The following is a 72,089-nucleotide window of genomic DNA, read 5'->3' on the forward strand; positions in this document are numbered from 1 at the left end:
CAAGGACTTTAGTTGCTAGGCCACCGTGCCGGGCCCGAGGTATTTACAGATTTTAATAGATCTATAACCAGGATGGAAATTCAATCAATAATAAAATCCCTCTTACAAAGAAACGGCTAGGACTGGATGGCTTCATTGTTGAATTCTACAAAATATTTCAAGAAGAAGTTATTCCAATCCTCAAGACATACTACAGGGCAGTCTGGTATAGCAACAGAGATCAATAGAACAGAATAGAAACATCATAAGGGAGTCCACACACGTTTAGCCAACCAATATTTGGCAAGAAAAGAATTCAGCGAAAATAATTCAGAGATCCATTTAGAGCTGATTTTTGTATAAGAGGACAGGCATGGGTCTTATTACCTCTGCAGGCTGCTATCCAATAATCTCAACAGCATTTGTTGAAGAGACCAGGCTTTTTCACTGCTAATTGAAGTGAAATAGAATGAGCACTGTCATCAACTGTTGATGGGTGAATTAGTACAGAATTTCTGGAAAGCATGTAGACAGCATAAATTAAAATCCTTCCAGTACTCACTCCTTAGTTACTCTTTGATTAATATGTAAGGATGCTTTAAAAGTTCATGGGAAATGCATGTTATGAAAAATATTCATGGATTTAAAAATAGAATATAAACCTTTTTACATTCCATTCTCTACCAACTTTTTGAAATAACCTCATTATAGGAGAGAATAGATCTAAAATAAATTCACAAACAGTAAAAGAAAAAGGTCAAGATACAAAATTTAATTACTATCCTTATGTTATAAAAAGAATTAAAGATAATGAAATATGCTGTAATGTTAATAATTGATTTTATTTCAATTGTAAGTAAATTACAAATAATCTTATGAGTATCATTTTAATAAGCAGAAAGATTTAAAATTAGAAGGAAGGAAAAAATCATCAGAAGATACAGTGACAAAATCCATATTTCTTTCCAAAGGAGGGTACAGAAGTTGCTTTCCACATAGCCTGTCTTCACATGAGACTTACATATCAAAAGTCAAATGTATGGGTGCTTTTATGTGTTCATATAGTGTATTTACAAGTTAAAATGTTTCTAGTTTCATTAGATTTAGAAGACTGAAAAGTCCAGTGGCTGAATTTTAAACTGAGAGAAATATTTTGTTGACTCATGATGTCCCTTGTGTAGTTTGACCCTTATGATTTTAAACTACTAGCACCTCATTGGTTAAGTTTACCTTCTTATGTACCGACTTCCTGAGTAAGGAAGTTCTCAATGTTCTAGCTGAATGCAGAATACCATATTAGTCAGCTTTTTATTATCTTTTGCAAATAATAGTCGGGTAGAGTTCACATCATATAAACAGTTATTTATCACCAAATCCAACAGAGATTATATGCTGCTAATTAACAGCTGTGTAACAAAAATATTGCAAGATTTGCTTTTGGTGTGGTTCCCATGTCATTGCTGCTTCAGCATGCAGCAGCCTTCTGCAGGTCTCAAGCTGACCTTCATTTTCCTGTCTCTCAATTTCATCTCCGATCTTGCAACAGTACTTTTGCTTACATTTTTTAAAGAGAACCAAGTACACATATACACGCAACGTATCTTGATCTATTCCTTTGACATCAGAAAAAGTCAAGCAGTTAAAACTGAAGCTAAAGTTTGGTAAAATCATTTGGCCTAATGCTCAGATGCCTGTGCCCGAGTTGGAGCCCTGGTTCTGCCTTCTGACTCCAGCTTCCTGCCCATACAGATGCATAGAAGCTGCAGTGATGTTTCAAGCAACTGACTCCCATCATCCAGCTGGGAGATCAACACTGGGTTCCCAGCTCCTAACTCTGGCCCCAGCCTCCAGCCCTGGCCCAGTCCTGGACATGGCAACAATTTCAGGAGTGAAGCAGTTAATAGGATCTCTGTATGCCCCTGTTTTCATTTTTCTGCCTGTTGATGATTTTTTTAAAAAAATTTTGACACTACATTTATACATGGAATTTTTCTGCATTTTTATATTTGCTGTTTGACTTATACTGTTTGCATTTTATTTATGTATGACTATATAAAGGATTTTATTCGGGCCCACAAGCCCTTTGCATGCTAGTTAGGGATGATGGAATAAAGAAGCAGAAATGTAATCAGTGTTTATAGTTAAGACGGAGAGTGTCAGTCTTTCATTTAACATTTATTTATTGGGTATGTGCCGAATTCTGGGCATTGGAATATAGCAAAGTGTTACGGAACTTCAAAGAAGTTTGTGAAAAAATGGAACTAAAATCGTAGCTATATTATTGTGCATTTTTAAAATCCTGGCATAGCTTATTCATAGTATACATTTTCCATAGGCATAGCTCTACCTCCTAAATCAAAACGTCAATGGACTCTGGGAATGTGGGAGGGAAGTGGGTTTCTATTCCCAAACTCCCGCCAAAGAACTCCATGCTTAGTGCATTTACAGGAACATGGGAACTTCAGGTTTTTTTTGTTTTTGTTTTGTTTTCCCATGATATGATTTTGTTGGAATAGGGATGCCTCTTTTCACCTCCTCCCCATTCTCCTGTCCCCCGCACCGAATTCTCCCATATGAGTACGATAGTATAGTCCTTCAGCAACAACCACAAGCCCAACATTCTGCTATTTAAGTGTATCATGGCATTGCAGGTGTAGATAATTGTAGAAAATCTAGTATCATATTGTCAAGATATAATTAGCAGTTCATTGGAAATCTTCCTTTTATTTGAAAGTAGAGATGATGCGCAGCTAGACTTGGAAGCTACCATACAACTCAGCACACTGACTTCACATGAAAGTAGGACACAATTCTAGACGGTACTAGGCAAAAATTCATTTCAATCTTTTTTCTTAGAAGTATATTTCTGTTATTGGAATTTTGGTCTAAAATATAAAACCATTAGCGGTAATATCTTTGAGTAAAGTTGAACAAATAAAACTATCCTGCTGTGTTCTTCCAAATGATTCTTGTCTTCATTGATTACTTAACTAATGTTTAACTGAAATTATTTCTGTTTACATTTTAATTGTATTCTCTGAAAATAATGCTGCAATGAAATTTCTAAATGTTTGCTTAGTTGATGCATGCCGGTGACTCTTTAGCAGCTCCTCCAATACTCTATGTAGTCTTCCCTTGGGGCCTTTGTGTACACCATGAGTCCTTCCCCAGTCATTGATTCATTTGCAGTCAGATATTAAGTGCGTAAAGGCAATTGGTTTTTTCTTATAGAAGCTTTCAAAAGTACAATTCCCTTGCATCCTTTCATAGAAAGCATTTGAGGGTGAATAACATAAGAAAGAGGAAGGCAAAGTTTGGGAAATAGATAGCCAAGGAATAACAGCCAAGGGAAGGAAGTCTTAGAATAACAGTAGTGCAAGAAATGCAGAAACCCAGAGGGGAGAGCTCTGGCAAAAATACCCTTAAAAATAATGTAGCTGAATCTGAAAGAATTTCACAAAACTTGTGGAAAATGGCACTAGAATATAGTGCAAAAATTTTTTGAAATCCTTGCATGTATGCAGTATTTTTATTTATTTATTTTATTTTATTTTTTTAAAGATTTATTCATTTTATTACAGCCAGATATACACAGAGGAGGAGAGACAGAGAGGAAGATCTTCCGTCCGATGATTCACTCCCCAAGTGAGCCGCAACGGGCCGGTGCGCGCTGATCCGGGAACCAGGAACCTCTTCCAGGTCTCCCATGCAGGTGCAGGGTCCCAATGCATTGGGCCGTCCTCAACTGCTTTCCCAGGCCACAAGCAGGGAACTGGATGGGAAGTGGAGCTGCCGGGATTAGAACCGGTGCCCATATGGGATCCCGGGGCTTTCAAGGCGAGGACTTTAGCCACTAGGCCACGCCGCCAGGCCCATATGCAGTATTTTTAAAATTTAAAAAAGAATGCCCATTATGATCAACTGTTCATGGATATTAAACATTTGTACAAAAATAAACTCAGCTGTCAATTTTATTTTCTATGATCATTTTGGAGTGCTCTTGTATTTGACAGGTATAATAATCAGTCACACAGAAAATATTGGGATTGAAAAAGAGTACAAGGCAGACCATTGATAAAGGAAAATACTTCTTACTTTTTGATTTAGCAGTGAATAATATGTAAATGTCATTACACTTTAGTCATGTTTTTGATTTGTTTGTTTGTGCTACAGCTATTGGGGCAAGGCGTGAGAACCACCCTGCTATAAGGGTTTTAAGTACTCTATCAATGCAAAAGTCAATAAATAATGTCTGTGCTTGGTAAATGAAGAATAAGTATACATACTAAAGAATTTAAAGTGTACATATTACAAGAATTTAAAGGAGTTGACTTCGATATGCATTGATGGAACAAAGCGAATGTATACAGGGCATTATTTTGTTTTCCAATCAAAGTCTTGAATATTAGAATGTTTTTATTTTGCTTTATGAGCTCCTATATTTCTCTCAATAAAAAGATGAATCCAATAAAATTAAAGATTAATATTGTTCTGAAATTAGCTTTCTCTTTACCCTTATTTTTCAACTATATTTTACTTTTTATTTTTAATAATTATTTTAAGATTCCTTCATGTTCTTCTGGAAGACTTAGTCAACGAATACATAAATTAATTGTTATATTTATAAGGTTAAAAATATGAAACAACATGTATACATTAAGTAATTATGGTCTAAAAGGATGCTTAACTCCTCCCATGGTATAAAAAAATGACCAAAAAGGCTCTGATATTCCAAGACTAGCAATCGCTTTCGAGGATCAAAGCTAGGGCCCAAACATGAGAAGCAATGAAAGGAAAGATGTGATTTTATGTATGAAGACATCTAAGCAATTAGCATTCAAATTCTACAAACCTATGTGTTTGCCTAAAAGAAAAAGCCCTACTGAATTTATAATCCCCTCCCTCATCCCCACCAAGGGAGTGAAAATGCATTACTGTGTTTCAGTTTCTTCCTAGGGGTTACATGTTTGGCTTCATGGAAGCATCTCTGTAAACAGGGATCACTGGAGAATCAGCCTTTCCCTGGTTGCTGCAGTAATGTCTGCTGTTGGGATCTTCAGTCTTGGTTCTGCTTGAGAAAAGAAAAAAAAATGCTGTTGAATGCTTTGTATGAGGTACTTTTTTTTTTTGATGAGCATTGAAATTCTGTCCCCCTTTGCTCATTAACTGTTTTTAAGATGCCACAGTGACTGCCAAGGAAGGACAGAAAAGTAGGAAATCAAAACAAAAGGGTTAGAAGAGTAGAGGACACGATGTAAGAAAAATAATGTGCTTGTCAGGAATTTGGGGGTAGTTCCTCAAATGTGTTTCTTGTCGTTGCATATTTCACATCCTGTCACTTCCTCTTTGCCCTCTGTGACAGAATTATTTGTTAGCAAAGATAAAATCACTGTACAAATTGTTTATGTGGCATATTCTTTGGCAAGAAATGCGTCTCCTGCTCCTCTGAAAAGTGTTGAGCTGCAGAAGACAGTAAAGCCTATGGAATGATTAAGAAACCTCAGGTTAGAAGACACTGAATGACTCAGAGCAAAGGATGTACAGAGAGGAGGAAAAAGAACAAAAGGGAAAAGAAAAAGAGGAAGAAAGGTAGGGTAGAAGAGAGAGTGTGCAAAAAGGAAGGAAGAAAGGAGGGAGGGTGGAAGAAAAGGAGGAAGAGACAGTAGACATGGTGGAGGGAAAGAAGGAGTGAGGGAAGGAGAGAGGAAGAGGAAAGGGAGGAAGGGAGGGAGGGAGGGAGGGAAGGGAGGGAGGAAGGGAGGGAGGGAGGGAGGGAAGGGAGGGAGGGAGGGAGGGAGGGAAGGGAGGGAGGGAGGGAGGGAGGAAGGAGGGAAGGGAGGGAAGGAGGGAGGGAGGGAAGGAGGGAAGGGAGGGAGGGAGGGAGGGAGGGAGGGAGGGAGGGAGGGAGGGAAGAGAGGGAGGGAGGGAGGGAGGGAGGGAGGGAGGGAGGAGGGAGGGAGGGAGGGAGGGAGGGAGGGAGGAAGGAGGTAAGTAAGGGAGGAATAAAGGGAGGAAGAAAGGGAAAGTTTCTAAAGGAAATCTGTCCAGTAGTATGCACAATCTGAAAGGTTTTTCTAAAGTTAACTAAACAAGCTCAAAGTCTAAGGATGATCTGCATATTGGGCAGGTGAGTTGAAAAGGTAATAGTTGCATATGCACAACAACTGTTTTGGAAAAAGACAAATGTACAGAAAAAGACAACACTACACTGTCACCACACTGCTTAAATTAGTGCTGATTTTGTTTAGGGATATGTGTGTGTAAAATAAATATATATCATGCATATAATAAAAGGAAATATACATATACACACATACATTATGTGTGTATAGCTATATATATTTATATAATTTACTCTGTATTTTTCTACTGACATTTTGACCCAAGTTTTTGTTTATGCTAGTTTGAGTTGCCAAGAATTTATCCTCATCTGAAGAAAATAGGGCATAACTTTAAAGAAAACTAGCTGTCCTTTTCATGTAGATCTAAAGTATAATTTTTTTCTCCCCTACTATTGAAGTTAAACCTGACTCAAATTACTGTATGATTATTCATTCAACAAAATCATATACTACATAAAATAGCTCAAATATTTATTGTTATATATCTATACATGGTCTTATTCTGGAAAGATTTATGACTTAAAATTATTAGGTATTACTACACAGAACCATTCTGAAAGCTTGCTTTATTATGTAAAACATACATAACATGAATTTGCCACTTTAAGGATTTCTAAGTGTATGATTTCCTGTTATTAAGTGCATTCACAACATGGACCTACTAAGGCTTCCATTCATCTTCAGACCATTTACATCCTCTATAACCAAAATGCTGTATGCATTAAACAGTAACTCCCCATTCTCCTTCTCCCAAAACCCTGGTTACCACCATTTCCTCTTCTGTGAATCTGATTACTCTGGGAAGCTAATCTCAGTGGATTCACCCATAGTCTAGCATGTGTCAGAAGCCATTTCTTTTTTTCTTGTTTTTATTATTATCATTTTATGATACAATTCCGTAAGCCCTGGGATTTCCCTTACCCCTTCCCAACTCCTCTTCCTCCTACTTAGTTCTCCTATGTTATTACAATAGTATTATTCTTCCTAAACAGTCATAAGTCCATCATTACAGCCATGGACAATGGCAGACAGTTCAGCATCTCATTGTCAAGATATATTCAACAGTTTCATTGGGAGGCCATCTTTGATCTGGAAGTAGAGATGAATAGTGCATTCTATTCTCACATCTGCATGGGATAGGCTCCATTACACAGTTACTATACACCTCCTTAAATGATAAGTCAAGGAGAATCAAGATGGTGAAATAGGGTAAGGATACGTTTAAAAGGACGGACAAACATTTAATCAGGATGAAGCAGAGAGGACACATTCCAGGAAATAGGAAAGGACAGAACAACAGCAGAGGGGTACCTGGAGACTGACAGACACAGGAAAGCAGCGGAAACAATGGTATGGTGTTGAATTGACAGATACTCCAGCAGCATTCAGCTAACAGCAGCTGGAACTCCACCAGCAACCAGGTGGGAAGGGACTTTCACTGGGAGCTTGGGAGGTAAACCCAGACAAAGAACTGTCCATCCTGTTGGTCCGTTTGATTTGACCAGGAGCAGAGACAGAGCAGCAGATCCCAGACAGCCAGTGCAAGAACAGGGTGGATTTCACAGCCCAGTCAGCCCCCTAGAGCTGAATTGGGCACCATTTTATGTAAAAAGGAAAGGGCAAGGGAAAGCACTGAGCATACGCTGAGCTAGGAGTGAACTCTTTTCTGACTCAATGAACTGCAGCAACGTGGCATTCTACGGGTCCCACCCAATACAGGTCTGGGTAGCCCTCAGATCTGATGGCCAGCAGATCAAGAACTCTAGTAGTGGTACATCAGGTGCTATTTTGTACACTGTGGCAATAGCTTTAGGACTGCAGGGGACAACAGTGAACTGTACATGTGCTGAGCTCGTGAGAACTCACTGAGTTCAGTGAATTGCACTGGTCCCTCGGGAAAATAATACTGAATGTAGCATTGTATGGGTCAAAATAGATCTGTATGGCACCCAGAACTAATGTCCAACAGGTTCCGGCAAAATCAGTACCACCAACAACCTAACTATATAGGACACCTGGTGTCTCTCTAAGCCTGGGACCTGCTCTAACTGAAAGTGGGAGAAAGGTTGCAGAGACAATGGTGCAGCCTCAGCACGGTATCACAGGAAGTGGAGAGAGGTGAGCCAGGAGCTGGGGCTGTGGAGACCAGGGTGGAAACCTAACATAAGAACCCAGACCTGGAACTTGCTGGAGGTTGTGGCACAATTGGCTGCAAGCAAAAAGTTGTGCACCAACTGCTATAAGTAAAATCAAACTGTAGACCTGTGGATAACACAGCTTAGAAACCTGCCCCAAGGAGAAGACTCTGCTAACCAGAAGTACAATGATCAAGAGCAAAAGAAGGGACAAAGGCACAATGAATATTACTGAAAACTCCCCTGCAAAGGAGCAAAATCTTATGCCAACCTCAGAGTTCACTGAGGAAGACATCGAGAAAATGGGGGACACAGAATTCATAAAACTCATTTTAAAGCTTCTGATCAAAAAGGAGAAACACAACGTGGAGGGAGGGTTTGGGGAGGGGTGGGGGGAATCACAGTGCATATAAAAACGTGCCACATAATGCAATGTAACTAATAAAAAAATGCAAAGTGAAAAAAAATAAAATTAGCTGGAAAAAAAAAGGAGAAACACATACAAGAGTTCCAAGAATTTAAGGAAGCAATAAAGCAAATCAAGGCTGATATATCAGAAATTAAGAACACAGTAGAGCAAATTAAAAGTATAGTGGAGAGTCTCCAAAATAGAATGAAGCAAGCAGAAGCAAGTATCTCAGAATTGGAAGATACTAGTCTAGCGGCTAAAGTCCTTGCCTTCAATGCCCCGGGATCCCATATGGGTGTGGGTTCTAATCCCAGCAGCTCCACTTCCCATCCAGCTCCCTGCTTGTGGCCTGGGAAAGCAGTCAAGGACGGCCCAAAGCTTTGGGACCCTGCACCCGTGTGGGAGACCCAGAAGAGGTTCCAGGTTCCTGGCTTCGGATCAGTGTAGTACTGGCTGTTGCGCTCACTGGGGAGTGAATCCTCAGATAGAAGATTTTCCTCTCTGTCTCTCCTCCTCTCTATATATCTGATTTTGTAATGGAAACAAATAAATCTTTAAAAAAGAAAGAGTTATGGGAGTCCCAGAAGGTGTAGAAAGAGAAGCTGAGTTTGCAAATATATTTAATCAAATAATAAAGGAAATTTTCCCTAATCTGGAGAAAGCATTAGGAAACAAGATCCAGAAAGGGCACAGAACTCCCAACAGGCTTGATCAAAAGCGATCTTCACCAAGACACATGATCATCAAGCTCTCTTCAATTGAACATAAGGAAAAGATCCTTAAATGTGCAGGTGAGGGCCCGGCACGGTGGCCTAGCGGCTAAAGTCCTCGCCTTGAAAGCACCAGGATCCCATATGGGCGCCAGTTCTAATCCCGGCAGCTCCACTTCCCATCCAGCTCCTTGCTTGTGGCCTGGGAAAGCAGTTGAGGACGACCCAATGCATTGGGACACTGCACCTGCATGGGAGACCCGGAAGAGGTTCCTGGTTCCCGGCATCAGATCGGCACAGCATCGGCCCGTTGCGGCTCACTTGGGGAGTGAATCATCAGACGGATGATCTTCCTCTGTCTCTTCTCCTCTGCGTATATATGGCTGTAATAAAATGAATAAATCTTTAAAAAAAATGTGCACGTGAAAAAAAAATCAGTTGACATATAAAAGAATGCCAATTAGACTCACAGGAGACCTCTCACTGGAAACTCTATCGGCAAGAAGAGAATGGAGTAACATATTCCAGATTCTAAAAGAAAAAATTGTTGGCCTAGGATAACATATCCAGCAAAGTTTTCTTTTTCTTTGAAAATGAAATTAAATTCTTCCACAGCAAAGAAAAGTTAAAAGAATTTGCCTCTTCCAAACTTGCCCTACAAATGATACTTCAAGATGTTCTCTTGACAGAGAAGAGGAATAGCACCTACCAAAACCAAAGGCAAACAGGAAGAATATCCCAGTAAAATGACAACAGAAGACTAAACCAATGAACAACCCATTCCTAAAATGACAGGACCAACGTGCCACCCATATATATTAAACTCTGAATGTAAATGGCCTAAGCTCAATCAAACGTCATAGATAAGCAGACTAGATTAGAAAAACAAAACCCATCCATCTATTTATTGTCTAGAGGAGACACACTTCACCAACAAAAATCAGCAGAAACTTTATCGCACGAGTTTTATTGTTTTATGTTAGTTTCATCTCTTCAAACCACTTTCTTCTGATTAAATCATTCAATGACTCATAGATCATACAATAGCATCATTTTCTTCAAGAATATTCTTGATTTTCATTTCTTCTTCAGCTACACATTAGTCATTTCATAGTATGTGATTTAACTTCATGGTGTTGTTAATTTCTTTTTTCTTCCTGATGTTGATTTTGTTTTGTGGCTCTTCATTCTAGGGGATGTATAGTAGCTGTGTAATGGAGACTGTCATATCTAGTAACATGTTATTTAACTTCATGGCATTGTAAATTTCTATTTTTCTTTTTATTATTCATTTTGTATTATGACTTTTCATTTAAGGGGATGTACAGTAGCTGTGAAATGGAGACTAACATGCAGATGTGAGGATACAATGTAGTATGCATTTCTACTTCCAGGTGAAGATGGACTTACAATGAAACTGTTTACTGTATCTTGACAGTAAGATTCTGGACTCTCCACCATTGTCCATGCCCCAATGATGGACATATGACTGTGTATGAAGAACTATACTTTAGTAACGATCTAGAGGAACTAGGTGGGCGAGGGAATTGGGGAGAGGATAAGGGAAATGCCAGGAGCCTATGGAACTGTATCATGAAAATGATAATAATAATAATAATAATGTAAAAAAAATCTGAAAAAAAAGAAAAGTCACAAAACAAAATCAACAACAGGAAGGGGGAAAAAGAAATTTTCAATGCCATAAAGTTAAATAACATGCTTTTGAATGACTAATGTGTCACTGAAGAAATGAAAATCAAGAAACTTCTTGAAGAATATGATGTCACTGTTTGATCTATGAGACAGTGAAAAACTTAATGTGAAAAACAGACTGTTTTGAAGAAATGAAACTAAAAACAAAAACATCAATATCCATGAGATATTGTTTCTGCTGATCATTTTTGGATGAGTTATTTCTCCTGCTTTTGTTTTCTAAATCTAATTCTTTGGGTTCACTTCCTAAGCTCCCAGTGAGTGCCCCTTCCCACCTGGTTGCTGGTAGAGTTCTGGCCACTGGTGCAGTTCAGATCACCGCTGGCTGAATGCTGCTGGGATATCTGGTCACTGCCACGCCACACCGTTGTTTCTGCTATTTTCTTGTGTCCATCAATCTCCAGGTGCCCTTCTGCCTTTGATCTGTCCTGTCCTATTGCCTGGAATGTACCCTCTCTGCTTCATCTCTTTCTCCATCTGTTTAAATGTGTCTTTACCGTATTGTACCATCTTGATTCTTCTAGCCCTTTCCTTCTTAAACTGATCGACATTTCATATTATGAATATAACACATTTTGTTAAATCATTTGATGAATGAAAAGAAGTTTAAATTAATTACTTGTATGTTCAAATTTTCTCTACCCTTGATCTTTATGACAATGTTGGCTAAGTGACAGTCATGTGTGCTTATCATTCATGATGCAAAGTTGGTGGATGGCAGTGACAAACAGGAACTGCCTTTCCCAGTGCCCCTGTGTCCAAGTGGGAACAGTGACCATGCATTGCCAATGTAATGGGAAAGGAAATATGTGCTGCATGTCTCAGCATGCGAGGCACTCAACACCTGCTGACAGAAAGCAGGGGATATCAGAGCCACAAGGTGGAAATCGTCAGTATTTCTGAGCCAGGAGTTTGAGGAGGTCTCAGGAGGTCTTCTCTTCAAGGAATGACATCGTTTTGTATCAAGTGAGATTTAGGGTCTGTTTGTCAACTTTCCTCGTAAAATCTCCAAAGCCCATCTATTTCAAGTTGCTTCTCCTACCTTTCTACTTTCCTTTCTTGCTGTCTCTTGCTAACTTGGCTTTTCTCTGCTTTATCTCTTGCTTTTCAGTTAGCAAGTCATACTGAATCTCTTATGTGAATAGCCTCTGAATTAATTCTCTGCATTGTAAATGCTCTAATAGGGTAGATCCAGCAGAAGCGAATCAAGGGACTAGGCCAATCCAGTTGAAAGCCTGCAATGCTAATCTATAAGGGATATTTGAAAACCATTGGGTTGTAATGGAGACCAGAGCACCAGGAACCAAAAAAGAACTGTAGTATGCAACTTTACCCCTGAATAAAAGTAGGCCCCCAATAAAACTGTTAACTATACCTTGACAACAAAATAATAGATTCTCTGCCATTGCTTATACCTATAGTGTCATGACACATATAAAGAACAGAATACTGGGGTCTAGACTATAGCTGAAGGCCTATATTATTGTAAAATGCAGGGTTCATAGGAGAGAGGAGAGGGGGCAAGGAAAAAGAGAAGAAAAGGGGGGGAAGGCATATACCTACAAAATTGTAAAGCAGGAAATAACGATTTAAAAATAAAAAAATTATAAGCTCCTGGGAATCACATTCAGATATACCAATAGTTGTCTCAGGGGGAAACTGAGTTGACTGAAAGAAGTACATGGAGAAGCCTTTTGGTGCAGACTGAAACCTTTATGAGACCTAACCTGCTTTGGAAAGCAGCTGGGTTCTGGAAAGGTAGGGCTCTGTGTTTTGCTGAATAGAGATTAGGATTCAGCACTCTCTCTAAACAAATGTTAAACAGACATACAGAAATTATCAGTCTGTAAGCCCTGTGTCCACCATGTATCTTTAGTTCAGTTAACTTTTCTTGCTGTTTCTGGGCTATTTTTGTTTTATTCCATTGATCCTTCTGGCATTCATGCTCCCTGCTGCCTGAGTGATCTTCTGGGAGCACAACTCTCATCTTGTGATGTCTTGCTTTACAGCTCCGAGGCTGCTCAGCTCCTAGGATGAATGGTTTTACATAAGTTAGTCTCCCCACCTTCCAGGAAGAGAGCAGGAGACAAAAACCACTTGAACAGTGCAGGTTATAATGTGGGGAGGTGACACTTGTCACTGGCCATTCCTTCCCTCTGAATCTGCTCATAATGTTCTTTCTTCTGAAATCCCAGCAGGGTCAATAGCCACTCCCTTTTGTAAACTAAAGATCATCATTTCTGTGAAAGCTCTCCTGACCAGAGACTAGACTCTTCTTTATTTCTTCCTTTTTGTTTTCTCTTCCTCTTCAAATCCAGACAGTAGCTGGGAGGCAGAAATGCTTAGATTGTTCTAGTGTTTACTCACGGGTTCATGAGAGTGTGAGACTGTAATGATACCCTTGTTGTAAAGGAAGGCATATATTCCTACTAGGCTGAGCACTTGGCAGTCCACCATGCTTCATGCTTTATGCAAATTGATACTGTAGGCAATTGTTCCCCATTGGCCCTCAAGTTTATGGTGTGTGGAGGATGGGGACCAGGCTCATCCTGTGGAAATAAACACGAGAGCTTAGATGTCTCCTTGGGGTAAAGTAGGGCCCATTTATCCTTTCCTTTTCCTGAATGGTCTTCTCCATTTGGGGGACATAAATCATTGATAGGAAAAAGAAATTAAATGTCTGACAATGAATTTACCTTGCAATGCGAGTAATGTTAATGGAAGAATAAAGCAGGTTTTTCTTATCCAGGAAATTTCTTTGCCATTCTGAGCATGTCCTGAGGCTGGAGAGCAGTTATTTGTCTGGAGTTTATACCTAAAAGAGTTCTTTACATTTGAAGTGTCTCACCACCTGTTCCCACCGCAACTGTTCAAGTAACAGCTCCCAGTTGTCCCACCAATAAACTTAGACCAGGCAGGCTTTAGGACTGAAGATGAATGCCCCTAATTACATAATTTTTGGGATGCTGAGTCTAATTATAAAAGTGTTCTTAAAAATTTATAACCAAAAGGAAATAACTCTAAATAAAGCTTATTTTTGTTTGTGTGATCCCCACACTCTTTGGATCCCACTGGTCTGGCCTTCCCATTGTATTCCCTGGTTAGTAAACCCATCCTGTGCAACCCAAAGAGACTGGGTCCAGTGACACACTACTGAAAATTGTTTACTCGCTTACCGGCAGCAATTTATGTTTTGATAGTAGCAGTCAGACACTGAGGTAGCATAGGCAAATGGTATTTGATTTCTACAAAGCAAACACTTGACCATAAATTTCTACATTGCTAAGATCTCCGTCATCTCTTTCCTAAATAAGGACAAATTCATTATCACTTACTGAACATTTTATCAAAGTAATGGCAAATATACTTGCTTTCTTGTGCTTTCACTATTCACATTCATGAAAGACTAAACTGTGAATCCCAGAACAGCCATGCAAGACACCACAAAGCATCACAGTACTTTTTCCATAAGAGCCTAGAAATCCTGCAAATGTAACTACCAATAGTGACTACCACTTGGATGTAACTGATAAAACATTTATGTGTTTCATAATATGTAACATGTCATGCCTTCAATATACAAAGACACACAATGCAGTGCTTGCATTAATGGTCCCGGCACATTAATGGGTTTTGTTTTTAAGAATTCCATGGCATAGATAACTTACACTTCTATACTTAAAAGTAAACTAATTAGGACCTTTTTTGTTCTTAAGTTGTACCTTCTGAGATTCAAATGCGTTACTTAATTATAAACCTTCATGATTTATGTTCACTTTTCTCCTAATTAATCGCTTTTGGCCTAGACATAACATAGGTGTATGGCTCAGTGAGAACAGATTTTAATTTCCTCTTTGTGATGGTTTGTACAAGAGCTCACTTACCACAATAGGAGATTTTTCCCCCCTCACTGTCAAGGTAGCCGCCAATTTCCTTCCTCAAAATCCTTAGCTAGTACATGGAGTAATTTGAAGCTCACCGGTGGCAAACGAAAGAGGAATCGCCCACTTGTCACACAGCCCTGGGAGTTGGCAGCCTGAGCCATAAGGTTTCACACGATTAAGAAGGGCCCTCGGCTGCTGACACCGAGCTCCAACTGCCCAACTCTGCCTTGACGCTGTGAGGGAGCTTCTCAGGCAACATTCAGAGATGAACTCCACATGCTAGCGCCCCCTGAGGTGTAAATGATTAAAAACACAATTGAAGCCAGAGCACGGGGGAAGCTGTAGAAGGCAGGCCGGTAAAGGACAGGGCAAATGGGACTTTCCAGCAGGAAGATTCTGAAGTTTAGGATGGGGGCTGAGGAGAAGCGTTTGCAGAGTCAACCCCAAAATGTTACCTACATCTTGCTTTTCATCAACACTGATACCCTTGGGTGTTTTTGAAGTGACTCCTCCATTGAGATTCCGCTGATGTTGTCTCCATCTTGCCTGCCTTTGAACACGGATGGCTGTTTCCCGCTGTGAAGGGCAGCAGGTTCCTGGATGCTCTCAGTAAACTTAGTAAAGAATGCAGCCCAGGGGATTCAGCTGGTTCCACCTATGCTAAGAAAGGCGATTTCTTTCTTTTTTTTTTTTTTTACAGCATCTGGTTTCACTTTGTGCTTTCTGAGAAAACTCCATATAAGAGAAAAAACATATATTTCTTGTGAAACAGAGCTTTGTGTGGCATGGGTGAGAGTACAAGGGTGTCTATGGCATTGGTGGCTGCCATTGGCTGAGACTCTGGAACTAGATGCCTCATTACATTCATGACACTGCAGTTTCCCTCAATGCTAAGGGGTAATGAAAGCATACTGCTTCTCTAATCACTTCCTTAATCACTTCACATCTTAAGGACTAAGGACCATTTCCCTTTCTGATTGTAACTCTTTTCAGTGTGTCTATTAACTACTGTATTAGGATGTTTTGTACATGTATTTTGCTAGGTAGCTAAAATATCAGTATATTGGCATGTTAGAGTCAGGCAGATATGAGTGCTGTATTTTAAAAACATATGTTTATTTTGGTGCGGGGGAAGATGTAGCTGCTTCTTCTTCGAACCACCCCTTTGCCTCCGGACTTCTCTGGGGCCAGCAGCCGCCCGACCAGGGGCCCGGGGCCGCGGGCTCTGCCGACGATCATGGGCTCCGTGTCCAACCAGCAGTTTGCAGGTGGCTGCACCAAGGCGGCGGAGAAGGCGCCCGAGGAGGCGCCGGAGGACGCGGCCCGTGCGGCGGACGAGCCGCAGCTGCTGCACGGGGCCGGCATCTGTAAGTGGTTCAACGTGCGCATGGGGTTCGGCTTCCTGTCCATGACCGCCCGCGCAGGGGTCGCGCTCGACCCCCCGGTGGACGTCTTTGTGCACCAGAGTAAGCTGCACATGGAGGGCTTCCGGAGCCTGAAAGATGGGGAAGCAGTGGAGTTCACCTTCAAGAAGTCTGCCAAGGGCCTGGAATCCATCCGCGTCACTGGGCCCGGGGGAGTGTTCTGCATTGGGAGTGAGAGGCGGCCAAAGGGGAAGAACCTACAGAAGCGCAGATCTAAAGGAGACAGGTGCTACAACTGTGGAGGCCTAGACCATCATGCCAAGGAATGCAAGCTGCCACCCCAACCCAAGAAATGCCACTTCTGCCAGAGCATCAGCCATATGGTAGCCTCGTGTCCCCTGAAGGCCCAGCAGACCCCCAGCTCCCAGGGAAAGCCAGCCTACTTCCGGGAGGATGAAGAAGAGATCCACAGCCCTGCCCTGCTCCCTGAGGCCCAGAATTGAGCCCCAGTGGGTGGGGGCTGTCCTGCTAGCAGGAAGTTTCAAAGAGCAGGCATCAAATGCAGAGTGGAGAAAGTGGGGATAGGGTGGGTTGGGGGTAGCTGACACTGCCATGAACCTCAGGCTGGGATTCACAGCATCACCCCTTTTTCCCTCTTGGTGGGAGGAAGGAGTGAGGCAAAGGAATTCCAACCATGTTGTATCCAAATGCAAGTAAGGGGCTTTGGGGTGGGGTATCACCCTATAACTTGCTTGCTTTATCTGGGGCTCCTCCTCCAAAATCTCCCGCTTCAGGAAGCAGCCTAAATGGGGAAGTTATTTTCCTCTCAAGGAAGGATAAGGAAGAATACTTTCCTCTCCAGGGTGCAAAAATTGGCTGTGGGATCAGATTATGGGACCTGTCCCACAAGCCTCTGCCTTCTGTGGGGCCTCTTGGGGGTAAGGCAGAGTTTTTCCATATCTTGTTAATTCATAATCCAAGTAGTGGGTTGTGATGACCTGCCCACCCAAAACAAAACAAAAAAGCAGGGGTGTGGTAATGAGGGGAACAGCTGCAGACCCTCACCCTGTTCTGGGCCAATGTGATTAATTTATTTGCTCCCCTGGGTAAACTGTACCTTGGGTCCCACTTTCTCCACGATGCCAACTGCACTAACTGTGCGAACGACGTATCTTGTGCATTTTAACTTTTTTTTCTTAATATAAATATTCTGGTTTTGTATTTTTGTATATTTTAATCTAAGGCCCTCCTTCCTGCACTGTGTTCTCAGGTACATGAGCAATCTCAGGGATAAGTCCGCAGCAGCTCCGGGTCTGCACAGCAGGAAGAGTTTTTATTGTTTTTTTTTATCATCACAGAGAGCAACTATTTGGAGTGCACAGCCTGTTGAACTACCTCATTTTGCCAATTAGAGCTGGCTTGTTTGCCATAGTGTCCTCTTGAGCCCCTCCACCTTGAAAATGCTTCCTGGGATGTTAATTGGGTTGCCCCGGGGGCTTGATCTCCTCCTTCTGGAAGATTGGAAATTAGTCTGAACAGGAAAAGGTGGTGTAGAGAACAGGTTGAGCAGGGTGGAAAGCCCACAGAGGAAGCCATGGTTGGGCTTACCAGATCCTAGCACCGCAGATCTTGGCTTTATATACCAAATCCATCCTTCGGCAGATTAGGTCAGGCACACAACAGAGTGTGTGTGCACATGTGTCCATGCATGTGTGTAACAAAAAGAAAAGAGTTGATAAGGATGAATTTGAAAACCAAAAACCCTGTTCTCATTCTATGCTGTCCTGCCAGGACTGAAAACCCTTAACCTTCCCAAATTCTTGGCTTCCAGGGATATAAGGGAGGGCCTCTGTGGCAACCGGAGCCAGTGTCCTGCCCTATGTCAGTAGATAACTATTGGTAACTAAAGGAGAAAAAGGGGGTTTCGTTTACATGCTGAGAGATCACCACAAGCCTACCTCACTGTTGAAACGGGACAAATGCAATAGGGTGCATTGGATTGTGTGTGTCTGATCCCGGGTTCCTGTCTCCCCCACATGTTGCCCCCCTTTAGTTATTTGGGCTTGGTAGGACTTCAGTGAGTCTCTGAGTTGCTGATTGCTAGGTGGCCTAGTTTTGTGTAAATATAATGTGTTGGTCTTTCTCCATGTTCTTTTGGGGTTGTATTGTTTACAAACTTCTTTTTGTATTGAGAGAAAAGTAGCCAAAGCGGCTTTGACAGAAGGTTCTGCACCAAGCCAGAGGATCTAACACACAAGGGGGTCTCAAGCCATCTTTGCTTTTGTGTTTCCCCCACCTCTATCCTATTTTGGATCTTCTATCCTTAAAATGTGATGCCTACTCTTCCCCTCTTCTCCATTCCTCCACCCACAAAAGGAAACCCTACACATTTAACACAAATTCTTGGGGGTGTCTCCACACCCCTAAAGGATTTGCCAAAATCCTAAAGAAAATCCCTCGTTCCCAACCACCTGAGTCAAGGCCGTTTCCTTATGTGTGATTCACATGCCAAAAATTTAAGGCACTGATGTCTTTGGGTGAATCAAGCCTACTTCATTTGTATCCTAAAAAAGAGAAGCAACCGGGGACCTTCTGTGCAGAAAGTGGGGTTTGGAGACCAAGAAGGGAACTATGAATGAATGTATTTCCAACTCAGGAACTTTAATGCAGGTGCAAGAAACTTATGTCAAAGTGGCCACAAGATTATTTGATAGGAGACGGACGAATGTAACTCCATGTTTACTGCTAGAAACCAAAGCTTTGTGTGAAATCTTGAATTTATGGGGAGGGAGGGTAGGAAAGCTTGTATCGTTTCAAGGTCTCCTCATTACTAACTTGCAGGAGACTAAGCTTCCTGGGCTTGGGGGACCCCATCCCTGGGGTTCGTGTATTTGAAGGTTGATTTTTTTTTCTGTACTGGATGATTTTTGCTGTACTTTCAATTTTCTAATCACCTTGTAACACATATACTGACTTCCCCACCCCTTCTCCTTTCCCTGGGAAAATAACATTGAATAAATCAAGACTTATTGGTACCTAAAAAAAAAAAAAACAAAAAACAAACAAAAAAAAACATATGTTTATTTGAGAGGGAGAGACAGAGACAGGCAGACAAAAAGAGAGAGAGCGCTACCATATGCTGCTTCACTCCTCAAATGTCCACAGCAGCAAGAATTGACCTAGAGCCATTAAGGAGTGGCAGAAACCCAATGTGAAGCCATTATTTTGGCCTCCTGTGGTCTGCATTAGCAGGAGCTGGAGCTGACCATTGGACTTAGGCACATCGGGACCGGACAGAGGCAATTCATCAGCATCTTAACTGCTAGGTGGAACACCAGCTACCTTTCTGTAATTTTCTAGCTGCGTGATCCTTGGCCAGTTCTGTGGACATCATCATTATTGTTCATGTGGAAATATTAATGCCTAATTTGTCAGGTCATGAAAATTAATGGGAAAATATAATCCAGTAGGTATACATAATAGCATTATCATATTAAAAATTCTGTTTTTTCAAACATTATGCTTTCAGAACAGTTTCCAGTACATGGCAAAATTGAAAGAAAGGTGTAGAGATGTTCTATACACGTATACGCGCTAGTAACTTCTCCCCTGATCACATCTACAGTCAGAGTGGTACATGTGTTGCAGTTGATGAATATGTACTGATACATCATTATCATTCAAAATACTGTTTAAGTTAGGGCACACTGTTGGTGCTATGAATTCTATGTGTTTTGGCAAATTTATAATAACGATTTATCCACCATCATATTATAGAATAATTTCACTGCCTTAAGAACCCTATGTGGTACCAGTTGATTCTTGTTAGCCCCTGGTAACTGTATGTTTTCGACTGTCTCCATAACTCCTTTTTAAGCATAATACCTTGTTGGAATCTGAATGTAACCTTTCCTGTTCTTTTGATTATGCATTCAATTTCTTCCATGTCTTTTCATGGTCTAATAGGCAATTTCTTTTAGTGTTGGATAATTATATTCCATTGTTTGAATGAATCAGTTTAGTTATGCATTTAGCTACTGAAGGACACATACATGTTGTAATTTCTGAAACAATACAACTTAACAATGAGCAAATTTTGGCTTTAATGATAGGAACATTGCAGTCATATTATATAACACTTTGCTGAACACTTTTATACTTATATTTTCCTATTCAGGTATACAAACCTAGTGAATTTGACAGAGTAGTTTATTTTTTTAAACATCTTTTTAAGAATTGGAACTTGGGAACTGGTGTAGTGGTATAGCAGCCTAATCCTTCTCCTGTGGTGTTAGCATCCTATACGGGCACTAGTTCTCTTCCGGCTGCTCCACTTCCAATCCAGCTCCCTGCTTATGGGCTGGAAATCAGAAGAGGGTGTCTCAAATCTGTAGGCTCATGCACCCACATGGAGGATCTGGAAGAAGCTCCTGGTTTCTGGATTCACACTGGTCCAGCTTTGGTTGTTGTTGCTTCTAGGGAATGAACTGGCAGATGGGATATCTCTATGCCTCTCCTTCTCTGTAAGTTCTTCCTTTAAATGAAAATAAATAAATCTTTTTAAAGAAAAGAATTGGGATGTGGGAAATCAAGGAAGCAAATTTGAAGTCGCACAGTTTATTACTGAGGAGTATACTGGCATTCAAAGATCCAAGATTTGTTCAAAGAAACATAGAAACTAGAGAGGAAAATTGTAAGCCATATCTCAAAGTTTAGTTCTACTGGTATTAGTCATCTTGAAAATTGAGATTTTCTTGCTTTATTTATTTTACATGTAATACATTTCAGTCCTATATGGTAGGTTAAGGTTAAATCGTGTCTGTAAATTGCTTCTCAGCCTCCCACAAGAAACAGACCTAATTCTCCTAATCCTCTTCTTTTTCAGTGTGACCTCAGTGACTCACTCCTCTAAAACAGTTATTTTACTGAGACACAATCAGCATACAGTAAGCTCTAGACATTTCAAGCACACACTCAAGTTTTCATCTTTGAACCCTCTCTCAGAAAATGAATGTGAGAAATAAACCCACCAATCACCAATATTTCTTTCTTTTTCTTTTAAAGATTTATTTTTATTGAAAAGGCAGCTCTACAGAGAGGAGATGAAGAGAAAGATGTTCCTGACTGCTGGTTCACTCCCCAAGTAGCCATATCCAAAGCCAGGAGCCAGGAACTTCTTCTGGATCTCCCATGTGGGTTCAGGGTCCCAAGGCTTTGTGCCATTCTCCACTGCTTTTCCAGGCCACAAGCAGGGAGCTGGAAGGGAAGTGGAGAAGCAGGGATACAAACTGTATGGGATCCTGGTGCTTGAAGGAAGAGGATTAGCAAACTGAGCCATCGCGCTGGGCATACGCCCACATTCTCTTAGGCCAGTTGTAGTATCCTCATCTCTGTAACACCCCTCATTGCATATGTCCTTAGGCAACTGTAGCGTGCTTTCTGGCTTTCTGAATTAGTTTTATTTTCTAAAATTCTACATAAATGGATTTATAAAACATATGAACTATATGGACTCACTTCTTTTACTCAGTAAAACTATTTTGATGATTACGTATCTTGTGTGTATTAATAATTCATTTCTTTTAATTGCTGAAGAGTATTTTGTAACATAATTATAACGTACACAGGATTTGGTGGAGAGACAATTATGTCATTTGCAAATACCAACAATTGAACTTAAAATCTAGGTGCCTTCTTCACTTTCTAATGTAACGTCTAGGATCGCCTATTCATAAAGTTGCTGCAGGCTAACTTGTTAGCGTCCAATAAAGTAAACTTCATACTTTTCACAGCTCTTAATAGTGAAAACAAAAGGAAGTAAAAAGCAACATAATTTCAGCTTGGTTTTTGTCTCATCAGTCACCTGCCTTGGAAATCCCAAGTCATTACACTGACATTTGTCTATTCTGAAGCCCTACGTTGAAAAGCTCTTAGGGGAGTCCATATCACATGTGGAATACTTAAGGAGCTTCTGTTGTTCCAGGTTCAACTGGTTGTGTCTTAGACCAGCAATGAGCTAAGTGGGCCTTGAGCCTGAGTCCTGCTGCAGGGCTAAGTTGCTTGTGTGACATTGCCTTGCCTTCAGGTTAATGGGAAGAAATGCTGTGTTTGCTTTAAGTAAGGTTTGAAATGATTTGTTATGCAATACTAGCTATCTGAAACACCATGTATTTTATAGCATCTTTCTAGATCTCTTGCTCATCTTGTTAGAGTACTTTCTCTGAAAAGTTTTAGGATACTCTTGGATTGTAAACATGTGAGACTTTGTGTTACTAAAGCCACATTTACTTTTTACTATGTTTAAATAATAAAGCTGATAATTTACAAAAGTGTAAGCCTGAAGTCAAATCAGTCTATTGCACTTATCCCCGAGTCACTAAACTCTTCTTTCAAAAACGTTTTGTTAATATAAAGAGAACAGATTGTACGCATTCTATATTTTCAGGAAGTTAACCACATTTTCCTTATTCTGCTTCCCCTCCATATCCCTCTTCAAACTTAATTTTTTTTTTTATTTTTTAAAGAGAACAGATTTCATGCATTTCATAGATCACAATTTAAAAAAAAAAAAACTATCCTTCCTCAACTCTTCTCCTTCCATCTATACAATTCTTTCCTTTTCCATAAATTGCAACAGTATCTTCTTAGAAGCCAGAGGAGAAAACATCTTTTCTGTGCCTTCAGTTTCTAACCCTGCTCCTAGCTGCTTAGAGCTGCTGTTAGCTATGGTTTGGCCAATGCATTTTTTATTATCTACAGAACTGTTTTCCAGTGCTTTGAAATACAAAGCCACAGGAAATCTAAACAATACAGACTGAATTTTAGTCTTATTTGGACATTACAAAGAACTTTAACGTCCACAAATGACTGGAATTCAATTCAAACACAATCTAATAGAAATAATGGTGTCTTTTAAAATCGTTTTAATTAATTTGAAACGTAAAGTAACAAGGGTGAGAGATTTGCTGCCGCTGCTTTACTCCCCAGATTCCTGCATCAGCCAGGAGTAGGCCAGGCTGAAGTCAGCGTCTGGAAATGTCAGCTGGATTCCCATGTGGCTGGTACGAACCTATGGACTTGGTTATCCCTTACTGCCTCCAAGGTGTATTAGCAGGAAGCTGGACTGGATGTAGAGGTGGGAATGGATTCTAGGCACTCTGATATGTGTTCTAAGCAGCATCTTAAACTGGGTGTACTGTGACACCTGACCCATTAAAATTATTTTTTGAGCAACTGACAATCCAATGGCTGTATCTTTCATGGGAGTCACAGAGCATGGTGGCTAAATAACAACAGAAATGCTTTTAAATCAATTTTAGTTTTTGTTAATAGAACAGGTGATGTAAAGTTTTTATTTGACAATAGGTTTATTGCAAACTATTTTTGGAAGAAAAACCTTTTGTGGGTAGACCAGATCCTGTGCCTCGTAATTGTCTTATAAGATCTGCGTAACGGGATAGTCAAAACTGAGCAAAGAACACGAAGATTGTCTGAAACACTTTAAATTTCACAAAGAAGTTACCAGGTAGAAGGGGACAAGTGCAGTGACTGATCTTCCTGACAAAATGTCAATATCTTAACAATGGCTATGAAAGCTTGGTGACCCTAAGCATCTTACAGAACAAAGAAGTTGATAGAAAAAGGTGAAACTGTTAAAGGGGGAAATATAAGGAACACAAAAGAAAGATGACAAGGTGACAAGTTAAACATAATCCGCAGAATAAGAAACGTCAGAAGCCTCCTCCGCAGTACACCTACAAACACCTGCCCTTTTATTAATACATAAAAGAGGGCCCCTCGCTGTAACTCCTTGCCTTCCTGGATAGAGAGAAACCAGGTGCCTAGGCAGTGTGAGGGTCCACTTGGGACAGACTTACTGGACAATACATCTAACAAGTTGCATTTTACCTTAACTCTCTTTGATTTGCTACCTCCAAATTTTGGTATTGAAGTCTTCCAACTCTATTCCATTTCTCCTTCTATTGTTGCACTTGAAAAGTCGCTAAAGAACTAATAGATTAAAATCAACATATCATATCTCCTGAGTAATCCCATTGTGTTCTGAGGAAAAATGGTAGGGGGATTGCCTTGACTTGAAAACTTCTAATTGAAACCAACTTTGAAGAGACAGAGAAATAATCGGCTACATATGGCATGCTTTCCATAAGCATATGAGATCCTAGCCGAAGTTTCCATCTATTCTGATTTTTGAAGCTCTTTTATGTCTCTGACCGAGCTTCCGTGGAGGGCATTCAGTGGTCCCAAGTACTTCACCTCTTGCTTGGTCTACCATGCAGGTGGGAGAGCCTTTTATTCTAAGCATTTCTTTCTGTCTAAAAAAAAATATTCAGGCTAATAAGAATAACATAATTGAGTTATTCTAGCCTAAACTAGGAAATGAAATAGTTAAACAAGGTTCGGAGGAAGAAAAATTTTTCAATGAAGTAATAAAAGAAAGAGCTGAATAATTTGGAGTGAGAGCAACAAATACCTTCTTAATGAATATAATTTGTATGAAAATTACAGTTACTTTCCAGACATCAGATACAGATGACTACTTTAATGATCTCTCAGTCTTAGGACATTGTCATTATTGTTTAAAACAAGATCCTCCTTTACTTTTTCCATTTTATTCCCAAATCTCATTCCCATTTCATTTCTCCACAGGTAACTAGTCCAACAGATTATATATGGGTATTCTTTTCTTGGCACACATTCTTGCAAAATGCATAATTTGCATACATTCAATTTACATGAATGACATGGCATGTATTTAAATCTATTTTAAAGTTTTCTTTCATTCAGGACTGTCTTTTAAGATTTGTTCATGATCCTGTGTGAACATACATCTAACCCCTTTCCTCTAAGCAGCACACAGTGTGTTTTCTCTATGTCCTCTCCCAGTGCTGTGCACCCAAGTGGCCTCAAGCAGCATTACTATAATGATACTGAAGTCAATACTACGTACAGGAAGGACTATGTACAGGGATTATATGAGAATTTCTTGTGAACTCTATTCCCAGGGCTAGAATTGCTGGTAATAAGCGAGAATATACATTAGGGGTGCTTTTGGCCACTTTTTCTTATACGTCAGGTTGATATTATATCTCTTATTACATTTTAGAAGTGTATCAATGAAAGAGTCAGATAATAAATGAGATTCCCACTATTACTGAGAGAAGAGTGGACTTTGGGAATTAACTTTCCTTTTCTGAGTACAGCAGTCTGCTGTATTCTTTTTACAGCAGCACATTGCCTCCACAAATTTGTTCAACCCTGAAATAGGAATGTGTTAGATTACAGTCACAACATTGCCTTTCCTGAAGCCTAACGGTTTCTCCTTTGTGAATATGGTGAAGCAGCAAGATATGGGAGATACGAGTTTTATGTTGGTTGACTCAAACTCTAGGATTCTCTGTTTTTTAGAGGACTAGAAACTGTCTTGCAGCAAAATCAAGCAAATGACTGCACTGTGCTGAGACAGATCTTGAGGGGATTGCTAGAATGATCAGCTTGTGAAGGTCCATCAAGGCAGAGGAAATCAACATTTTTAGAAAGATTTCTGTGTTTATTTGAAACTCAAAGTTACATAAAGACAGGGAGAGGGAGAAAGAGAGATCTTCCACTTACACATTTCTACTCAAAGTGCTTCACAGACCAGGGCTTAGCCAGGTTGAAGCCAGGAACTCTATTCGAGTATCCCCTGCGGATGGCGTGGGCTCAAACACTTGGGCCATGGTGAACTGCTTTTCCTAGGCCATTATCAGGGAGCCAGATTAGAAGTAAAATACCTAGGACTCTAACTGGCATCCATGTGGGATGCTGGTATTGAAAGAGGCAGCATTAGTTGTTATCTCACAACACTGGTCCAGCAGTCATCTTTAGATTGGCATCTCTTGTAGTGCAGACATTGGAAGACCCAGTAAAAAGGATCAGAGACTGGGCCTAGCATGGTAGCGTAGCGGCTAAAGTCTTCACCTTGCACACGCTGGGATCCTATATGCGTGTCGGTTCTGAATACTTCCCATCCAGCTCTTTGCTTGTGGCCTGGGAAAGCAGTCGAAGACAGCCCGAAACCTTGGGACCTTGCACCCACGTGGGAGATCTGGAAGAAGCTCCTGGCTCCTGACTTCCAGCTCCAATCGTTGCGGCCACTAAGGGAGTAAATTAGCAGATGGAAGATCTTCCTCTCTGTCTCTCCTCCTCTCTGTAAATCTGTCTTTCCAATAAAAATAAATAAATCTTTAAAAAAAAAGGGGGGGGATCAGGGACTTGTTGAAGGGCAAGGTATCCTTTAATCTGCTCAGAAGAGAAAGTAATGAAAATCTTCTCAAGGACAATTTCCTCAAAAATATTTTATAAAAATTTAATGATGCCTAACCTGAGTGCCCAATCACACTTTGTAGTTCATACATTTTATCTACACTGCTTTGTTTATTTTTAATGTTGTTCTGAACACTGTCCCTATATCCTTCTAACGCTATCAAATGACAGCCCCAGTGGCCATGCTGCAATACTTCTGTTATCAACATGAGATTGTCAATTCTCAAGAAGGCCTAACTCAGCCATTCCAGGAATTCTCACACAGACTGTTCTTTTACAAGGACTTTGAACCTTGATACTGAGTCAGAGAACCCACTTACAAGGGAACATGCACACTATTATTCACAACGCAAACTTTTTTCATGCATAGCAGTGATTGCTTTCAACTTGAGAGAGGAGGAAGGAGAGCATTCTTAATTTCCTGTAGTGTGTGTTTGGGAGCAGGAAGTTTTAAACACAGCAAAGTTTTATCTATGACATTGTGAACCTCTCACCCAGTGGCTTTTGATACATCACCTTCTATCTCATCCTGTGACTTGTAGTACAGTTTCCTCCATGACTATTGGGACAACCAGCCCCTATACCATCATATTTTTGAACAAAATCAGTATGTTTCACCCATTGTATCTTCAAGTTTTGAACTCCCCAATCAAACATGGATCACAAATATTCCAGAAACATGGACAGACTTTTTTCTTAACATTCCCTGAACTCTACACTATAGCTAAATTGGGTAGTATTTACATTGTAGAAAATGTTGGAAGAATCTAGAGATGATTTCAAAATTCAGGAGAGTGTGTCTATAGATATGTAAACATTGCAGAATTTTTATATGAAACTTGAGCTGCCTCAAATATTGTCATCCATAGGAGTCCTGGAACGAATCCCCTGCAGATGTTGAGGGATGACTGTGTCACAAAAATGATGGACCAAATGTCTTTTTCAGAGCCTATAAAACAAGCATTAGGAAGCGGAGTTAACAAATATACCAGGTAAGAATTTTAGCAGGAAAAGTCTCTTAGCTTCCAACAATTCTCATGTTTTTATTTTTCATACTTTGTCTAATGAAAAAGCAGTGAGCTTATTTTGGGCAGAAGTCTCAGTTTTAGATGCTCTGTTTGCAGCAAACAGCGTTTTTTTTTTTTTTTTAAAGATTTATTCATTTTATTACAGCCAGATATACACAGAGGAGGAGAGACAGAGAGGAAGATCTTCCGTCTGATGATTCACTCCCCAAGGGAGCCGCAACGGGCCGGTGCGCGCAGATCCGAAGCCGGGAACCTGGAACCTCTTCCGGGTCTCCCACGCGGGTGCAGCGTCCCAATGCATTGGGCCGTCCTCAACTGCTTTCCCAGGCCACAAGCAGGGAGCTGGATGGGAAGTGGAGCAGCCGGGATTAGAACCGGTGCCCATACGGGATCCCGGGGCTTTCAAGGCGAGGACTTTAGCCGCTAGGCCACACCGCCGGGCCCCAAACAGCGTTTTGTATTGGGAATACAACGACTCCTCTGGGATTTCTTTGGACTAGAAAAATCCCATAGGCATTGTCTAGTCCAAAAATTATTTACCTAACAAGAAAATGCAATCAACAAGGGGACTTGAGGATACCATGCTTCTAATTGGACCTATTTTCTAAATTGAGCGATTAAGAACATACAATGCTATTTTCTTGCACCTCTGCACTTCTTTTTGTGCATACATTGAAGTTCTGTTCTAAGAAGCGAAGTGAATCATAGGAATGCCTTTATGGACTCTTTGTTGCATGATCTAAGAAGACATGGGGATTCCTTGCAGCAGGTTAGTTCAGAGAGCAGTATTCTGAGTCAGTACAGATGCTGGGTCCAACCCTCAGGGTTGGTGGTTCAGCAGGTCTGAACATTTGTATTTCTGACAAGTTCCCAGATGATGTCCGTGTGACTGATTTGGCAGCCACACTTGTTGAACCAATCCTATAGAAGAGTCTTAGCTCATGTTTGAGGCAGCCATCTGTAACTCTCCATGTCTGCCTTGTCATGACCTTGGATTTCAGACTTTAGACGGTTTTATCTTCTGTCAATAATCATCACACCAAAGAGGCAATCAATAACACAGGAAATGGAGAATAGGGCGAACTCACAGTTTTCTATGAATTCTTCCCCTCTTCATTATTCAGAATTATAGACTCCAGGCCACATTCAGCTCAGAACCATCGAAAAAAACTGCGTATGGTTCATCAGTAATTTTCAGCAGATTCCAACAAATACAGCTCACAAATCAGAATACAGATATGAATTAATGCTTCTTTCTTTCTTCCAGGAATAGTTGGTATTTATTTATTTACTTTCTACATGTAACTCTTGAGACAATCTCATTAGACTCATTTATTTTGATCTCCATTTTGTGTACAAACAAAAAAAGAGAAAAAGAAGTGTCTTGAAGTTTTTCAAAACAGAAGTTGATGAAGCAAACATATGTTTTTTTTTTTTTTATCTGCCTGAAATATATTATACTGGTTAACCACAAAACACCCTTTTCTTTGCCTATGTTCTGTAAAGTGGGCCTATCTGTAGGTATGATGTGGGAATAAGTAAGATAGCCGACTTACTGAATACTACCAAGGAGGGACATGCTGTGGCTACACAATATGAAATATTGTGAAAATATTTGAGATGATACTCTCTTTTTCTACAGGAAATGCTACAATCTATTGATTTGTGATTATTATCTATTTTACTTTGCATTTATGCTCTCTCAAGAGTCCTTTTTATGTACTTGTAGCTATGCATTCCCATTACCTTGCTGATATTCAAGGAACTGCTCAAATTTGTTTGAACTGTAATGTATAATCCATTAGGGAGACATGCAGGTACTACTGGAGAGACATGAAAAGAGACCTTACCTTTGGCCTTGAGTTCCAGCTTGGCTCTGCTGCTGTTCGCTGTGACCCACAGGGTCAGTGTTGATTGTTTTCGCATCTGATAGGATCAGGTTTCATTACAAATATTCAATTTTTCTCCACTGCAATGCAGAACAAATGATTTTTAAATTCACAACTCCACATTTTTGTGAAATGGGATGTGTGGCAAGAATGCAAGACAATACCATTACAGATAAATCTCTTAATTGCAGCAAGTGCAAAAATGAACAGAATGTAGGCTATTTCACTCACTATGTGTAGGCATAAATAGTTGTAGATAAACTGGCTATAAATCCACCTCATACTCTTACTCAAGAAAGCACTTCAGAATGCAGGTGAGTGAACATGATGACGCTGTCACAAGCATTCCCTGGCATCTCATTCAATTTATTTATTTACTTGTTTGTTTTTAAAGATTTATTTATTTTTATTGCAAAGGCAGATACACATAGAGGAGAGACAGGGAGGAAGATCTTCCATCCGATGGTTCACTCCCCAAGGGAGCACAACGGCCAGTGCTATGCCGATCTGAAGCCGGGAACCTGGAACCTCTTCTGGGTCTCCCACACGGGTGCAGGGTCCCAAAGCTTTGGGCCGTCCTCGACTGCTTTCCCAGGCCACAAGCAGGGAACTGGATGGGAAGTGGAGCAGCAGGGATTAGAACCGGCACCCATATGGGATCCTGGCGGGTTCAAGGAGAGGACTTTAGCCGCTAGGCCACGCTGCCGGGCCCGACTCCATCATTTCTTGCACTGAATCCTGAGAGACATGGGTTAGGGCACTTTTTGACCCTTCCGGCTGCTGAAGATTATTTTTTATGAGTGCTGTATCTTGGATACAGGGCTGCCCAATGATGCATTGGTGCCTACTTCCTTTTAATAGGGAAGCATTTATGTTAAGCAATATGTTTTCATGTTTACACTCAGAGTTTCTCCTTATTTATCTTCTTTTGGGATTACTAACAGCTTCCCTGGGGGAGTTTTTAGAAAATGTTTGTAATCTCTACAAGGCAATATTTGTGTAAACAGTTTGATCACTTAGTATTTATTCTATTTATCCTGGCACAAAGGCTTCAAAAACAGGATATTCCCCTTAAGTCTTATTTTAGTTATAATGTGGCAAATTACAAGCAAGCTTTTACAATATTTTGCATGGAAGTCTTGGAATTTCCACAGCTTATGTTCTGAGCCAACAAAAATACACAAAGATTGAGTGCAGGGAGTTTTTGAATTCAGTCAATTTCCTTCACAAGTTTTTTTTTTTTCGTCGGGGGGGACAGATATACTTGCTAACAGGGTAATGAATTTCAAGCATGATTTGGAAATAGAAAGTTGACTTTTGTGAATTCAGAAGAAAAAAACAATAAAAATGGTTTACATGTAATGATATCAAATTGCAGGAAAGGGTGATGCCTGAATTATCTACAGGGTTTTCCTGGCATGTCTCCGGTCAGAGGAAGACCAAATATGGTGTGGGAATGATCTGAAGTGAGGCTGTTTTGAAAGAGGGCTGTGTGCTAGCGTAGAAAGTACACCTGGGGTAGAATCGGGAAACTTAACTTCTACTCCTTGTTTTCCTTATCGAGCTGTGGGTCTTCAAGTCAATCAGTGAATCAATCTAACCCTTAATTCGCATCCCACTCCTTTTAGTGGAAATAAAAAAACAGATACTCTACGTATTCCCTAGCAATGTCAGGAGACTCATATGGCACAAAGTGCCCTGAACAACTTTTACAATTATAAAGTACATTTCCTATATAAAGCATGTTTAGAACGTCTTTCTATAAGTCAATCTTTGAGCAAACAATGCTCTGATGACATAGCAAGACTAATTGCAGCACTTTTGCTTGTCAGTAATGGTGTTTTATTACTAATATTACTAATATTTACTTACATTTCTATAACTTACCTGGTTCTTTGGCACAATTTCAATGAATATGAGGATACTTCAAAAGAGCCTATGGGATAATGAATTTTAAAAATAAGTTTACTGGGCCTGGTGGCATGGCCTAGTGGCTAAGGTTCTCGCCTTCAATGTGCTGGGATCCCATTTGGTCGCTGGTTCTAATCCCGGCAGCTCCACTTCCTCTCTGTCTCTCCTCCTCTCTGTATATCTGACTTTGTAATAAAAATAAAAATAAATCTTAAAAAAAAAAAGATTAAAAAAGAATAAGTTTATTTTGGGCCCGGCGCGATAATGTGGTTAAGGTCTTCGCCTTGCATGCGCCGGGATCCCATCTGGGCACCGGTTCTATTCCCAGCAGCTCCACTTCCCATCCAGCTCCCTGCTCGATGCCTGGAAACGCAGTTGAGGGTGGCCCAAAGACTTTGGGACCCTGCATCTGCGTGGGAGACCCGGAAGAGGTTCCAGGTTCCCGGCTTCGGATTGGCTCAGCTCCAGCTGTTGCGGCCTCTTGGGGAGTGAACCATCGGATGGAAGATCTTCCTCTCTGTCTCTCCTCTTTGTATATCTGCCTTTTCAATAAATAAATAAATAAATATTAAAAAAAAAACAGTTTACTTCGGTGCAAAACGTTTTTTTGAAGCCATGTATAGTTTTTTATACTATGCATTTTCTATGGTCTTTTTGGAAGACTCTTCTTATTAATGATCCTGCTTTAGGATATGAGGGTGGTGTACTGAGTGGCTAAGATCCCATTAGGATTGACTACTCCATTCTGCTCTCCTACCAAAGTTCAGTGAGCTCCTGCAGAGAACATCTTTCCACTATGAAGCTGGACCAGAAGATAATGACAGTCAAGCTTGTCCTGAAAACTCTTTCCCTTGTTTATGTCAAGTCCTTCCATTATTCATTATCTCTGCATCTCTGTACAGTCATTATGAGCCAATTACACATCTCTCAAGACTTTCACTGTGCATTCCAGAATTGAAAGTCATTCATCTTCAAGTCCCTGCCATTGTTTGCCTTCTCAAAACCTTCCTTTCAGCTCTTAATCTACTGAGTGCCTGACCTAGTTGAGTAATACTCCACTGCAGCCTTGAATGATGCCATCCCCACAGGCTTTGTGTTCTACAGAAGCCTCTTGCTTCTCATTGTAACTTTCAAAACATTTTTGTTCTCTACCACCACCTAAAGCCAATGTCCTTTAACCTCCCTAGCCTTCTGTTGACCCTACTTAATTCTTCAGTGATTTGGACACCTGTTTCAGTCTCTTCTTCTCTACTTATTTTCATCTCAAAGCAAATGTTCAAAGGTACTTTTTTCAGGAGGTGGGAGGGAGTGTAGTGTCTATGCTGTAATTAAATGGTAGAAAATATTTGTTACTGGCTTTATTTACCAGACTTTGAAATCCATTCCCTAATTATATGAGCTGTTCAGACAAAAATATCACACATTTGATTTAGAGTGGTTTTCTCACATAGTATTCACTCCCTTTCTTCTTTCTCGGTATTTTTTTGCCCTTGTCCACTGATGTCTCAGGAAATATCCTAAGTTCCTTCTCAAATGTAAACAAATATTTTATAATTATTTCAGAAGGAGAAGGGATCTCTATATTTTTATCTCCTTAATGCCTTCATGCTGCTGAAGTTGTATTCATTAGGGATGAGGATATACTGTGGAATGGGAATTACTGAGTTCTCTTCCAAGGATATCCCACTGAGATCAATCAGAAGCAGTTCTAAGAACACGAAAAGGTTACACATTTGGGGCTTAGGGGCTCCACTGATTTTTCTTCTCCGTTCCAACAAGAACCAAAAAGAATTGCTTTTCTGGAGTGACAGTCTTAAGCTCCCAGAGAGAATCTGAGAAAGATTCTCCCATAATATCTGGCCATCCCTTTGCTTCTCAGGTGCTTTCAGCAGATTTCTGAATGCTCAGCTTAAGTCATGACAGTATTTAAAATTCAAAGGTGATCTTGAATGTGGTGCTTGATGATTATAGGTATAGGCAGAGAAATGAGTGAGACTTGGAGTTATCTGCAATATTCATGATGTTGGAATGGAACTGAATCTCCCTGGCTCTGGGTCATTGAAATGGCAACATGAATGTGCGGAGGGAAGATGCATCCTTCCAATAGACAGTAACAGAGGCACTTGGCATGATGTGGTATAGCAGGTAGAGAAATGGGAGGAAGAGGTGCTGCCATTGAGATTCAGTTTCTGCTATTTCATGATCTTTGTCAGCTTGTTTATCTAACCTTCTTGGAGCCTCTGTTTCCTGAACCCTACCATGAAGATAAAGCACTCACCTTGCTTCTCTGATGAGGTTGCCAGGAAGCACAAAGGAGACGCTCTGAAGGCACTTAGGACAACTCTGTAAGCAGTTATGCAGATGGTAAGTGTTATTAGTAAGGGAAAAGAAAATCCTGTGCTACTGTCACAGAAAACATGCATTAATTGATTTTATATCACTACCTTGGCACTTGGGCAGATAGAGTGTCAGATTTGGTCATGTGTAAAACTGGTTAAAACTTCATCAAAAAGGTGAACTCTGTAGAAAAATAAAGCCCATGTTGGAAACAGTAAGTAATAAGCCAATGTGAAGATAAAATGTTTTTCTGTAGGCAAGAAATGGAAATTACCAGAGATGGTGGAAGTTCCTCCTAAATCTTAGGAGAACTGGAATGCAACACTTAGATACATGGGATAGACAAAGCCTAATTATTGCATTCTGTATTCCCTTAAATAAATTTTCAGAAGGAAAAAGAAAAATTTTGTATGGGAAATCTACTTCTACTTTTATTTTCTGTGATAATTTGGTCTGCATTAGAATTCAATAAATTGTATCTTGTATATGTGATTTATTAAGTGGTATCATGATATGATTTTTTATTTTTGACAGTAAGAAAACTATTTTTAAAATCCCAGAAAACCATAATAAGTTCTTAGTGAAATAGGATTCTTGCAAGACAATGATGGTTCCTCTAGTTTGCATTCCAGAAAGTCTCATATTTAGGTCTGCTTGCTAAATGCATTTTATTTCCCGATTACCAACAGATAAGTAAATGGTCTCTCTTCTGAGTCACAAGTTGAACTGTGTGAAAGTTCCTGACACCACACATATCTTCCTTATTCTGATACAGAAACTGTGTCTGTCTTTGTTTATACACCCCCAGGACTGGTGCTTATGCTGTAGCTTTTAAATAAACATTCTGTGTATTGAATTAAGTTAGGAAATTGTTACACGTGCTACTAATTACCTTACTACTCATCACCCATTGCTCCCCTTTCGTGGGAATATAACCCTTATTGTTTGGGGGCAGTTTAAAGATCCAGGTTAGTTAAGATATTTAATCCCCATGTATTCAATGAGAATTGACTGAAAGTTACTGCCTACAAAGACAATCTTCAAAGTCTATTTGAAAAGTGATAAGCTTCACAGGTTTTGATTTTTCTTGCTTTATCTTTCTACTTTTTTCCTGTCTGAAATGCAGAGGTAATGTGTGGTGATAGAGCAGCCATATCAGGACCATGAGGGGCTAGTCACCCCAAATGTAACTCGAAAGCATTAATAAAAATTCTTTTTTTTTTTTTTTTGTAAAGAGGCAGATGTTACAGAGAGAAGAGAGACAGAAGAGATCCTCCACCTGCTGCTGATTTGCCCAGCCGTCCACAGCAAACCGGATTGGAAGTGGAACAGCCAAACTCTAGTTGGTGCCCATGTGGGATGTAGGTGCTGCCGGAGAGGAATTAGCCAGCTACACTACAACACCAACCCACTCTGCTTTTCCAATGAACAAGCAAAGGAATCTCTGGCAAAGATTAGCTAGTTTTGCAGTCTGAAGTTGTAAATAAATTGATAATTGTGCTACATGTTACTAGTAAAAATGTTAAATAGAAGAAATTCAAAGGTAAAATTCAATAGTGCTTCATTCAGATACTAGCATCAATTTGTTAACTCTAGATTGCAAATCGATTCACTCATTCCTTGCATGATTTTAATAAATGCCTTATGCTGGATTAGATGCGATGATTGAAAGGCATCATATGTGTTAGCATTGTAGGAAAGAAAGGCAAGAGTAATTGAAATATGGCAGGTGCTTCCCTAGGATGCTCTAGTTACACTGTCATAGAAGGAAATGCGGCTAGGACCTCTGATAGCATCTAACTCGAAGATATTAAGAGGAACTTGATTAAATTCTTGTTAGGACTACTATGAGCTAAATCAATAGATCAGCCATTTCTCCAATGTTCCCCAAACACAGAGTCACATAAAAGCTCAGAACTGAAGTATCCTGACTTGACCATAATAAGTTTTCTTTGGAGTCAATAGATCATTCTTCTTCCACCTTCAGTGAAATGTGCTGTAATTCTGTAATACCATTTTTGTCTTCTCTTAGGTAGTGTATTTATATCGTACTGGTGATCTTTTTACATGACACAAACTGTAAAAAGTTTCTATTCTGTTTAGTCTAACTCTGCTTAAGTAATCTCTAGATATTTGGCAGGTATTTTACTTCATGAAAAGATGGGTTCACAAAATAACACATATTTTCCTTAGAGTTAATGAAATTCCTTATATCACCATAGCATCCAAATAGTGTCTTCCTTTTTTTTTTTTTTTTTTTTGCCTGTCCTTGTTCCTCAATGGGGGCCACATTATTGTCTATGAGGTCTTAGACATCCCTCCAGCCATGTAGGGATGGCTGTAGGTTCCGGTCTTCAGTAATGGCCTTCATCATATAATACAGTGCTGCTCATTTTTGGTGATTGTTGGAATTTTTTTCTAGAAGTTAAGATGTTTGTGTACTATTGCTAGTTTGAGGGAGTTTATTTTCCAAATTCATAATGGTTTTCTTGCATCTTTCTGTGTTCACTAAGTACAAAACCAGGCACTGTTACTGTTAGTTATTTAAAAAGGTTGAGTTCTAGTTCATAGGATATTACAATATCATTACGCGGAGCCAATTCCCGTGACCTGGTTCTTTACCGCGAGCTGAAAACACCAGACACAAAGAGGTATCTTAGGAGGTTTGTTCCAGCGGGGCAGGAACAGGGTGGAGGTGGTGGGGAGGAGAAAAAAGACAGGGCGAGGAGGCGAAGGGAAGCCGGAAGAAGAGAAAGAGAGCCGCACCTGGGGCCCTTTTTGTCTGCACGGTATGAGGGGTGGGGATTGGGAGGGATTGAGGGCAGGCCCCAGAGGATTGGCGACTGCAGGTGAATGCCTAGGGATGATTGGTGAATGAGTGTGGTTGGGGAAGGGGCTGGAAGATTGAGGGTGGGATTCTCAGGTGGAACGCTAGGTTACATCTGGTGACTAGACTGGAGCGAATTTCATGAGCTGTGAGGCAGAGGAAATGGTACCTGGTCCAGGGTGGGATATCCGAATAGCTCCTTCAGTTACATATTGTGGAAGTGGGCACAGTGATGAACAAGAACTGTCACAGGCTATGATGGGAACTTATTATCTAACGGCTATACCTTCATGGGCAGAACACAAGGAAGTAGCTATTTTGGTTCCTTTTTTGACAGGCAAACATTTTTGCAGATTTAGGCTCTGTGTGTAAGCAATACTAACACAGATATGTAATGGCACTTTTAAAACAGTCATTTCACTGGGAGGGAAAAAAAGAATATACATTGGTGATCATCTCCTCATTTAATAAAAAATATTTTTCATATTTTGGCTATGTTTGTTGGCAAATCCCAAACCCAAGAGCTTTACCACAAGAAATTCATCAACTGGATTCCATGCATTTGCATTTAAATCTTCAAAAGGCTTCCAATTACTCAGCAATTAAACTTTTGAAACAGAAGGGAAAGTTGTGCTTGTTTTGGCAGCAGTACCCAGGTTACATTCCTTTACTTTCTACTCAAGAAAATTATTTTAGAAAGTTGATGTTTGATGTCCAAAGGATTATTTTGGTGGGTAAAAAGCACAAAAAAACAGAGGTTGTGCTGTCTCCTTTTTTTTTTTTTTTTTTTTGAAAAAAAAGAAAAGAATAATACAAAGAATGATCTAGCTTTTGAATTGCAAATGTATTTTCTTGATAGAAAATAGCAGTTCACTGACAGTGGTTGTTTATCCACTTCAAAAGCTGGAGTATCCTGTGCTTTTCTCATGTTTTTCTCTCTACTCTTTTCTTTCCCCACTAGATTCAGAAAGCTTTGTCTGTTCTGCAATATGGATTGTCTTATATATTTTTCCAGCACAGACTTTCTGTTGGAAATGAAAATCAAAAAAAGCCTGGAATTTATGCTCTGGGAAGTGTTTTTTTTTTTTTTTTCCCCCGGACAGAGAGAATAGAACAGTCAGAGCAATGAAAGCAACGGAAGGGGTTAATGCTGGAACTTGGCCGCCTCTGTTAAACTTTTTTTCCCTGGCTCTGCCCCGGGTTTCCCCTTGAAGGGATTTCCCTCCTCCTCTTGCAACAAGACCGTTTATAAAGAGCAGACTTTCTATTTCACCCCTCACTCAGCCTCACTGGCTTTTGGAGCGGAAAACTCTTCCCAGGCACTATCAGGTGGAGCAGAGCAAAAGCCTTTGGAATCATTATTTTCTCATCACAGCAGCTATTTAAAATGCCTGGGAAGATGGTCCTGTTCTTTGGAATCTCAAAAATACTTTGGATAATGACTGCAGCTTGTAAGTTCTTGATCTGTTTCAAATGCTAATAGTCCATTGTAATTCTACTTTTCACTGCAGTCAGCTTTGCTACCGAAGTGAAGAAAGACACTAGAACTTTAAGTAGCGGGAAAACTTAATTTAATCTAACTTTAAATGGGCTGTTACATTTTGCTATAAAGCATTATCCTGACATAGAGCTGCAAAGCTGATCATTTTTCCAATGTCAAATGAGTAACTTCAATTCTGTCTCTAGTAGGTCTATCTGTTTTGGTTTTGTATGTTTTTTTCAATGTCAAACGATAGCAATTTGGACTCTTTACCAGTAGGTGCGTCCCAGTAGTTTCCGGTACTTGATAAGGAGGTCAAAGCGAGCAACTAACAAAACAGTTTTGATAAATGGGCATCAAGGTTGGGCCTGCGAAAGACTGCTAAGTGGGGATGATGCCAACACCTCCTTTGCTAGTGCCTTCAGTGCTTTGGGCCTGTTCGCACTTGGTGAAAGCAGTTTATGAAAAAGATGAGCCAGCCATATTTTCGAATTATGCTAGCACAGAGAGATGAGAAAATATGAGATACACACTGGTAAGTTTTCTTTTTTTCTTTCTTCACTTTTACAGCTCAAGCTTTCTATATTGAGACTGTGCCTGAAGTGAGATCTCTTGCCCAGATTGGTGATTCCGTCTCATTGATCTGCAGCACCGTGGGCTGTGCATCCCCTTCTTTCTCTTGGAGAACCCAGATAGACAGCCCACTGCATGCAAAGGTGACAAACGAGGGGACCAAATCCATACTGACCATGGATCCTGTTAGTTTTGAGAACGAACACTCCTACCTGTGTACAGCAACTTGCGGATCTGAGAAACTGGAAAAAGGAATCCAGGTGGAGATTTACTGTGAGTGCTTTAGAGAATCTATTTTTTTTTTTTTTTTTGCAATTCTGTTTTAATATCTTTTAAAGTATAGTTTTAAAGATTTTTAAAGAGATATTCAGTGCAGATTCATGATGAGGGCACATCAGGGCCTCTCAGAAGGCAGGGACAGCTGAAACTAGCACTAGTCCTGGGGCGAAAACTTCTTGTGTTTCTACCTCTGCCATGAATATGGAAGCCGTGTGCAAAACTCAGTCTCCTTGGCTCCAATTTTCCTAGCTACACAACAAAAATCTCTAATGCTAGCTTTATTTTACTTTTTAAATATTTCCTTTTGATTCTATCCTTATCTGTGTACTTGCACATTCATTAAATGATTTATGAATTCCATGAGCCATTAATTGATTCTTAAGCAATTTGATGTTTATAATTAGTTTAAAGATTGTGCGGAAGTAGAATTTAGGAGCACAATTCTCATAAAACTTTTCTGATTAGATAATGTAAAAAGAATTACAAGCATTTGCCTTGACTTAGGTGTTAATACAGTTAAGAATTCTTTTGTGCCATGGCATCTTGGTACTGTTTTGCAGATATTTACATAAACATTAAGTTGGCATCATGAGTGTGAATGAACACTTTTTGTTTAGCAGATGCCAAAATGTGTTGAACTTCATTGTCAATTTAATGAATAAAGGTACCAAGAGTGTAAAACTAATCTGGCAAAAATCATTTACCTTTGGTTACTGATGGCCTTGATTTGTAAAAATTGAACTTGCTTGTAGTCATTTATTCCTGAAGACCTTATTTGATTATCCTATAATTGCATTGGTTTCTTTCTATTGTCCTAAAGCCCAAATTTGCCTGGTAACCTTAATTGAAATTTCAACAAGCCCCATGTGTTGTTAAAGCTGTTCAAGAATCTGACTGCATGGCTGCTTTCAATTATGCTGGCCATACAGGCATAGTTTATGTCTGAATAGCCTCCTGAGCTCCTTGAAAGGGCCCCTTATGTAAATACAAGGAAAAATAGCAAGTTCTTATATTACCCGACATCAAACTGGGCAGACTACAGTCACATTTCTTACAGAATGTGAGGAAAGGAAATCTTTGGTGGAAAAATGAAAAATACTGGGCTTTTCATACAGAAATTCTTTTCCAACTCCTTTGTCTTCTGCCCACAAGTACTAAATAGTGGAAGATTTTGAAAAGAGAAATGAAGCTCCCTCTGGCTTTAATTATCTTGCCTGAAGTTTTTCACTTGTAATGTCTGTTTCTCATTATATTTAACAGTTCCTTCTCCATTCCACTTTTCATTATAGTATTCCTCAGATTTGGGGTCTTCGTACTTTTTTGTTTTTTACTATGTACAGCATCTTAAATCTGGTTATGTAATGTGTTCATGATAGTAGGTAATGAGTAAGTAGCTCTTGCAAAGGAGACAGTGAAATACTGTGTTACCTTGCACTAGAAGAGTCAGTGGTATGCTGGTTGAGACATTGAGTTAGACATTTTAGGAGACAAATTTACTTTCCAGACTTGAATGATTGCACAGGTGTATCTTTATAGTGAATAAACTCTTATCAGAGGCACCGTTTACAGAAGTCAATAACTTAGAGTCATTCTTTTCGTCTCATGTATGGACTAGTAGGTGTCTTCTGCAGTGACATTCTGAACTCTAGATTCCTTATTTGTAAAAATGGAAATTTGTCTTCTCTGGCTAAAATAAAATAATGTAACAGAGTGAATTATAAGCCTCTAGTAGCATTACAAATAGATAGAAATCCCCACTTTCCAGTTTAAATCCTAGGTTTGCCATGTGTTAGTTGTGTGACTACAGACAAGTTATTGCATATGCATGAGTTTACTTTTCAAAAGGTAGAGAGAGAAATAGACAAATAGACATTGAGCTCCCATATGCTACTTTACTCTCTAAATGCTAATAATAGCTGAAACTGGCCCAGGCCAAAGCTGTGAATCAGAAACCTAGCATGTAGGCGTTTTATGTGGGTAGCAGGAAGTCAGTTTTTGACCCATCACCTACTACCTCTCAAGGTGCAAATTGACAGGAAGTCAGAATGGGAAGTGGAGCTGGAACATGATCCCAGCACACCAATATGAAATGCAAATGTCCTGACCAACATGTCGACCACAAAGCCAAATATTTACTCCAGTCCAGACTTTTGTAGATAATTTGAAATATGACCTTTGCTTCATAAAGTTAATGTGAGTACAAAATAAAATTGTAATCTATAGTACAGTAATAGGAATGTGTAAATGTTAGTGCATATTGGCTTTTCTCTCTTCTTTTACTCTAAACATATTTGATCCTTAAGATATACAGAGTCAGACAAGTGTAGACAAAGGTATGCTGGACTGTCTGTCATGGTCTGTACCGACAATGTCGGAGTACACTTAAATAAGAAACTAATGGAATTGTGATTCCTTATGAAAGACTGCACTATTGTAGTAAAATGGGAAAAATCTGTCGGGGGGTGTGAGTATGGAGGGGAATCTCAGCCTAGATGAAATTGTACCACATAATTCAAAATTCAAAATAAAATTATATTTAAAAAATATAGTCAGAACTAAATAGTGCCCTAAAAGGCAGTTGGTCTTAACCATCACTTTTTTAAAATTTATTTATTTTTATTGGGAAGGTGGATATACATAGAGGAGGAGAGACAGAGGGGAAAATCTTCCATCCGATGATTCACTCCTCAAGTGACCACAACAGCTGGTGCTGCACCGATCCAAAGCCAGGAGCCAGGAATCTCCTCCAGGTCTCCCACACGGGTGCAAGGTCCCAAGGCTTTGGGCTGTCCTCGACTGCCTTCCCAGGCTACAAGCAGGGAGCTGGATGGGAAGTGGAGCTGCCGGGATTAGAACCGGCGCTCAGATGGGATCCCGGCGCGTTCAGGGCGAGGACTTTAGCCACTAGGCCACCACGCCACCGGGCCCAACCATCACTTTTGAATTTAACAAAAAACCATGAAAGGTTCACTATAACCAAATAGTTTTTGCTATATTAATATAGTATTAGCAAAAACATTAGACTTGCTTTGCATTGATTTAAAGCAATAGGAGACCTCATGCAACATAAGTAAAACAAAAATGAAGAAAAACCCAATTTGTCTTCTCTTGGCTTTTGCAGCATTCCCCAGGGATCCAGAGATTCATTTGAATGGCCTTCTGGAGGTTGGCAAGTCCATTACAGTCAGGTGTTTGGTCCCTGATGTGTATCCGTTTGATAGGCTGGAAATGCATTTACTGAAAGGAGATTATGTCATGAAGAATCATGAATTTCTTGAAGCTATGGACAGGAAGTCCTTGGAAACCAAGGGTTTGGAAGTAACCTTTACTCCAGTCATTGGGGATATTGGAAAAGTCCTTGTTTGCAGAGCTAAGTTAAATATTGATGAAGCTGATTCTGTACCGAATGAAAGGGTGGCAACCAAAGAACTGCAACTGTACAGTGAGTACTTCTGTAGTATGGTAAAGATTTTGTGGGTATTCAATCTTAGATGTCCGTAGCAGTTAACAGCATGAAGTCATCAAGAGATGAATTTAGCTTTTACTGCATTTCTTATTAATCCAGAACTATTATGTGGGTACTTCAAAAGTTTGTGGAAAATTAGAATTAAAAATAACTTATTTTAGTGCAAAAAATTGAAAGTCATGCTTGTAATCAGTTAAAAATCATAGAAGATACATATTACAAAAAACTGTGCACGACTAATGTGTAACATTTAGTTATGGAGAGGAAAATATCTACTCCAGAGGAGAAAATTTTCCGATAATTAGACCTGTCCAGTGACTGTTTCATGGGGCAATGTTGGAACTATCGTGGATGAAGACTTAAGAGCATTGCTTAGATAACACTCCTCCTATAGGAGAGAAAATAAACCACATAACTCTAAAGCCCTTCTTAATTGCTGTGTATGTGTGGCCATTAGAAAACAGCAAACATCGAAAAAGAACTCAAACAAGTTAGATTGGCTATAGTTTAATCATCAGCATTTTTTTCCCCACTACTTTGGGAGATTAAGCTTGTCAAATTTGTACAATCATATAAACAAATCCAGCTTGTGAAAGAAATGTGCTCCTCTTGTTGGGTCAAGATGATACTTAGCCATCACACATTCTGTCCCCTGTATTTTCAGTTTCACCCAAGAATACAATTGTCTCTGTAAATCCTTCCACAAAGCTGCAAGAAGGTGACTCTGTGACAATGACGTGTTCCAGTGAGGGTCTGCCAGTTCCAGAGATTTTCTGGAGTAAGAAACTAGATAACGGAAATCTACAGCGTCTCTCTGGGAATGCAACTCTCACTTTAATTGCTATGAGGATGGAAGATTCTGGAATTTATGTGTGTGAAGGAGTTAATCCGATTGGGAAAGATAGAGAAGAGGTGGAATTAATTGTTCAAGGTAAGCAGAATGTAAATATCGCAGGATGAAAAGGTTGTCACATCTTCAATGCTAAATCGCTTTCTGAAGTTCATTGATTATAAGTCTCACTGTCATAGTACAAATGTATATTTGTCTTATTCATATTTCTTGGAAATCTTTCCTCGCATAGCTTCCCATAGCTCTGCATTGTGATTTTTTTTCTATGTTGTTCTTTTCTTCACTGACTCATTTATTGGCTTTCCTTTCCCCTTTTTCCTCTTAAATATGAGTCTTCATAGTTTCAGGTTATCACATCTGATTTTATTGCCTTCTTACTCCAGAATTACAGGAATTGAATCAAATTAATGTTTCCATTCAACAATACCAAACCCTGTTAGTTTTACCACAAAATGTTCCCTAGTGTCTGACCTCTTATTCAACCCTCTTGCAATTGTCTTGGTTTATCATCTGTCACTTGCATTCTTGCACAGTGTCCATAAATAGCAGCATTCACTGGATGTTAGCTGTGTTTCTGACACTCTACACATGCCATTTGCAATCCTCAAGAAATAAGTAAAGCATAATTACTTTTATCCACTTTACAGAATAGAGGGTTGAGTCTCAGTTCAGTACTGGCACATCTATTGATTGTAAATCTAATATTATATTTGCCAGAAATTTTACAACCTGAATATTATCTCATTATATATATTATCTCATTATAATGCTATTGGGTAGATAAAGTTAGCCTCAGCTTAGTTCATATTTGGCCAATAATGAAGTGGCTCATCTGAATTTACTATTAACTTAATACAGGCTTGTTTTAATCCCAAACTCAATGTCTTGTTAACTATTTTAAATTTTATTATATATTTTTTATTTTTATAATGTATATATATATATCCTCTTTTAAATTGCCAAATCATAACTATTCATTTTAGGGTACAATGTGATATTTTGATACATGTCTATAATGATAAATGATTAATTAATACATTCATCACTACTCTTTTTGGTGAGACATTTGAAATTTATTCTTGACTATTTTAAAATAGACAATGAATTATGATTGTCTATAGTCACCCTACTGAGCCATAAATCTCAAAACAAGACTAAAACTTGATACCTATGAACAAAAATCTTCCCATTACCTCAGCTCCACCATAGCCCCAGTCTCCGATTAACTCCAAACTGCTTTGTACTTCTGTGATGGCCAGCCCTGAGAGACGGCACACATGAGTGTGGATCTCTGTGTCCTGGTAACTTCACTGAGCACAGTGTCTTGTGGGTTCTTCAGTGTTGTCACAAATGACAAAATATCCTTTTTATGATTGAAGGTTGAATAGTACTCCACTGTGTTTTTAATTTTCTTTGAATGATCTCCCTGCTAACACTCTGTCCTTGAGATAATGAACCCCATGTTCTGCTATCAGGGCTAATTAAACACAAAACTGTGTTCATGTTACATGACTTGAATCACACTGGGAAACAATCCCATGTGATTCTTTACACTCCCTTTAGAGCTCTGGTCACAGAGCTACTCACAGCTCTGTGCCTCTGTTCACGCCGTTCTGTCTGCCTGGAATGGCTTTGCTCTGTCTTTCACCTGGCAAAAGCCTAGCCACCTTTAAGACAAAGCTCGTGTCAGTTTCCCAGCTCTCGACTGTGTCAAGCAGAGCTGCTTGTTTTTCCTGTATATTCGCTCAATATTTCTTATACTCACATATGTACCTATGTTCAATTCAACAAGTAACTAAAAGCCTTTGTCTGAAAAATAAAAAAAAATTAGGCTTGGTGCTATTAAAGACATGAAAAATGTATGGTCATTGCTCAGGAAAGCTGATAAATTGATCAGGGAAGATAGGCACATAAAACTTCAACATATTCTAGCAAGGGCCAAAATATTATGCCAGTAGAAATATATCTTTTCATTGAACTACACATCAACTAGAGTCAGATATTTTCTCACTCTACATTTTAATGTTAGCTACATAGCACAGAATGACTAAATTCTTTTTTATATAAGATTTATTTTATTTTTTTTACTTCCTTCCTTCCTACATTTCTTTCTGTCTTTCTTTCTTTTTCAAAGTTTTACTAACTTATTTGAAATTTGGAGTGGAGACAGAGAGAGGGAATATTTTTCATCCACTGTTCACCTCCCAATGACTACAACCAAGACCGGGCCAGGCTGAGGCCAGGATCCAGAAATTCCATCCAAAACTTCAATGTGGAAGGCTGCTTTCCCAAGTGCAACAGTGAGGAGGTGGCTCAGAAGCAGAGCAGCACCACTCACTGGTACTCCTGTATGGGACGCCAATAGCCACAGTAAAGAAAGATGTGGGAAGTATTTATAGGCAGGAAGTAGGTCTCTTTAATCTTTCCCATTTTTACGCTAATTTACAAGGAATTCAGAAACTTCCTGTTCTGACCTGTCTCTTCTTCACAATCTAAGAGCTTATCAGTTTATTATGGTAATTAGAAAATACCAAAATATCACAAATAAACCAATCTGAGAAAAATAACTTTTGGCACAAATGAGAACTATGTGAAACATACTATATTTAGATTACTTATGTATGGAGATTTCTTTTTTCCATGTCCAGCCTGCTATTTGTACAGAAAATTTCACTGATTTTCTGTGAAGTCTTGTCAATTACTTTCAGAACTTCCTACCATCCCCAGTGTCTGGAGGGAAGCCTAGTTGGCACTTAGGATTCCCTCTCTCTCTCTGAGTAGCTGTCATGTGAAAGAAGCTTGTGTGCTCCACGGCAACAGTACTAGCAAAGAACTTCCCTAGATTTGTGAAGGAGTTTGCCTTCACAATCAGTTTTCAACCCACAAATGATTATGAAGTGTCTGCATATTGCATGAAAAGAAAATTTGGAAATTATGTGATTATCACTTTAAGATATTTTTTTTCTTTGCTTTCGACATGATTCTGTGTGTCTTCCAATGGTGTAACTTGATGTTGTGGCAACAGAAATTCTAAGCACTGGTACATTATGGGCATTGTAACCAATTAGGAGATATTTTTGTAGCTTTCCTAATACCTTTCATAGATTTTGTTTTGTGTTCACATGAGGATGACTTGATTTAGTTACTCTGCAGCTGAAAAGCTTGCTTCAGAAATCATATCCACCTAATTTTGTCACATGCAAGCTGTGCAAATGGGTGGAGTTATTTGGCATTTTGAACCTAAATTTCCTCAGAAAGAAACGAGACAAAGAAAAATAGGGAGAGAATAGAAGAAGGAAAAATAGATGGGGAGTAGAAGTAATACAATGGTTGATGTAATTATAACCACTAAATGTGATGGTAGATAGTAATTGTTTCAATATAATGCTTAACACATTTATTTCAAGGAATACTACACTGCCATTAAAAAGAAAGAAATTCTCCCATTTCCAACAAAATGGTCCTAACTAGAGATCATTATGCTCAGTGAAGTAAGAGAGTCCCTAAAGGATAAATATTATACGTTCTCTCTGACATAAGGCAACATTCATACAATATACAGAGTAAATGGATATATAGGTGAACATGTACATAAATACATTCTTATTGATGAACTATATAGTGAAGACTAGCACACTGGGAAGTCAACATATGCCACAGTAGACATCTCTACTCTCAAATAAAAGGAAGGATCCAGTGAAACAGCTAATTACACCTTGGCAATATGACACTAGATTTTCTAACATTTCCTATCTAGGTTCTGCCTCCTAATTTCAACTTTCTGTTATGGAAACTTTGGGAGGCAGAAGTGACAGCTCAAATAGTTGATCCCATGACATCCACATGGAATATCTGAATTGAGTTCTTGACTCTTGGTTTTGGCCTTCACCCAACCCCAGCTGTTGAGAGCGTTAGACAGGCAACCAGCAGATGGAAGATCTCCTTGTCTCTCCAATTGACTCAAAGAAATACATAGTCTGATGCTTCATAGTCTCAAGTGTAAAAAAGAAACTTCTGGGAACAAATGTTAATGGAATTGAAATCAGGAGAAATAAAACCACATGCTAGAATGGTATTTAAGAGGAAAGAATCTGATCTTTTCAATCTTTTCCCCTTTTCCTTTCCAGAGAAACCATTTGCCATTGAGGTTTCCCCTGGACCCAGGCTTGCTGCTCAGATAGGAGACTCAGTGGTGCTAACATGCAGTGTCAGGGGCTGTGAGTCTCCATCTTTCTCTTGGAGAACCCAGATCGACAGCCCTCTGAACGGGAAGGTGAGGACTGAAGGGACCACATCGGTGCTCGAACTGAGCCCTGTGAATTTTGAAAACGAGCACTCTTACCTGTGTACTGTGACCTGCGGACATAAAAAACTGGAGAGGGGCATTCAGGTGGAGCTATACTGTAAGTGATTTTCAGAATTGTTTAATATTTATCTATTTTTTTTCTGGTCCTGTTGCAAGAAATATGTTGCTTGTAATAAGAAAGGTGATCTATTCATTTAGGAAGGAAATGCATTGTGAATTATTCCTAACTCTCTGAACCAAAATGGTTAGATGCACTACAACTGACCTGTATCTCAAGTATCTATTGCATATGTGTACAACCTCTCTTCTGTCTTAATGAAGCTCTCTCATTATTCATTCAATGACATATTTCCTCCTTTCATCCATTTCATGTGTACATGGAACAGATGAGGTGAGTGCCAGAGCATGGCTCATTGCCTCTTCACATAGTAGGATAGGTGTGACTGTTGCTCCACTACTCAAGCTGTAGCTGAGCCATAAGCCTACCGTATTAGAGGCACATTTGGAAAGCTGATCTTCAGGATGGAAAATAGTGAGCCAGTGATATGCAGAGAATGGCAAAAATAAGGATTTGAGATGGAGGTGCTCATTTCTAGTATCTCGGTTGAGAAGCAGAATCTAGAATCCACCAGGTTTGAATATTACAGTGAATGCATATACTAAACTGTTTCTTGCTCTTCTTGTCTCCTCACAAAAATCCATTACAACCTCAAATCTATGAATTTCTATTGATGGTGTTCCTCAGTCTATAATTAATAAGCAAGCAAATAATGACAAAACATGACAAGTGCCCCAGAGTTTACTCTGCCTTGTTTAATTCAACAGGACTCAAAAGAACACACTTAGATATACACTATCAGAGACCCTGCCCGAACTGAGGTTGTACTCTGGGATGTTGTGCAGAATGAGTTAGAATATGCTTATAAAGAGGATTGGGTCTTTCAAAAGAAGTGTAAATTTTATTGTGTGATCGTGTTACCCAGAGTCTGGGATCTGCTGATGTAGGCACATTCCCAGCAGAAATGAGAAGCAGCAGTGAATTGTTAATGCAATACAGAAATACTTGAGACTGTACCCCTTTAACAACATTTTCCTTAAGGAAAAACATTTTTAGCATTATGCTTGCCCTTTGGTGGACTATTTTGGTCTCATTTTTATTGGGTTGTATAGGATATATTACAAATATCATTTATTAGGCTCCCAGCCTCTTACATCACATTCCGAAAGAATGGTTAAGGTACGCTTTTTAAAAATTATAAGTAGTATCTGAAGATATTTAAAATTTTCTGCCCACACTAAGGTATCAGAAAAATTGCAAGTCTAAATTGAGAGGTTCTTTGGATACAGAAAGGGTGCACAATGCTGTAGCACCAAACCTGAGCTCTGGGGCCAGAGAAGTATGGATTCTGAGTTCAGCCTGGTTATGGACTGCATATGGTTCATAATGAGGGTTTAGTATTCTTTGTAAGTCCATGTTTTCCAAAAGACTGCTTGGAGACTGAGCTCATGAATGTTAAATGACTGTGTCACAGCAAACATTTAAAACAGTTAGAACAGGCAGCTATTATATAAGCTGTTAAAGCTAATGTGTTCTTCAAGACCAAGCCATGTACTCAGCAAAATTTCATCATTAGAAACAAAAAATAAGTAAAGATATGCATTACTTGATGACCTGATGTTTCCAGCCTTATTATTTCTATTTGCATTTAATATTGTTAATATATTTACATATAATGTAATTATTCATAAATTAATGATTGTTCTATCCAAGATGAGTGAAAACTGTCATTTTGAGACCTTTGTATTAAACAGAATTTAGCTCAACTTTTCCTCTCTCACTTTTGCTTGATATCTCCAGCATTTCCTAGAGATCCAGAAATTGAGCTGAGTGGTCTACCTGTGAGCGGGAACCCTATGAGTGTAACCTGCAAAGTTCCTAGTGTGTACCCTTTTGACCGCCTGGAGATTGAATTACTCAAGGGAGAGACTGTGTTGAAGAACAAAGAATTCTTGGAGGAATTGGATAGGAAGTCTCTTGAGACCAAAAGTTTAGAAATGACCTTCATCCCCACCATGGAAGACACTGGCAAAGTTCTTGTTTGTCAGGCCAAGTTACACATTGATGAAATGGAATTTGAACCCAAACAAAGGCACAGTACACAGAAACTCTTTGTCAATGGTAAGTACATATGTGATGTACCGACAATTTGTATAGATTCATTGGTCATGTTTGTGAGGCCATAGTTAGCATAAGGTTAATAGTTAAAACTTGCGTGGTGTAAAAAAAGAAATTTCAAAATTATTATTACAGCCAACCCCCACTCAAAATGATTGCTATCTATGATTCTATGGTTTGGCCCTTTGAGAAGGGGCTAATTTGGCAATTATTCTGCTCACTCTTGTATCAGCTGAGCTCATTCATGGGTTTCTAATCAGGCAAACATGGTTAGCTGGCCTTGCATAGCCTCACATGTGTGTTTGGAACCTCAGCTGAGATGTCCAGGCTTCCCATGCTTCATGTAGTGTCATTCTCAAGGAAGGTAGCCCACATTTCCTCTCTAGAGCACCGTGTTCCAAGAAGGTAGTAATGAAGACAGCCTCCTATAGCCCTGGGTTTGGGAATAGGGCAGTGTTTTTTTCCACATTCTCTTAGTGAAAGTGAGTCACTAGGCCAACTCAGATTAAAGAAGTAGAAAAATGGACTGTACCTCTACAGAAGGAAATTCAAATGACTTACAATCATGCTTAATTTAAATAGCATTAAGTGGCAATACATGCCATCCTTTTACTAGTAGGACCATCTCTATAAAACATACTTCTTTTAGGAAATACCTAGGGCAGGATGTGTCACGGTCTACTTTACTATTCTTAGCCCCTGAGACAAGCGGGAAGAAATACTTCCTGTGGCAAAATTATCAAGGTGTATAAACTGTTATAAATCTTCTTGGAACTCAGGGAATAAGAGGACCAAACTAACAAGTGCCTCTACTTTTCAGTTGCCCCAAGAGATACAATCATCTTGGTCAATCCTTCTTCCATTGTGGTGGAGGGAAGCTCTGTGAATATGACATGCTCTAGTTATGGCCTCCCAGTCCCTAAAATCCTGTGGAGCAGACAGCTAAATAATGGAGATCTACAGCCTCTTTCTGAAAATACAACTTTAACCTTAGTTTCTACAAAAATGGAAGATTCTGGTATTTACGTGTGTGAAGGAATTAACCAGGTTGGAAAGAGCAGAAAAGAAGTTCAATTAGTTATCCAAGGTGAGATAAATGTAATTAATGAGTTACTAGTATTGGGGGAGGGGACAAGGACTTGTGTTATTGAAGAAAATTCTGTTACAAGACAAAATTTTACTAAAGTAACATATTGAGAATTTGAAAAGTTCATGGTGCTTACCATGTATGGGAAGTAACTGAGCTGGTACTTTTTTATGAAACATTTGAAGTCACTTAAACTGACATTCTGTTAATTTCAATTGATGTGTTAGCTCTAGGAACTATGCCAGAAGTTCCAGTAACATTTGTGAAGCAATGTATTGAAATAGGGATAGGAAGGGGTACATACGTGTGTGGAAATTAATTAGCATCACTGCTATCATCTGGATGAACTAGACCTTGATGGCAATCTCTCAAGATAGTGTCTAGTATTTGCTTATGAGCCTAAGAAGGCACTCAAATCTGGTAAATTTTGAGATTCACAGGAGCAGTAACTGCTTTTTGATTCACCAGCCAGGTGGATTTATGGATATTCAGGACTGTAAACCAAACAATTCCAAGTTTGTACGCTGAAATTATAGGCAGTTATGACAAAATCACAATGTGATCAATTTGAATTGACTGTACCTTCCTTTTGGGGTGTCTAGATTCCTTCCTTCACCAGGAATGTTGTTTATTTTTTCTTGGTAGTGTTCCTACAAAAGTATTACTGACTTTCTAATGACCGCATATGAATCAGATTTGTATCATAAAGGAAGAAAATTGGGAGGCTAACCCACAATCTTAACAAAATCCTTAAGGATGGCATCCTGATGCTATAACCTTTATCACATCACAAAAGATTGGATTTAGGTGCAGGCATTTGACTCAGTAGTTAAGATGGCAATTAGGAGACTCACATCCCATATAACACTCTCTGGGATTGATACCTCACTCAGATCCTGATTCTAGCTTCATGCTTACGCACACTCTGGGAGACAACAGTAATGGTTCAAGCAATCAGGTTTCTATCACCCATGTAGGAGACTTGGACTGAACCCTCAGCTCCTAACTTTTACCTCATCCTTGGCCCAGTTATTGTTATTCTAGGTGTTTGGGACATGAAAGCATATGGGAGCTTTCTCTGTCTATAACTGTTTCTGCTCCTCAAATAAAAAACAATTTAAGAAAAGCATAGAAACTTTGGAATCCTGTAAAGTATTTGAATCCTGTAGTTGTTCATTAAATACCCAAACTTTGTGCTAGCAATTTAAAGAATTAAATAAAATAAAATAAAGCATAAGGCATGTTTTATGCTTCAAAGTATCATTGCTGTAATTATTCACTAAATGCCTGACAATTTTACTTGCCCTTCTTAACATTTAATGTAAATAATCAGCGTGAATAATTATATCACTTCTTAGCCTTTTGGCTAAGGTCAAGTGTAAGCAAGATTAATTCTCAGACTCTTGTTGATATCACTCAATTGATATGGAACTGGTTTATATTTCACTCAGAGATGCTTTTTAAATTCTCTTTATAGTTGCTCCAAAAGAGATACAGCTGACAGCTTTTCCTTCTAAGAGTGTCAAGGAAGGTGACACTGTCATTATCTCCTGTACATGTGGAAATGTTCCAGAAACTTGGATAATCCTGAAGAAAAAAGCAGAAACTGGAGACACAGTGCTGAAGTCTATAGATGGTGCATACACCATCCGCAGAGCCCAGCTGCAGGATGCGGGAGTGTATGAATGTGAATCTAAAAATGAGGTTGGCTCACAATTAAGAAGTATAACACTTGATGTGAAAGGTCAGTCTTTTGTTTGTCTCTGTTTTCTCATTTTTGTAATAGCTCAGAGGTTTCAAGGATTGTAGAGTTCTAGTATTAGATGGATGAGTTGATAAAATGAAACTGATTTACTCATTGATTGGGGTTTTTTCTTAATGTTTCTTGAAATAATCAAGCACAGATGCTCTAACCCATAGAGTTTAGTGAGGAAGTTAACATGAATCATGTGTGAGTGTGGAATTCCCATTTGCTTTTTTCAAAGTTGGCAATTCATCATTGGTCTTTGGGGTCTCGCATTTAAGTGCTTAGCCATATTTTCAAAAGCATTCCCTGATGAAAAGAAGTAAAAATTAAGTACTTTGAGAAAGATGGGTTCAATTCAGACTCTTCCTTCCTACCAGAACAGTTCATTATTCAGTGAACACATAGAGTAATTGTCTAGTTTTGAGATTGACTCTTTTCAGGAAAATAATTTGGGTTAGCAGCCTTGATCCTGATGGACATAAAAATACTGTTTAAATTACAGAAAAACCTATTTAAAATTCAAGTCCTTTACCTTCCTACTCTTTCCTGATGGAGAGAGAGAGGAGTCGTAGTGGTTTCATGGGAGAAATCTAGTCTCTTAACCCCATTTGTGAATGCGCAGTAGGTAGGATGTGTTCATTTTATTAGTGGAAGCAGAATATATTAGCCTTGACTAATCAGTCTCACACTCCTTGCATGTTAATAAGTTTGTATTGTAAATGGGAAGATGCACTTGGAATTGGCAATGGTGGGAAAGAACTGCAAACAAATGCCAACTTTTTAAAACATCTAGCGCTTAGCTACCAGAATTAGCAACCACCTATCAATGCAGAAAAAATTAAACCAAAGTCAGAAAGCAGGAAGCATTTATTCCTCTAGCTGAATTTCTCAAGTTTACAAGCCTTACCATGCTTTCTCCTCTGCCTGCTTTTGTTTGTTTGTTCTGTTTATATTTCCTTGCTTCTTATCTTCACATTACCTTCTCAAAACATAGCAATATCAATTCATTCATCTAGAAATGTTAAGGAGAAAATGTCACAATTTCATGTAAAACTTTTAATCATCTTACTGCAGTGATAATCCTGAAAAGAGTTGATCTGGCCAATGAAATAACTATGTGCTAAAAGAATGGGACATTTACCTTGTACCATGTCACTCTAAATAATACCAGGGTATATATAATCAGTGCTTCCAATGAGGTAGGGAATGCTTCTGGATCTCAGTTATGAGTAGGTGGGAATTCTTTCATTCCTACTTTTTTTTAAATCTGTGATGCCTTCAGGCCACCTTCAGCTGGGCCCACCCCCAGGATATTAGATGGCTGACATTTATGCAATTCAGTTTATAATTATTTGTTCTCTTGTAAAGTCATAGAAAAACTTATTCTCCACTTTTTAACTATTATACATAGCTTTTGTTTTTTTCTAATTACTTTATCATATTACCACTTACATGTTGGCCACTTTTTACTCATATTTCAATGAATATCCACAAAATATTGGGTACTAAACTACATCTCCATGCCCCAAAACTGAGTATGATTGAAATTAGGTAGACATGAATGGAAACCAAAAGAATTCTGACATTCTCCTAAGTGTTTTGAACTTTTTCCTTTATATTTGGCTTGGCTTCTGACACATTTTATTTTGTTTTGGTTTAAGTATATAACATCAATAGAAATGGTTGAGAGTCTATTATTTTCATTGTTTATACAACTAATAGTAAATCATATTTGAAGGTTGCCCTGGCAACTAGCTTACTAGCCAATCATTGACATCAGAGTGGTAGAAGAAAGTAGGTATTTATTGCAAAGCACATTGCAACGACCTGAGCAGTTATGACTTAGTTCTCTGGTTCCCTGAAGAGTTAGGGGTGATGGTTCCTACAGACTGAAATTGGGGATGAGAGATAGGTGATTCAGCCATGCCCAGGATTGTCAATAGAGCTCCTGACCTTCCTCTAATTGGTGGTGCTGTCCTCTGTAGAGAATGCATGATGTCCAGGTGCACTCCAGTTGTTCTGGGGGTCATGCTCATGTGACAGTTACATTTCGTCTGGACCTGGACTCCCCTCCTAAACCACCCCAGGGCAATAGCGACTATCAAGATTTTTCTCAAGAAGCAAATAACTCCTTCAGTCCAGTGATTACAATTGTGTAAGGCCAGCAGAATCTTTCTCTTATGTCAACTAATTCGTTTCAATAAAGGATAGCCAAGCATACCTTAGGCTAAGAGAGACAGACAGGAGGCTTACATTTTAAGGATTCGGATTCAATACTGACCAGAGCCTCCCTTTTTTCGGTAGATATTTCTATTTCTCAGTGAAAATATCTCTGTGTAACTTGTGCTCTTGTAAATGAGCCCTAGAGAGTTCCCTTCCACTCTGCAAATGAATCAGAATCTAGTAGAATGAACTTTACGGAAGTCAACAGCTGTTATCTTTACATCCATCAAGATCATAACAATCACCAGCCAATGATTTGAATAAGGCAGAGAAATATGCACGCAGGGTGTGAACTGACCTTGTCACTGTTTTGCTTCACTCCTGTTCTGAGAACTAGGTGTACTGTTACAATAAAATATGTGACTATCATTGTTAAGCACTTTCTTTTTGTACTAGATATTAATTGCATCCATTCTGTTATTTTCCAGGAAGAGAAAATAGCAAGAACTATTTTTCCCCTGAACTTCTCGTGCTCTATTGTGCATCCTCCTTAATAATACCTGCCATCGGAATGATCATTTACTTTGCAAGAAAAGCCAACATGAAAGGGTCTTATAGTCTTGTAGAAGCACAGAAATCAAGTGTAGTGAAAGTTTGAAATGTTCATCCAGAGATACTATTTATCAGTCCCAAATACTGTTCATCATCCCACAAGCAAAACAAATTTATAAACTTCCATGAATGTATTCAATGTGGAAAGAGCTGGGTGCCTGTACCCTTGTTGTGGCTAAGAAACCGAAGGAAAACTTTCTGCATGAAAAACAGAGACTGCTATGAGATGAGAAGACTGGAAGAGTTCCCCGATGTGTAAATAAAACATTATCTGTATATATGTAAAATGCAATTATGCTGTAGCAAGTTGGCTTGGACTACCAATACTCAATAATCAGATTGCTAAAATAATTAAGCAGTGTTACTTATACTGTTATAACTTAGTGCATCTGAGGAAAATTTAACATTAATCTCAACTGGCAGCTTACCCAAGTCATCTTTTTTAATATTGTGTTTCCTTTAACAAAATTTTATTCTTAAGATTTTATTGTCAATAATGTTATGTCTTATAAAGATACTAGGGTTTTATTTTTTACTTGCAAACTGATAAAGAGGGCAATGGATTGACTTCCAGGTACTAAAGTATCTCAACCTATGATAAAAGGGTTGACAGGGCTTTTCTATATGGTACTGGTATGGTACGTAGAAGTTTTATAATGTTTCTTATTCAGATTCTTTCATAGCTTTACCAATGTGGTCTAGAAATGGAATTTCTTTTATTTTTGTAAATGCTTTTTGTTTGTATAGTAAAGTGATAATATCTGGAACTGGAAGGGTTGTGTGTTTATTTAATACAAATTGTCTCCTTTAATAATATTGCAGCTCTTCTTGATATACCAAGTTATCAGAGTAGAAAGCTCAAACCATAGAAATTATAGAGTCTCAAGAGGTGGCCTTTAAAACTACTTTTATCACTGTGGGAACTTGGTAAAAATTCAGATTTCTTGAGCCCGCCAGAACCTACTTGTAATACCTGATTCCAAGTCCTGGAAATCTGCAATTTTGCCATGAAAAATATAAAGTGTATACAATCAGAGTGAGGGCAGAAAAACTTGTACATGTTAATCAGCAAACTGTGGACACTTGCATGTGTAGCACTAAGTCCAAGAGACAGTGTGTTCTTTAGAATCTTTTATATGGCATGTACTGATGATACCTCTCTATCAGTGAGCAACAAGCACTAAGTATCTCAAATTATAAATATTTGCTTACTTTCTTTGGAGGTTTAATACCTGTATACAGGAGTCTTCAAAAAGTTCATGGAAAGTGGATATTAAGAAAGACTGCTGAAATTTCACATAATTTTTTAACCAAAATAAACTTATCTTTTCATTCTATTTTCCACAAAATTAACTCTTGTGAATGTATTCTTAAGTAGTGTATTATTCAGTTTTATCAAGTTTTGAGTTCTATATAAATGTAATCAAGTTATATATTTACTTTGTGACTTTATTCTTTAAACTATGTTGCTACATAGATCATCCCATCCTGATATGTGGGATAGTTATACATCATACATTTTTATTGTTACATAGTATTCCAGAACAAGGCTTTACTGCAATTTCCTCCTTCAACTGATGATTGGTATGTGGATTGTTTCTAAGTTTTTCTTTTTATATTATGAAAAAAGTTTTCTATAAGTCTTATTGTACATGTTTTTGGATGACAAGTACAAGAAGTTACAAACAGTGCAATTTCTACAGAACCTGTACATGCTAATGGGTTTGATGAATTATAAGATCTTTACATATTGAAGTTTATAGGGGAAACCAAAGTGGTTAAAGTAATTTATTCTTCCGACCGCAGCACATCAGAATTTCTATCCATGAACAACTGCCAAACGTAATGATGTCTCACTTTTGAAAGATCTGCCTTATAGTTGTAAAAATGCTTTCTCTTAATGTTTTGAAGTTGTAGTTCCCTAATTATTGAGATTGCCATGAAACACCTATATATTTCTTTTACTGTTTTTCCAGAAATGCAGTGCCATTTTCTTATTGATTCTTCCCCAGCCCACCATCCTAGCCTTGCTAAGATTTAGTTAATGCAAAAATCAGATAACGCTTTAAAGAGTGAGACAGAGAAAAAGATGCCTGCTGTCTGCTGGATTGCTTCCTAAAAGATTGTAATTCCCAGCCCAAAGCCACGCCAAGAGCAGGGTCCAGGATCCATCTGGTTCTCTAACACTGGTATTAAGGACCCAGTCACTTGGGCCATCCTTTGCTGCTTTAACAGGTGTACTGCAAGGACCTTGGAGCAGAAAGAAGCATGGTAGTCAGGAATCCAACCAGAACCCATATAGAATCACGGCGCCACAGGCACTCACTTAACCTGGTGAACCATAATACCAACTGACTCTTAAAAAATTATAGTGGATATTATTTCCTTGTTGATTTTTTAAGTGTTGTAAACATCGTTAAATAGTTTGTGCCTTATATTTTACTACCCTGCTGTGACTTATTTTTTTTTTCCTTTTCAGACATCTTTTGATTACTCCTATTCAGTTTTTGGCAAATTCAAATTTATTAGTCTGTCCATTTTGGCTTGTGTTTTGAATAATAATTAAGAAATCCTTTTGTGCTCTGAGTTAAAATTCTACCAAGCTGCCCCCAAAACATTTGTCAAAGTAGCTTCAGTTTTGTTTGTCTATTTCTCAGAAAGCTGTGTTTTTTTTCAGTCTATGCAGGAATATGGTTTTATCTCTTTCAGATAATGAAACAGTAATCCCATCCTACATGTGAAAAGCTCATGATTGTTACTCACAGAGCTGCAGCACCATTTTGTCATGTATCAATTGCCCACATTTACTTGTTTCTGGGCTCTATATTCTTTTCCTTTTTAAAAAAGATTTATTTTTTTTACTGGAAAGGTGGATATATACAGAGAGAAGAGACAGAGAGGAAGATCTTCTATCCAATGGTTCACTCCCCAAGCAGCCGCAGCAGCTGGAGCTGAGCCAATCTGAAGCCAGAAACTTCCTCCGGGTCTCCCACACAGGTGCAGGGTCCCAAAGTCTTGGGCCGTCCTAGACTGCATTTCCAACCACAAGCAGGGAGCTGGAGGGGAAGGGGGCTTCCAGGATTAGAACTGGCGCCCATATAAGATCCCGGCACGTTCAAGGCGAGGACCTTAACCACTACGTTATCGTGCTAGGCTCCTATATTCTTTTTCATAGGATAGTTGTCTATTCTTGTGCCTGTGTTTTTCTGTATAGTTTTATATCTAATCGATCAAGCACTGCCAATTTATTCCTTTTCTTCAAATGTGCCTCAGTTATCGCAGTTTTTGCACTTCCATATATTTTTATATCTATTTTTCTTGTTACACAAAAATTGATAGTATTTGAGTTTATAGGACACTTTAAACAGAATTTACATTTTAAAGTGCTGAGTCTTTAACCTATGTACCAAATATAGTTCTTAATATGTTTAATTGTTTTTTGAAGTCTTGCAGAAGTATTTAATATTTTTTCATTTTAGAAATGTCTTAGTCTCTTTTAAGTTTATCTCTGGGAAATTTTTATGAAGTTTATTCAAAAAGCTCATTGAAAATAGTATTGTGAAAAAATTATTTAATCATTTATAATTTTGATCAGGTGATAAACAGTTAAGATTACAGCCTGGGGGGTATTACTGATACATTTTCTATAAGCATTCAAATGAAAACACTCGTGTACATATATGTGGATAGAGGCTTTTGAACTACACTCTGATCTCATTTACTCCACATCTACATGAGTGTTAAGGATCAATATTTTAAGTGCTAGCTATTCTAGTGTTATGTCATAGCATCTTATTATAATTTTAATCTGTATTTCCCCAGTAACTGGAAATGTTGAGTACATTTACTTTCCTGGGGAAGTGTCAATTAAAAACCTTTGCCTACATGATCATGGTATCTCCTTTGCCAGGGAAGAGCATGAGAACCAGGACTGGGGCAGGCGTGGCTAGACAGAACAGCACCCACCAGCGTGTATGTGGGCTGGACAGTAGGGGTGGTTGGGTTGAACTAGGCTTCAATGCCCATTGACATGTATGAGAGTTGAATGGAATGTGGAACAGACAGGATTAGTCTGCACCGTACGTTCTGGCAAGCACAGGAACCAGGGCAGGGGGTGGGTCTGGTGGAGGTTATTGTGGGTTGCTCCGACTAGGCTGCAGCTCCCACTGGTTTGCATAACGGCCAAGTGTGTGGTGGGCAGGATCAGGCTGGACTGCAACACCCATTGGTTAGTGTGTAAAACAGGGCTGGAAACAGAACTGATCCAACAACTGCAACCACCAGCACATGAATAAGCTGATTGAGGCGATGGACTGTGTTGGACCCTGTACTGGCAGGCACACACAAGATTCAGGTCTGGTATCACCTCAGATGAAGTGTCTTTGGGGATCCCTACAACTGAACTGCTGATCTCGGAACCCCAACCATGAAGAGAGTGCAAGTTCCAAGGTATGACCATGGAGTGCATGTGTCAAAGCTTAGCCTCCTCAGTGGCTCACATGGAGCAGTGGACAGCATATCCTCGTGCACATGGAGGATATGGCAGTACTTTGGAGCCTGCAGAGAACACCTGAAACAACAACAGAGGATAGAACAAATCAATCAAATACTCCAGCACATTTTCACACAGTGAAAATTTAGGCAAGTGGAGACTCTAAGGTGGATTATGTCAGCCAGTAGATTCTGCACAGATTTCATCATGCTTGGAATGGTGAGATTGGCAGCAATTCTGAACTTGAACTCTCAAAACCACTTGAGCAGTGCCGTCACAGCATGCCCCATGTCAGGGACCCAGGGATGGGTGGGGGGTTGGGTGTGGCTTCTCCCTTTAGCTCCCTCCTTATCCCAGATAGGAGAGAGAGAGGGAGAGAGAGAGAGAGAGAGAGAGAGAGAGAACGTGCAAACAATGGTCTTACCCACTTTCCTTTAGCCCTTGAGCCTTTGTGCCCTAATCAACTACGTAAAGATTATCAAAATAAAATAATAATTTGAAAAAAACTTTGCCTATGTTTTTTCAAGTTGTATTCATTTTATTAAATTTAAAGTGTTTTTTGCATATTCTGAAAAGAAATCCTTTATCACATATATCTCTTACAAATATTTTCTTCCACTAATTGCAGTGGATTGCACTTCCATTTTGTTTTATAACAATGGCCACAAGGATCTTTCTCATTTGCTTTATTTCCACCTAGGATCTTTGCCAATGATGCCATGCAAACCAGCTTCTGTGTACGAAGGGAAGTCATGGTTGAAATTCCCTTGTCTCTCTTTTACATATCGATATCCAGCTGTCTAAGCACAATTTGTTGAAAGTAGTCTTCACTCCCTCTTATTGACTTGCCTTGCCACTTTTATTGACAATTGATTGACCATATATGATCAGACTATTTCTGAACTTGAAGTTTTTCCCATGGGCTGATCTATCTGTCACATATCACAGTGGCACTGTTACGATTGCTATAACTATTTCAAGATTTCAATCAAATACTACACAGCCTTCAGTTTTAGATTTCTTTAAATGAGGCTACTTTAGGTGCTTCCAGATTCCATACACATTTTAGAATTTGGTTATCAATTTCTGTAAAATATCCTTCAGGTATTTTGATTGAGATTTCCTTGACTCTATATTGATTTGGAAAGAAGCGTTCTCTTCTTTAAGATTTATGTAGTAACCTATTTGAAAGTCAGACTTAAAGAAAGATGGAGACACAGAGAGACTAACCATCCACTAATTCACTCCCTAGGTGGCAAAATTGCCAGGGATAGACTAGCCTGAAACCAGAAGATCCAGGAGTGTCCTCTAGGTCCCAATTACAGTGGCAGTGGTCACACATCCCAGCCATGCATCCCTCACTGTTCCTTCCAGGCTACCAGCTGGGCACTAAATTAGAAGTGGAGCTTGGAGGACATGTACCAGAGCCTCTGTGGGAGGCCAGTTTCATTGATGGTGTCTTAACCCAAGAAAGTACACTGTTAATATTGGGTCAGAAGCTGATGCCGAGGTATTGTGGCTAAACTTTTCTTTGTTACACAGGCATCCCATACAGCCCCAACTGATCTACTTCTAATTCAGCTTCCTGCTTATGGCCTGGGAAGGCAATGGAGCATGATTCAAGTCCTTGGGCCTCTGTACCCAAGTGTGAGACCTAAAAGAAGCTCCTGGCCCCTGGCTCCTGGCTCCTGGCTTTGGATAGGTTAAGCTCTGGCCATTGCAGTCTCTTTGGAAATAAACCAGCAGTGGATGGAATATCATTCTTTCTCTCTTTCAAATTAAAACAAACAAACAAATAAATAATATTGGATCTTGTAGTACATGCACGTAGATATTCCTTTTTTAATTCTGTACTTTTTTTTTAGGTAGTCTTTATTTTCGGTGTGCAAATCTTACAAATCCTTGGCTAAATTTATCTTTATAAAGTGCTTCATGGTTTTTGATGATATGGTAAATTATATTGTTTTCAATCACAGTTTCCAGTGCTTTGTTGATAATAATGATATATAATGGATTATTCTCATTAACCAGATATTCTGTAATTTTGTCAAATTTATGTAGTTCTAGTAGTTATGTGTCAGATTTTTCAAGATATTCGGCATGCAAGTGTGTATCTTCTGAGATTATAGACTATTTTACTTCTTCCTTTATATGTTATATTCTCTTTTACCTTTATTTGCTGCATTGGCTAGGATCCTCAGAACAATACTGAATAAAAACTGAAAGAAGAGATATCCTTGTTCTAATCTTCAGAGGGTGGCATTAGATACTTCACCTCTAAATGTGATAATAACTATGATGCTATGTGTTTAGTTGAGATTTTTATCATTAAAATGTGCAAAATTTTTTCTCAAGTAACTTTTATACATATATTGAGAGAATCTTGCAGTTTATATATGTCTGAAAATATTGTCAATGGTGCTAATTTTTAACGCTAAATCATTAAAAATTATTTGTTTTTAATAGTGTGTCTTTCTGGTATATGACCTGCTTTGTATATTGCTCAAATGGGTTTGTCAATGTTTTCTTCAGAATTGTTGCTTCTCACACTTAAATTTTTTCCTAGTTCTGTTATCAAAGTATCGCTAGCATTTCCTATTATTCAATTTTCAGGAAGAAATTCTATAAAATTTGCATTACTTATTTCAGAAATAGTTAAAAGAAAACACCAATGAAGCCACCTAGACCTGGAGTATTCTTCATGGGAAATTTTTAAACTTTAAGTTCAATTTATCTTCAGTAGAACATGGACTCTCAGCTTTTGGCTTCAGAGTGAGCAAACTTGCATAGTTCATATCTTTCAAGAAAATTGTCCATTTATTGCATTTCAATTTACTGATATTTAGTTATTTATAATAGGATAGCTGTTTAATAACTGAAGAATCTTCAATTAGATATTCTGTTAATCCCAAAGTTGGCAGTTTCTATATCCCTTTTCTGCATTCTGTTAAAATGCGACAGAACTTTATGTTGGTGATCTAGCAAAGGACTAGCTTTAAATTTCTTTAAATCTTTTTTATTAATTACATTGCACTATGTGACACAGTTTTATAGGCTCTGGGATTCCCCCATCCCCTCACCCTGCCCTTCCCCCATAGTGGATTCCTCCACCTTGTTGCAGTATTGTAGTTCAAATTCAGTCAAGATTCTTACACTGCAAGCATACACCAAGCATAGAGTCCAGCATCTCATTGTCCAGATAAATTCATCACTTTCTTGGGGAGACCATCTCTGGTGTGAAGGTAGAGCTAGCAGAATATCATCCTGATTAATTAAAAGCCCCAATATAACATCAACAGCAATTTACAACATTATGGAATTTATTGACATGGTATTGTGTGACCAATATGTTAAAAAGAGGCAAGTTCTTTTTTTTTTTTTTAAGATTTATTGTTATTGGAAAGCCGGATATACAGAGAGGAGGAGAGACAGAGAGGAAGATCTTCCATCCGATGTTTCACTCCCCAAGTGAGCCGCAACGGGCCAGTGCGCGCCAATCCGTAGCCGGGAACCTGGAACCTCTTCCAGGTCTCCCACATGGGTGCAGGGTCCCAAGGCTTTGGGCCGTCCTCGACTGCTTTCCCAGGCCACAAGCAGGGAGCTGGATGGGAAGTGGAGCTGCTGGGATAAGAACTGGCGCCCATATGGGATCCCGGGGCTTTCAAGGCAAGGACTTTAGCTGCTAGGCCACGCCGCCGGGCCCAAGATGCAAGTTTTTAACCCATCCTGTGACTGCTTCATTGACATTTCAGTTTTAGTTTATATACAACCAGCTTCTATACACTTTTAAATGGCAATAGGGTACTATTCAGCTGTGTTGTGTCTACTCTCATTTTAGTATTTAGCAGTTTATTGTGTTGAAGTATAATTTTGCTGAACCTGGCAGTTTTTAGGGTGGTCTAAGCTAGCTTATAACTCTAACAAGGCATATGTCAACGTTTAGGTGCAGAACAGTTTTAGGAAGGGTGTGCAGAGAAATCTTCAATACCCTAGTGAGGAGTAACTGATCATTTTTGTCCTATCTAGTAAGGTATATGTGAATCCATGCTAACCGTTTCCTGTCTGATTCTAAGCTTTTCTTATTCTCTATCTATTCTAGTTTTTTTGTTTGTTTGTTTGTTTTGAGGGGTTCCGGAGTGATCCTGATGACCAATGCAAGAGAGGATGGGGACCCAAAGTTGGAACCAAGCAAGAACCAGAGAAAGTTCCTCTCCCTAGTCCTGAAGGAAGTTGACTCTTCTGTTTCTGAGGACCGCTCAGGGATCTTGGCTGTTGTTCTGATGACCTTGGATCCTGCAAGGCAGGATTTGGGCTTCTTCCATCCCATGTGGGAGATCCAGATGGGGATGGATGACCTCAGAGTTCTTGGCCTCCCAAGGCACTCCAATTCCCCGTGGTCTCCTTGGCAGTTAGGATGTAGCCCTTGCTGCTCGTACTGATAGTCCTTGGTGAGAATCTGCGAGTCTTCAGGGTTGGGATACAAGCCTCCTCCTGTCCACCTGCTCCACTTTGGGGTCCCCCCCCGGCTTTGTGCGTATGACCTCCTGTTAAGAGGTTGTCAGGATCTTTCCTGATTCCCCCCATATGTCTTTGTAGTTTTACTATTGTCTAATGCTGATTCGAGTCTGTTTTCTGTGAGTTACCAGTTATGTTCCTGATAGGTTATACTTCACATCTTCCTCACACTTTCTATGGAGATGGAAGATTTCTCTGCTCTCCTGCCCCCTTTCGGAATAGCTTAGGGTCTTAAAAGTATTTTAGGTCTTACAATTTTTTGATGTAGATCATAAGCAGTCTGACTCACTGATTTCTTTAATTTTGCCTACCTTTCTGTTTTTTTGTTTCTTGTGCATTGATCTCTGTGCATATTTTTAGTGTTTCCTCTCTTTGCTTACTTTGTATGAAATTGTTATTCAATAACTAATTTCAGAGGGTGAGAATTTGTACAATGATTTGGAATATTTCCTCTTTTTTAATACAAATAGTTAATGTTCTAAATTTCTCTATTTCTTTTTTTTTTTTTTAAGATTTTATTATTATTGGAAAGCCGGATATACAGAGAGAGGAGAGACAGAGAGGAAGATCTTCCGTCTGATGATTCACTCCCCAAGTGAGCCGCAACAGGTCAGTGCACGCCAATCCGAAGCCAGGAGCCAGGAACCTCTTCCGGGTCTCCCGCGCGGGTGCAGGGTCCCAAAGCTTTGGGCCGTCCTCGACTGCTTTCCCAGGCCACAAGCAGGGAACTGGATGGTAAGTGGAGCTGCCGGGATTAGAACCGGTGCCCATATGGGATCCCGGGGCTTTCAAGGCGAGGACTTTAGCCGCTAGTCCACGCTGCCGGGCCCGAAGTTTCTCTATTTCTTTAGCTTACATTACAAATTTTGATATGCTGTATTTTATTCTCATTAAATTTTTTTGTTTTTACATTTTATTATTATTATCATTTTATGATACAGCTCCATATTCCCATTAAATTTAAAATGTTTTCAAATTTTCTTGTAATTTGCTTTTCAGAAAATGGGTTATTTAAAAAATGTGTTTGAAATACATAAATTTTCAATTTTATTTATATTTAGCTTAATACCATTGCACTTATAAGACATACTTTGTATTATGTCATTCTTTTTAAAATTATTGTGGTTTGTTTTACTGTTCAGAATTCAGTCTTGATGAATATTTCAGGTATGCTTATAAATGATGTATATTCTTATTGTTAGCAGTAAAAGACTACAAATTCAGTTAGACATGCTAATTGTTTAGTAGTGTTGTACAGCCTTTTATAGCTATAGTCATTCTTTTTTTTTTTTTTTTAAGATTTATTCATTTTATTACAGCCAGATATACACAGAGGAGGAGAGACAGAGAGGAAGATCTTCCGTCCGATGACTCACTCCCCAAGTGAGCCGCAACGTGCCGATGCTGCTCCGATCCGATGCCGGGAACCTGGAACCTCTTCCGGGTCTCCCACTCGGGTGCAGTGTCCCAAAGCATTGGGCCGTCCTCAACTGCTTTCCCAGGCCACAAGCAGGGAGCTGGATGGGAAGTGGAGCTGCCGGGATTAGAACCGGCGCCCATATGGGATCCCGGGGCTTTCAAGGCGAGGACTTTAGCCGCTAGACCACGCCGCTGGGCCCGCTATAGTCATTCTTGACCTACATTTAAATTCAACCTCAGATTAGTTTCAATCTTGATTTCTAATTACGGATTTTTCTGTGTTCTCCCTACTGAGACCAAATGAAAGCATAGATCCATCAACAGGGGTTCAGCAGTCAAAGCAATCAGAACAGAGTGTGCACTTAGTGAAAAACATTTACAGCACTATTGCATAGAGTTAAAAACCAGAAAAGCATTTATGAATGTGCAAACGTTGCACTAACTAAACTAAAAATGCTGATGAATTCATGTAGAATATGGTTACTTCTAGGTCATTATTTAAGGTTTGGAGCATATCCTGAAAAAACATCTGAATTTTCAAAGTGGATAAAGTGCTACGGTATCACTGCCTATGTTTAACCCAGATGAACAACAAAAACACATTTGTAAAAAGAAAGCTTCATAAGAAAAGTAAAATGTAAAGCAAAGTGTATTCACAGGGATAAAACATTGTAATGAAGATGGATAAATTCATCAAGAAGACAGGACAACACTAAACGTTTAAGTACCAATAACAGCTTTAAAACACTGGAAGCAAGCAATGATTAAAAGGAGAAACAAAATAATGTTCTGCAAAGGTTTCAGTACTGTTTTATCAATAACTGTCTGAACAAGTGACAGAAAATCAGTGATGATCTAGCTGATTCGACAAACATTATCAGTCCTTCCTAAGTAGCTTGTTACCGCATTCCCCCAGACAACAGAACACATGTTCTACTCATAAGTGTTCAACATTCATCAACACATTTAAAATTATTCAAGTTGTACTAATATGTTTTCTAACCAAAGTAAACTAAGAGTCAGTAACAGGAAGATCTCTGGAAAAATCCCAAACGTCTAAAGCTTAAGTAGCTCAACTCTATATAAACCTAGCTGTAGGGAAAAAATCACTAAGAAATTACAAAATATTTTCAACTAAACAGAAACAGAAATTCAGCTCACCAAAATCTATGGAATACAGTTAAAGCAAGGTTGAGGGCATAATTTATAACCCTAAATTCCCTGCACTATCAGAAAAACAGGCCTAAAATCAACAGTTTATAGTTTCACCTTAAGAAACCAGAGACAGGAGAGCAAATGAAACCAAAAAGAGTTGAAGAAAGAAAATTGAATGGTAAAATCGAAGAAGACAAAGTCAACAAGCAGCAATAATTAAATAAAATATAAAACTGGCTCATTGAGGAAGTAAAATTTCTTTGCCTAACTATTTTGAGAATTAGAGCGCTAAGTATCTATATTTTATACATATTTAAGGGAAATTAAAGTAATGATTAATTTGATGATAAATTTGAAATGGATTGAATTCTTAAAGGAGACAAATTAGCTTAACTCATTGAGACGATAGGCAATGTGACTGTCTCAACTCCACATCCATTAAATTTGAATTTGGATCTAAAATTCTTTCTATAAAAAAAAATTCAGACATCAAAGCTTTACTGGTGAGTTCTATAAAGAATGTATGAAGGGAATATGCAAATCTTACAAAAATTCTTTCTGAAAATAGAAGACCAAGGACTACCTTTCAACTTTCTTCATGAGAACATTATCCTGACAACAAAAACTAGAGAACAGCTTTACAAGTAAAGAAACCTACACTCCAATGTATATCATGAATACAAATGTCAGAGTCCCTTAATGAAACTTGAGCAAATGGGATTGAACAGGTACAAAATATGTATCATTACTAAGCAAGATTTGTCCCAGAAATGGAAGATTGATTTAATGTTTGAGAAATCAATAATAAACCCAAAATAATCATATGATTATCTCATTGATGTAGAAAAATTGTTGTGAAAATCCAACATTGAATCCTAACAGAACTTTCAGAAAGTATGAATAAAAGAAAACATCTTTGAACTGGAGAAGGGCATAAGGTAAGCTTACAGGTAACATCATTGCCACAGATCGATTATTGAATGTTTTGCCTCTGACACTAGGGAAAAGGCCAGGATATTTGTGCCTGTCAATTACATTCAAAATTTTAGTGGAGCTGTTAGTATCTCTTAAAAAGTAAACATGAAAGTTGGTAAGGAAACATCCAAATTTGTAAATGAGAGTTAAAACTTATTGTCTGTGTATGATGTTGTTACCTATATACAAAATCCTAAGATGTCTATTGAAAGTTCATAGAACAGAGTGTGGTTTGTATATAGAAAAACTAAAAAGAGTTAAAGGACTAAAATAGCCTCAAATTAAAATAAAAATAACAATTTTTGTTAGTGAGTAGTTTTCGGAGATGCAGAATCAGTAGAATGTGTGGGTGTGCTTGCATGCTTGTGAAAATTTTGAAAGTCTATACAGTGGTGTAGGCAAGGCTGCAGGCCAGAGAGCTAGGAAATAGTTACAGTTTGAGTCCAAAAGTAGTCTACTATAAAGCCAAGTAAACTTGCTATTTCAGAAAAAGTTCCAGCACAAACTGCTTTATCATAATAAGATAATAAAATGCTAACTTCTATTCTTTTCTTTCTTTGATATTTTTTCATTCTTGCTCTCTAACACAATTATCCATATTGCTACAAGATTTCTGGTAATTATAAAGTGCAAATAGAATTTTCTTTGTACTTTTTTGAACTTCAAGGGCACTACATGCAACAGTTGGGTGGATCTTATCAAAAGAATATTGAGGAAAAGAAAACATTCTTAAAAGTGTACATACTGGGCCCGGCAGCGAAGCCTAGTGGCTAAAGTCCTCTCCTTGAACACACCGGAATCCCATGTGGGTGTCAGTTCTAAACCTGACGGCACCCACTACCCATCCAGCTTGTGGCCTGGGAAAGCAGTAGAGGACGGCCCAAAGCTTTGGGACCCTGCACCCGTGTGGGAGACCCGAAAGAGGTTCCTGGTTCCTGGCTTCGGATTGGTGCAGTACCGACCGTTGCGATCACTTGGGGAGTGAATCATTGGACGGAAGATCTTCCTCTCTGTCTCTCCTCCTCTCTGTACATCCGACTCTGTAATAAAAATAAAATAAATCTTTTTTAAAAAATTTAAAAAATAAATAAAAGTGTACATACTACATGAGCTTGTTTTCACAGCCAAAAGCTGGAAAAACCATACACAACATTAGAAATCAGGTTTTCAGTTACCCTGCTCTTGATAATGATTGGAAAGGAATGCAAGAGGGCTTTTTGGGATACACTGCTTTGTTTGTAGTTTTAATAGGATTTACATTTAATAAGGCATACTCTGGACCATCAAAGGCCTAATTGGAAGAAGGACATAGAATTTAGACATGGGGGAAAATTAGAAGCAAAAATGAGCTTGCCCACTCCATTCCCTACCTTTGTTCTGCTCTGAGGTAGTGAAAACCTGCTCTGAGCTGGCCTCTGGAGAAGGACAGAATTCAACGTGGAGAGCCTGACAGACAGCAGGAAGCCTTCTGGAAGCTGAGCCAAGACCCACAGAGGCTGACTGGACAGTCAGTTGAACCCATCATGTAACATTTTAGAGAACAGAGGCCCGGCTTTCCTTGTGGCTGCCTGGAAACACCATGAAACTGCTGCTGTAGCTCAGTTCATTCTGCAAAATGCTGCCTAAACATGGCTGAGATTTTTGGTGAACTCTAGCCCTTTGTGTGAAATCCCAGTAATATGGGGTTGCATTCCCTGCCTCCAGAAGTTTCATGATATTGCAGAGGAAGGCATAGCGGCTCATTGTCCGATGGAGACCAGTGAAGTCCATGCCTTCCATTTCTTGGTATCTATTAAGAGAGAAGTAGCGGAAATTCCATGTAAGACGAGTAAAAGAAAATATACAAGTCTCACAAATGGGTGATAGTCAGCAAATCTTTAAGAAAAAGAGCTTGATTTTTCTTATTCTCCTGTTTTCTGATATAGGGATAATTTCTGCTGGATGCTGTTGGCAGCTGATTCTGGCTGCCTGATATTACAGTGAAGTGTGCAAGACACCTGCCAGGACTTTTCCTCAGCAAGTAGATAATCTCCATGCAGTCTATAAGGTCAAACATGCAACTGCCTCATTCATTGTCTAATATTTTAATGGGATAAAGTAAATGGTTCGGGGCTGGTGCTATGGCATAGCAAGTAAAACCGCTACGTGTAAGGCTGGCAACCCATAGAGGCACTACTTTGTGTCTTGACTGCTCCATGTCCAAACCAGTTCCTGCTAATGGGTCCTGGAAACCAGAAGATTCCCCAAGTACTTGGGCCACTGCTGCACTGTGGGAGACCTGAAAGAAGTGTCTGGTTCCTTGATTAGCCTGGACCAGCCCTGGTCAATAAAGTCGTTTGGGTGCTGACCCAGCAGATGGAAGCTTTCTCCCTTTGTCTCTCGCTGTCTGTGCCTCTGACTTCCAAATATACAAAACTTTTTTAAAGCAAATGGGAAACATAAAAAGCACTTTAATGATATTTGTAAACTTTCACTTGCATATATATTTCACAGTCTGGTTTTCTTTGAAAGAATTTAAACACTGCTAATGATTTTCAGTAGTATTGCTTCTCAGTTGCTGGAGCATTTTCCGAAATTACGGTACTGCAAGCTTACCATTTCCTACTCTGATATTGTGATAGTCAAACCCTGAAAAACTTTGTGGCAGCCCAGCTAATGTAACCAGCACTATCATCTTTTCTGCTATGGAGGAATAATGTAGGAAAACTATGAAACAGAGGTCAAGATTACTTGTAAACAAACAAACCAAAAAGCTGTACAGGTCCACAGAAACTTACACAGAAAACATGGATTCAAGCAGAGATCGCAAATAAACATGCTTCCCATGTTGGCTCACCAGAAATTCTCTTTAGTTTAGTTTAGTCAGTTGCAATTTTGAGAAAATGATCATATCAATCTGAGTGTTCACTAAAATTCCTAAGGAGCATAGCAGTTGGGAGTATTCATCATATGTATTAGGAGCTTTAGGATTCCTGAGTGTAAAATGAAGATTTTGGTCCAGCTGTCCCTTCTCAGTGTCAAGCATGGTGACTCTGCAAAACTGACCCACATGCTTAGGTGATGTTTTTCACTTAATTTCAAAAAATTGTTTGGTATTTGGTCAAAAAATACTTAAAGACCTTCTTTTTAATCTCTGTTTATTCTACTTAAACAGATTCTTGAGGAGAAAATTACAAAAAAGAAAGACCAACACTTTGTAATTTCATAATAGCCGTTTATCCTTGCCCAGGGAAAAGGAATTTGTGCTGTCTTTCCAAATGGCTTTTGGTTCAGTCACAATGACAATGAAAATTTCACTTTTGAAAAAAAGAAACGTGTGTTCAGTGTCTGATGAGACTTTGCGGCTGTTGAGCACAATAGCTCCTTGCTAAAGGATCTAATTGGAAAGGCTTGTTTGGAGTGTAATGAATTGAATGGAACCAAACGTCTGGTGAAGGACAATGCTGTTGGGAAAGAATATTTGATTGTTTTTACTTCATTGGCAGGGACTTTGTGGGCATTATGAAGCTGCAAGACACGCTGACTCAATAACTGAAAGATAATGTTTTAGTTTTGAAAAGAAAATGAATAAGAAAAATGACATTGAATCTGTGGGCTAAGCAAGCATAGTTCGTTGTTGTTACACTGAATTGCATTGTGGAGCATTTCAACTTATTTTCTCAAATACAAATTTCAACATATGTAAAATTATTTTTTCTTTCCTTTTCAAGATTGACATGCAATAACTATATGTTTTTGAGGTAGTTTGATAACCCAATCCTGTATATATTATGTAATCAAATCAGGGTACTTAGCAATTTAATATTCTTTTGCACTGGTAAACTCCAGATTCTTCTCTTCTAAACTTTATATGGTATATGATACACCATGGTGAAGTAGTCATTTACTGGACATAACTGCTTGAGAATGTATTCCTCCTGGATGGATCTATTTTGTTTCTTAAAATCAGAGCTTGTAAAGAAAATTATTGAGGGGCCAGTGTCATACAGTAGATAATGTTTCTGCTTAGGAACGAAGGTATTCGTAGCAGAGTGCTGATGTGGGTCCCAACTACCTACCCTAGCTTCCTGCTTGCATGCCTGGTAAGGCGTGGAAGATGACCTAAGGGCTTGTGTTCCTCCCTTCTATGTGAGAACCCCAACTCCCAGTTTCAACCTAATTTA

At 39.0% G+C, this 72,089-nt stretch overlaps 2 protein-coding genes across 2 annotated transcripts; both read left to right on the forward strand.

Annotated features, from left to right (window-relative positions):
* The first annotated feature begins 16,089 nt into the window (after positions 1 to 16,089).
* Positions 16,090 to 16,933, forward strand: LOC131479020 (protein lin-28 homolog A-like). Its single transcript, XM_058659669.1, has one exon. It carries the CDS (start codon positions 16,190 to 16,192, stop codon positions 16,817 to 16,819), a length of 630 nt encoding a protein of 209 aa, XP_058515652.1. The 5' UTR covers positions 16,090 to 16,189; the 3' UTR covers positions 16,820 to 16,933.
* A 20,968-nt stretch (positions 16,934 to 37,901) lies between these two features.
* VCAM1 (vascular cell adhesion molecule 1) lies at positions 37,902 to 56,137 on the forward strand. Its single transcript, XM_004582170.3, has 9 exons — positions 37,902 to 38,082; positions 38,682 to 38,957; positions 42,085 to 42,405; positions 43,094 to 43,360; positions 47,407 to 47,682; positions 49,444 to 49,764; positions 50,582 to 50,848; positions 52,326 to 52,592; positions 55,247 to 56,137. Exons 1-9 carry the CDS (start codon positions 38,019 to 38,021, stop codon positions 55,414 to 55,416), a joined length of 2,229 nt encoding a protein of 742 aa, XP_004582227.2. The 5' UTR covers positions 37,902 to 38,018; the 3' UTR covers positions 55,417 to 56,137.
* Positions 56,138 to 72,089: the final 15,952 nt, after the last annotated feature.

This window comes from Ochotona princeps, chromosome 2 (assembly GCF_030435755.1).
Source record: "Ochotona princeps isolate mOchPri1 chromosome 2, mOchPri1.hap1, whole genome shotgun sequence".
In the NCBI taxonomy this organism is placed as follows: Eukaryota; Metazoa; Chordata; class Mammalia; order Lagomorpha; family Ochotonidae; genus Ochotona; species Ochotona princeps.

Bases quoted from the DNA above. Each gene is read 5' to 3' on its own strand.
- LOC131479020 (XM_058659669.1), top strand. From the start codon at position 16,190: ATGGGCTCCGTGTCCAACCAGCAGTTTGCAGGTGGCTGCACCAAGGCG.
- VCAM1 (XM_004582170.3), top strand. From the start codon at position 38,019: ATGCCTGGGAAGATGGTCCTGTTCTTTGGAATCTCAAAAATACTTTGG. The intron at 38,958-42,084 runs GTGAGTGCTTTA...TGGCTTTTGCAG, and splicing joins AATCCAGGTGGAGATTTACT to CATTCCCCAGGGATCCAGAG. The intron at 42,406-43,093 runs GTGAGTACTTCT...CTGTATTTTCAG, and splicing joins CAAAGAACTGCAACTGTACA to TTTCACCCAAGAATACAATT.